This window comes from Pinus tabuliformis, chromosome X (assembly GCF_031772625.1).
Source record: "Pinus tabuliformis cultivar Carrire ecotype Pingquan chromosome X, CPIR1, whole genome shotgun sequence".
Lineage (NCBI taxonomy): Eukaryota > Viridiplantae > Streptophyta > Pinopsida > Pinales > Pinaceae > Pinus > Pinus tabuliformis.
Window position 1 is genome coordinate 1620547772 of NC_142308.1, and position 72089 is coordinate 1620619860.

General features: G+C 39.4%; 1 long non-coding RNA gene and 1 pseudogene across 1 annotated transcript; one reads left to right on the forward strand and one right to left on the reverse strand.

Annotated features, from left to right (window-relative positions):
- Positions 1-26592: 26592 nt before the first annotated feature.
- Positions 26593-27231, forward strand: LOC149146244 (putative pentatricopeptide repeat-containing protein At3g13770, mitochondrial pseudogene; annotated as a pseudogene).
- Positions 27232-29180: 1949 nt separating this feature from the next.
- Positions 29181-31854, reverse strand: LOC149146245 (uncharacterized). The gene is made up of 3 exons (XR_016264602.1): positions 30297-31854; positions 30043-30132; positions 29181-29805 (listed from the first exon to the last, which is right to left on the reverse strand). It is a non-coding gene; the product is annotated as an uncharacterized LOC149146245 (long non-coding RNA).
- Between the last annotated feature and the right edge of the window lie 40235 nt (positions 31855-72089).

Here is a 72089-nt window from a genome sequence, read left to right on the forward strand (position 1 = left end):
TTCTTCTCCATGTAAGATCCTCGTTCCCCTTCCTGTTAGCTTTCCATTGTTATCTTTTTTATTTTCGTGGCTCAATACTGACTGCTACCCTCTCTGTGGTGTTGTGCAAGTCCTTCCAGAGAAGCGCTGCTCCATAGCTTCGTCCTGGTAAATGTTTCACGAGATTAGGGAAACTCGGGTAGGGTCCTTCCGTAGCTATAGTGGTTTCCTTACTTGCTTTGTTGTGTGTCTAGTTTTTGCAACAATTGTTTTGTCGCTTGCTCTTGTTTGTGACTCGGCTATACCCTTGATGTTTTGGGTCCTTCATATCTATATGTGTTCTTCAAGGTGTTCATGTCCTCGCTAGAATTTTTAGGCATAACCTGTGGACTATAATGTGTTTTGGTTTCATGGGTTTGGAACCCTTCATGATTTCCAGATTACAGATTTTTGTACAGTGAATATTTATTGAACGAAAAATGAAAATGCCATGTACAGGAAATGTATTTTTTGTATGTAATTAGTACTTGGGATTTGTTTTGTTGAGGAATGAAATCTATGTGTAGGTGCACCTCTGTTCGGTTCTCGGTCTTGAAAATGCTTCTTGTCACTGAATGCTTGTCGATGTTTGTTCGAATCTTTGAAAAAGAAAAATGGTTTCACTGTCTTGCTTTCATTTTGATGCCTAAGACATCTATACATGGAGAACGTAATGGAATTTAATCTACTGTATTAAATGATAGATTTGAATTGTTAGTTATCATAGAAGTTCAAATATTTTTGGGTTACAGCTTCTGGGCTCTCTCTCCTCTCGATGGCAACCCTTCCATCATCTTTGATTTTTCCTTTTCAATACATTGTCAGCAGTTCCTTTACAGTTTGAGGAACTATTCCTCAGTTATGTTTCAGTTACTAAATAGTTTCTTCAAACAAATCCCTAACTAATTCCTATTTTGTCTAATTTAAAAAACTAACAATGGTTGATTCAACCTTAATTAAAAATGACACAAAATGTAACTAAATGAAATAGAAACTTGAAGTGTTTTCCTCCCTATCTGTCAAGATAAAATGAAAAAAAAAAACATCTCCCAGCTGTCGCCTCTTCACTCGGATGCTCCTGCATTAGATCCACTCGTATAGTTCAATCGGGAAGGTGTAGAAGAAGATCTCGTGTATTTCTGTGTATAGGTACTTGTCCAACCACTGTTCTTTCGTCAAGCACAGGTTTCTATTTTCTTGCATCGTGAATTTGTGGATCTTTCTATCCAACCTCTCCTCAATTTCTTTCTTGGTTAGATTCCAGTTATGCGACATCACACATCTCTTTGTGCAAATCCCGGTCTCGGCAACAGAACCATTTGTTGGCTTACTGGGTCCTGACCCAGGTTTAGAGTTAGTTTCACCAAACAAATCCCTACACTACTGTCCCTTTCAACATCAATCCGCAGAACGCGGACTGAAATCTCACCCGAAGCAGTATGGGGGGATGATGGAACTAAGTTTCCGCACCTAGATATGAGCGTGATGTCGTTTTATGCCCTAAATTTGCCTTTGTGTAGATCAATAAGCCTTTAAGGCTTATCAATGTAACTTCCCTTAATCAGCCTCTAGACCTCTACGAAGGTCTACCACTGTCTTTCGTAGACCCTAAATAGGCGAATCCACTACTTACGCACATCAAATATTACATATAACCCAGTAATTACTCAGATCAGCTTAAGTGTTCGATAACTTCAACATACAACAAGATAATCTTCACATAAATAGTTAACAGTAATTGCATTCATATAACAGTATAAGTCATGTAAAGTCGCACATCAATACATCATTATTTCATAAACCCATTATAACATAAGGCGCATTCATATAAACAGAAGTAAAGAGATAAACACAAGTATTTCTACAACAATCTTCTTTATTAATACTCAGTTCTACTTACAGACTCAAGACTTCCCTGCACACTTAGCTACAGGGGTCCACGCACTCAGTTGCGGACTCTACTCTAGGCCTCTGCGCACATAGCTGCAGAGCCTTTCTTCCTACTCTTCTTCGCTAACTCTTTAGACTTCTCCCATAGACCAAAACATTAATTCCTCATCACCATGCCTTAGACTCTCTAAGACACACCTATTTATACAATCCCATGGTTTTTGGACCATGGGTAGATTTTCAAAAGCCAACTCAACTTACATAAAAGAAGGGTAAAACCCTTTATGAATCTATAATTATCTACGTGCTCTGAGACCAAAACTTGTGGAGAATTTACATCTTTATACAAGAAAACTTGGTCTTTTTCCCCAAAATTGACCATAGGGGACCCCATCCTAACATGGATGACACAAGCCCTTCTAGCCTCTACGTAGTCTCTTTTGCCTCTACGTGGCTCCCTCTGGCTCAGCGTCTGCCTCTCTGCCTCTGCGCTGGACTTCCAACACTATCTTTGCCTCTCTATCTAGTACTCATTGCCCCTCACTGCAAGTCTTATCACTGATTCAATTTCTCTTAGCAAACCCCACTCCAGAAAATCGAATGATTGATCACTCTGGTTTATTCTCTACCTGACACTTAAGCTTCCTCTTATACTTCTCATGCTGGTCCTTCAACGGCCGATATTACATCTCTAATCAATGGCTAAGATTAGAATTGGCTTGATCCATGTCATTTAGAACCATCTAACCCAGTTTTATATTAATACCCATTAATATTTTATTTTTCCTAACTTTATGTTGTAGGGAAAAGTATCCGACTCGGATGACCCTATCCCACTCTAAGGGTGATAGTACCTCAGCAACAACTGTAAAGAAAACTACTTAAGGTTTACTTCTTTATGAAAGCAAGAGAGAATGAAGAAATGCACTAACCGTTTCCTTGCGCTTAATGTCGAATCCAAACTCTTCTCTTTGCTGCTTACTCCCAGCTCCTTGCTCTTTTGCTGGCCCAGCTACAATGAGATCCTACAAAATAACAAAGAAGGAAACTACAAGAAGCATGCAATCATAACTGATTCAAGGATTAGCATAAACCAAATATACAATTATCACAATACATCATTGAAACAAGTGCATATAGAAGAACCTCAATAGCTTTTATTAATGGAAGAAGTAAAGTTCTGAGAGTGTTACAACCATTGAAGGCCCCAATCCAGCAACACCTCCCAGCAGAAAGAATTTCTCCTCTTCACCTCCTTCAAGCAATCACCCAATAGTTCTATAGTGAAACCAACAGCATATCATTACTTTGCACAAAATTCCAGCCTCTTGAGCTCATAGGAGAGAGCTCAATATATAGATGAATTGAGAAAGGATGAGTCAGCTTGCAACTGATGTGTAGCTGCCTTGTGTCCTCTCTCTCTTCAGTTGATCTTCAGTTCTTGAGTCCACTTGGAGAACCTTGCTTCCACTTGGAGAAACAGAGCCTCTGACTCATCACAAGGCGAAATCCTTGATCCAAGTGTCATTTTTGGAAGATTCCAGAGCAATGACTCAGTGTGCCACTTGTCCCATCTCGCTCAACGCAGGTGGCCTTTGTTCTACCTGCTTTGCAACGCAGGTACACCATGGAGGAGTTGAGTTTCAGCGCAGAAGCCTAGTGGAGCACCTGCTTTGATTTTAGGATTGCTTGTTTTTGAGTGTTTTCAAGTGGAGAACTGATCTGAGAGCTGTTGGTTTGCTGACCTTGTTCCTCTAGGGGTAGGAACATCATGTTTAGGGACTTTGGATCCCTTGGATTATTGACAATTCATGCCTGATGCTGCAAGGCACAAAATTGTCTATAACAGATGCCCCCTAAAGTATGAGGTCGTTTATCGGGTGAAATGCTTTATTAGGAGGATCCGAAGTTCATTCAATCTGCTGAGAAGTGTCCTGTAATAAGATACAATACAATACATTATTTTTCATACTTTTTTCATGATCTAGCTGAGGCGGGCATTCCCATGCTCAGCTTTATAAATTCATTTTGGTACATAGCACAGACGATCGTCTGATGGTAGACTGATAATTTTCTGCTGAAATTATCATCCTTTGAGAAGGATGATCATCTGCTGCAATGCTGTACATATCAAATGTCTTTATATCCTGAATATATATCGCAGCCCGGATGGATGAAACTAGATCCGGGGTCTTCAATCTCTTCCGATCTTCACTCGATGTACAAGTCGATCCATGTGAGAATTTCTTGAAGTCGAACATGGAAAGACATCGCTTGATTACCGGTCAATGATGTAAACCGTTAACAAGCGCGAGAGGAATCACCGATAATGATGATGACCCTCAAGGTACGGCAGTACAATTCACATGGTGGGAATAAAGGACTTGGCGTCGACCACCATGCAAAATCTTCTGGTCGAAGGTCATTGATGTATACCTGTCGCCGGAAGTGAGAAACTTGCCATTGAGGCATGCAAGCTTCAAAGTACTGAAGGGGTTGTTCCTAGATCAACTCCTTGGATAATGAGCTGATGTCGACAAGGAGCGATCCGTCAAAGGAGGGCCTTAATGAATCCCACATCAGTGACACGGAACGGAGCTAGTGATTGTGATGAGGTGAAAACAAACTGTGATGTATGGTTCAAGGTGGCGGTCATGAAATGGATGAAGGACAATGTATGGCAGTGGATGGGACACGGTTGACTCTTTGCAGAACAACATCTATTGAACATATAACGACACTGATGTGATGGATTGGTAGCATTACCCCAAATGTGGATGGTGTGGCGAGGACCATGGTGATGAGACCGGTGAATGAAACAACCCAACCCGATGTGATACGGAGGACAAAGTGTCATGTTCAAGAGCGACTTGCTACCATTAAAGCTGTGAGGTTCTCCCAATTTTTCCCCAATCATTGCTGACCAGTACCTCTTTATTTTTGTCAAGCTTGAGGAGGATAACATATGCTTGTTCTATAACCTGCCCTTCGGGCAAGCCCATCGCTATGTTTTAACGAGCCTAGCGATAGGGAAACTCGTTCTCGTCTAAAGACAAGTTTGTCGCTATTTAATGAATTTAACGAGTCTAACGACAAGGATAACTCGATCCTTTTCATTTTTAGAGAGTCTGAAAAGGTACATAAAGTCAACTCCAGAATTCCTTTTTCGTCATCTAATCCCTTAAGTCCGAAAAAGTATAAAACAATACAGAAGGGATGAATTTTCGATTGCTTTAACGAGCCGAACAAAACAAATGCTCGATCTTCTTGTGCAATAATCCCTCAGGTCCAAAAAGATTAAAATCTAGAGGAGGGATAGCTCTTCCGGTCGTTTAACGAGCTGGAAGGCCAAAAACTCGGCAAACTTTTCATATTTTACGAGTCAGGAGAAAAGAGCTCAAAGGAGACTCGTCTTTTGAGGAACGAGTGATAAACAGGGATAGCAGCAGATTCCAGGTACAGGTTGGAATTTTCCAATCACGGCAGCGTCACAAGGATGGCTAAGTGAAATCACTCTTCGCAGCTGTTCCTCAAAATGGGTAAACAAACATATGGAGATGAACGATTGGCCAAATGAACGGATGGAGGTGAGACTGCAAGAACACGACCAAGGGCTTTAGTATGGCTGTCAAAGGTTACATTTACCAAGGTTATTTACCGGTTCATTTTTTCTGGGTGAGCTTGAACTCTAGGGGAAGATTGCTCACAACTTATGTTTATTTTTTAACGAGCATGAACTATGTGCTAAAACTGCTCGGATCTTGCGTTTATTTTTTAACGAGCATGAACTGTGTGCTAAAACTGCTCGATTATATGGTTTACTTTTGATTTTTTACCATAACTAGCTTCTCTTTTTCACTGATAGCACTGCATTTTCAAATTGCTGCAACAAACTAGTTAGAAATGAGTAATATTTACTTGAAAATGAGATTAACACATTAATATTTACCTTGAACTACGTAAAAAAGCAAATAAAAAGGGTTTTTACCTCTCACTTTACCATTTCATTTGCATTTTGCTTGTTGGAGCTTTGGAGGAGCCTCTTTCCCCTTGATTTTCATCAGCTGATTCCGGGAGATTCTGCGGACGATTTTCGGCGCCGTTTGGACCATGTAGGAGCTAAACCTTAGCCCTTCATTCTCATGGTTTCATTTTCCTGTTTTATGCCTGTTTTGCTGTTCTATTGAGCCTCTGGGGTTTTGCCAGGGTGCCCTCTGATCAGCGCAGGTTCCCTATTCGAAAACTGCGTTGGGATTCAAGTTGTTTGAAGGCAGCTTGTCCCCCAACGCAGGTAGTACACTGGGCACCTGCGTTGGGGCATAAAAACAACAATTTTTCACAGATTTTGATGAAATTTTCGCCAGTTTTTCATCAATTTCAAGAGCTGACTCATTCTCTTGTTTGTTTTGCAGGGATTCTTGATCAAGATGGCCCTCACATGGCGAGAACGAGAACATGAAGAAGAAGATATGATTGCCCTTCATGATCCTGTTACGGTGGGCGCGCTACGAGACTGTGGTATGCTGAAGTTTTTCCGTATCTCAAGTATGAGAGCACAGATTTCACTACTGCAGTATATGCTTGATGCTTGGGATCCTGTTAACCAAGTATTCCAGATCAGGAACAAACCTATTCCATTGACCGTGACAGACATTTACTTCTTGACTGGCTTGTCAAGGCGGGGTGCCCCCATTTCTTTATCTGGTACAGTTCGGGGGAATGATTCCGTGAGAGACTATGTCCGCCAGTATTGCAGGGAGGGGTCCCAGCCGAGCAGAGACGGCAAGGTAGTCATCCGTGATGTTACTAGCAGGCCTCTCAGGTCTATTCTGTATACCCTTGGTAGGATGGCCGGCAGCGCATCTTTACATGTTGCCAACAGGTCTCATATGCAGCACGCCTTGGAGTGTCTCCAACCGAAGATCTTCAACTGGAGTGATGCAGTGCTTACTCAGATGAAAAGTCAACTGAACAAGGTGAAGGACGGGAAGCTGAAGAACTTTGGTTTTGGTTCGATTCTGACTGCCTTCGCCTTGGAGAAGATCCCTCTGATGCAACCTCAGTACATTGATCTCGGAGTGCCTTCTCCTACCGAGCCACGTATGCAGCGATGGGTCGATCACATGTCCAGACATGCAGGTCAATCCCAGATTTCTTTCAATGCTGCTTTCTTCAGGTGGTTCGATCGCCAGGAGATGGCTTTTTCTGAGTACCCATATGTTGGTATGGATTTCCAGGGTGATCTGGATATGGTACTGCCAGACGGTGCTCAGTGGGATGCTACTGGTAAGAACTTCAACCATATTACTGTTCATTGTTTTCATTTATAATGTTCTTGTGCTTTATTCTATCAAGACTTTAATTGAACTCATGTGTGCTTGCAGATGTCGGTCCTGTTCGTTCGGCAGTTCGTCTGAGACCACCTGTTGCTGCTCCGGCAGAGGAACCTGCTCGGAGAGTTATTATCCGTGATCTTAGCGATACTGAGACCCTTACAGCTGTGCAGGGGCAGGTTGAGAACCTTACCCGTGGTCTTCCGGATGTACAGATTGACGAGTTACCTTTACCGATGCAGCAGCATACTATCGGTGTACCTAGACGATGGACCCGTCTTCTGCGCATGATAGCACAGACTGTGGCTTACTATCAGGAGCATCACTAGGCTAGGGTGCCCCCTAGCACTTTTGAGTTTTTAGGTCACATGACCAATTTTGTCTCGGTTACAGAACATTATGTATGAACTTTATGAACAACTTATATATATTTTGATTTTCGATTTTCATTCTGGTTGATTTGGATGATTCATATGTACACTTTTTATGATGTGTCCCTTTTATAAATGTTGCAAATGTCTATCTAACACATAGTTTGCTAATGAGTCAGTTAATGTGTTTAAATTTCTTGAAATATGTTGATATTGAATTGAATCAAATCGTCTTTCCAAGATTTTTACCCTTAGGAACATGCGATAAATAGCTGGATTACGAACAGAATATATGCCATTGAGTTGTAGTACTACGAGCTGTGAGTCTAGCCTGACAATTAGTCGGCGTATGCCTCGTGTGACGGCATCAGAGAGTAGTTCTATCAACGCGCTATACTCAGCGATGTTATTCGTTGATTGCCCAATACATACACCTCTGAAACTTACTAACTCGCCACTTGGATCAAAAATGGCCCATGCTGCGGAGGATAGGTTCCGCGAACTACGACTCGCTCCGTCGGCATATCCAACACATGTCTCCATAAGGTTTGACATCTGCAACGAATGAAAAAAAAGGGGAATCACTCAACCAGAACAAGAACTTTGGCGAAAACAAAATACAACAAAAGCATGCAGGTTACTATTTAAGCATAGTAACGCTTGAGGTACAACCCGTTCCGGGGCTGCGCCAGTGGAATTCCGTCGTAATCTATTAACTCGTAGGCTCCTTTTGCTAACACTCTTTTAACAATATAGGGGCCCATCCATAAGGAATTGAATTTACATGCTCCTAATTTATCGGATTCTTGGTCATAAAGCAAGACCAAATCACCTTCTGAGAAGACACGGGGTTTGAAATTTTTGTCGAACTGAGCCTTGACTCGTTTCTTATGGGCTTCGTTAGCCAAAGCGGAATCACGACGGGTTTCATCCAAGTGGATTAATTCCAAGAAACGAGCCTCTTCTTCCGAAGTTCCGGGGAGGAGATCAATTGCGAGTTTAAGCGACGAAATTTCACACTGGATCAGTAAGACTGCTTCTAGACCGTACACCAATTGGAAAGGTGTGAATCCGGTTGCGTTTCTTACCGAAGTTCGATAGGCCCACAAGGCTGCATACAGGATTAGGTGCCATCTTCTTTTATGAACTCCGATCATCCTTTGCAACATACGCTTCAGGACCTTGTTGATTGCTTCAACTTGTCCGTTGGCTTGTGGATAATACGGAGTAGAGCTGTCGTGAGATAGCCCTAGTTTGGCAGCTAATTCGACCATCATGTGATTGCGGAAATGTGATCCATGATCTGTAACTATAGCCTGGGGTACGCCGAACCTGGCGACTACATGATTGAAAAAGAATAGGGCAGTTGTTTCACCAGTATTGTCCAATGTAGGCATCGCCTCGGCCCATTTGGTAAAATAGTCAACTATATATTCGGCTAAGAAACCCAATAACAATACTGGTCAGCAACAAGTCATGAACAGGGCAGCAGATTCCAGGTACAGGTTGGAATATTCCAATCACGGCAGTGTCACAAGGATGGCTAAGTGAAATCACTCTTCGCAGCTGTTCCTCAAAATGGGTAAACAAACATATGGAGATGAACGATTGGCCAAATGAACGGATGGAGGTGAGACTGCAAGAACACGACCAAGGGCTTTAATATGGTTGTCAAAGGTTACATTTACCACGGTTATTTACCGGTTCATTTTTCTGGGTGAGCTTGAACTCTAGGGGAAGATTGCTCACAACTTATGTTTATTTTTTAACGAGCATGAACTATGTGCTAAAACTGCTCGGATCTTGCGTTTATTTTTTAACGAGCATGAACTGTGTGCTAAAACTGCTCGATTATATGGTTTACTTTTGATTTTTTACCATAACTAGCTTCTCTTTTTCACTGATAGCACTGCATTTTCAAATTGCTGCAACAAACTAGTTAGAAATGAGTAATATTTACTTGAAAATGAGATTAACACATTAATATTTACCTTGAACTACGTAAAAAAGCAAATAAAAAGGGTTTTTACCTCTCACTTTATCATTTCATTTGCATTGTGCTTGTTGGAGCTTTGGAGGAGCCTCTTTCCCCTTCATTTTCATCAGCTGATTCCGGGAGATTCTGCGGACGATTTTCGGCGCCGTTTGGACCAGGTAGGAGCTAAACCTTAGCCCTTCATTTTCATGGTTTCATTTTCCTGTTTTATGCCTGTTTTGCTGTTCTATTGAGCCTCTGGGGTTTTGCCAGGGCGCCCTCTGATCAGCGCAGGTTCCCTATTTGAAAAATGCGTTGGGATTCAAGTTGTTTGAAGGCAGCTTGTCCCCCAACGCAGGTAGTACACTGGGCACCTGCGTTGGGGCATAAAAAAAACAATTTTTCACAGATTTTGATGAAATTTTCGCCAGTTTTTCATCAATTTCAGGAGCTGACTCATTCTCTTGTTTGTTTTGCAGGGATTCTTGATCAAGATGGCCCTCACATGGCGAGAACGAGAACATGAAGAAGAAGATATGATTGCCCTTCATGATCCTGTTACGGTGGGCGCGCTACGAGACTGTGGTATGCTGAAGTTTTTCCGTATCTCAAGTATGAGAGCACAGATTTCACTACTGCAGTATATGCTTGATGCTTGGGATCCTGTTAACCAAGTATTACGGATCAGGAACAAACCTATTCCATTGACCGTGACAGACATTTACTTCTTGACTGGCTTGTCAAGGCGGGGTGCCCCCATTTCTTTATCTGGTACAGTTCGGGGGAATGATTCCGTGAGAGACTATGTCCGCCAGTATTGCAGGGAGGGGTCCCAGCCGAGCAGAGACGGCAAGGTAGTCATCCGTGATGTTACTAGCAGGCCTCTCAGGTCTATTCTGTATACCCTTGGTAGGATGGCCGGCAGCGCATCTTTACATGTTGCCAACAGGTCTCATATGCAGCACGCCTTGGAGTGTCTCCAACTGAAGATCTTCAACTGGAGTGATGCAGTGCTTACTCAGATGAAAAGTCAACTGAACAAGGTGAAGGACGGGAAGCTGAAGAACTTTGGTTTTGGTTCGATTCTGACCGCCTTCGCCTTGGAGAAGATCCCTCTGATGCAACCTCAGTACATTGATCTCGGAGTGCCTTCTCCTACCGAGCCATGTATGCAGCGATGGGTCGATCACATGTCCAGACATGCAGGTCAATCCCAGATTTCTTTCAATGCTGCTTTCTTCAGGTGGTTCGATCGCCAGGAGATGGCTTTTTCTGAGTACCCATATGTTGGTATGGATTTCCGGGGTGATCCGGATATGGTACTGCCAGACGGTGCTCAGTGGGATGCTACTGGTAAGAACTTCAACCATATTATTGTTCATTGTTTTCATTTATAATGTTCTTGTGCTTTATTCTATCAAGACTTTAATTGAACTCATGTGTGCTTGCAGATGTCGGTCCTGTTCGTCCGGCAGTTCGTCTGAGACCACCTGTTGCTGCTCCGGCAGAGGAACCTGCTCGGAGAGTTATTATCCGTGATCTTAGCGATACTGAGACCCTTACAGCTGTGCAGGGGCAGGTTGAGAACCTTACCCGTGGTCTTCCGGATGTACAGATTGACGAGTTACCTTTACCGATGCAGCAACATACTATCGGTGTACCTAGACGATGGACCCGTCTTCTGCGCATGATAGCACAGACTGTGGCTTACTATCAGGAGCATCACTAGGCTAGGGTGCCCCCTAGCACTTTTGAGTTTTTAGGTCACATGACCAATTTTGTCTCGGTTACAGAACATTATGTATGAATTTTATGAACAGCTTATATATATTTTGATTTTCGATTTTCATTCTGGTTGATTTGGATGATTCATATGTACACTTTTTATGATGTGTCCCTTTTATAAATGTTGCAAATGTCTATCTAACACATAGTTTGCTAATGAGTCAGTTAATGTGTTTAAATTTCTTGAAATATGTTGATATTGAATTGAATCAAATCGTCTTTCCAAGATTTTTACCCTTAGGAACATGCGATAAATAGCTGGATTACGAACAGAATATATGCCATTGAGTTGTAGTACTACGAGCTGTGAGTCTAGCCTGACAATTAGTCGGCGTATGCCTCGTGTGACGGCATCAGAGAGTAGTTCTATCAACGCGCTATACTCAGCGATGTTATTCGTTGATTGCCCAATACATACACCTCTGAAACTTACTAACTCGCCACTTGGATCAAAAATGGCCCATGCTGCGGAGGATAGGTTCCGCGAACTACGACTCGCTCCGTCGGCATATCCAACACATGTCTCCATAAGGTTTGACATCTGCAACGAATGAAAAAAAATGGGAATCACTCAACCAGAACAAGAACTTTAGCGAAAACAAAATACAACAAAAGCATGCAGGTTACTATTTAAGCATAGTAACGCTTGAGGTACAGCCCGTTCCGGGGCTGCGCCAGTGGAATTCCGTCGTAATCTATTAACTCGTAGGCTCCTTTTGCTAACACTCTTTTAACAATATAGGGGCCCATCCATAAGGAATTGAATTTACCTGCTCCTAATTTATCGGATTCTTGGTCATAAAGCAAGACCAAATCACCTTCTGAGAAGACACGGGGTTTGACATTTTTGTCGAACTGAGCCTTGACTCGTTTCTTATGGGCTTCATTAGCCAAAGCGGCATCACGACGGGTTTCATCCAAGTGGATTAATTCCAAGAAACGAGCCTCTTCTTCCGAAGTTCCGGGGAGGAGATCAATTGCGAGTTTAAGCGACGAAATTTCACACTGGATCGGTAAGACTGCTTCTAGACCGTACACCAATTGGAAAGGTGTGAATCCGGTTACGTTTCTTACCGAAGTTCGGTAGGCCCACAAGGCTGCATACAGGATTAGGTGCCATCTTCTTTTATGAACTCCGATCATCCTTTGCAACATACGCTTCAGGACCTTGTTGATTGCTTCAACTTGTCCGTTGGCTTGTGGATAATACGGAGTAGAGCTGTCGTGAGATAGCCCTAGTTTGGCAGCTAATTCGACCATCATGTGATTGCGGAAATGTGATCCATGATCTGTAACTATAGCCTGGGGTACGCCGAACCTGGCGACTACATGATTGAAAAAGAATAGGGCAGCTGTTTCACCAGTATTGTCCAATGTAGGCATCGCCTCGGCCCATTTGGTAAAATAGTCAACTGCGACTATAATATACCCATGCCCCCCGGTCGAGGTGGGGTTACATTGCATGAAATCGATGCCCCATTTGGCGAAAGGCCCAACTGCAACTATTGGTTGCAGTGGTGCGGGTGGTCTTCTGGTTTTGCTATCAAATATTTGGCAGGAATGACAACTTCGGACTGCGATTATGCAATCTTTAAACATGGTTGGCCAAAAATATCCTGCTCTTAATATCCTTTGGGCTGTAGCGAAACCGGATTGATGCCCTCCACACGCGCCTGAATGACACTCATTCAGGGCTTTTTCGGCCTCTTCATGGGTGAGACACCTCCTCAGAACTGTATCGATACCACGACGGTAAAGGGTATCACCGACGATCACGTAGTCTTTTGCTTGGTATCGTATACGTTTCTGTTCGGAGTGTGAGGTGTCTGGCCGAAACTTTTGGGTTTGGAGATAGATAATTATATCTCCATACCATTCATCGCTTGCAGATATCAGAAACAAAGTCTCGTCCACGATTGATTCCTTGGAAGTTTCATCGTTGGACGACGATGGGAGATCGCATAATAATTCTGCGAATACCAGAGCTTTCTTTGACTTGGATTTCACAAATTCCAGATCAAACTCTTGAAGGATCGCTATCCATTTGGAATACTTGCCCCCCAGCAACTGTCGCGACAGTATATAAGTCATGGGGTTGCAATCTGACAGAATGGTAGTTTTCCTAAAGAGGATATAATGTCGAAATCTCTGTACCGCTTGAACAGCAGCAAGCGCTAGCTTTTCAACGTAAGAATATTTACTTTCTGTATCATTTAAGTTTTTACTTAAATAATATACAGGATGTTCAACTCCATCGACTTCTTGAACTAAAACCATCGCAATGGTTGTATCTGCTGCAGCTAGATACAGGTTAAAATCCGTAAGATAATCCGGGGCGTACATTAATGATGCTTTTACTAGAGACTCTTTCAAAGCGTCAAAGGAAGCTTGCGCAACCTGGTCCCAGTCGAAGGGTACATCTTTTTTCAAAAGACGTTTGTAACCTTTAGCAAGTTCTGCGTAATTTGGAATGAACCTCCTCAGAAAGTTTGCTTTCCCTTGGAGTTTCTGAATCTGAAGCAAATTCGAAGGTGGAGGCAAATTGATGATTGCCTGAACCTTACAGGGGTCGAGACGAATCCCATCTTTAGAGACTACAAAGCCAAGTAAATGACCAGAACCGACGCAAAACACACATTTGTGTGGATTGAGTCTTATCTTGTAGTGTCGGCAACGTAGAAATATCGCTCTTAGATGCTGCGGATGATCAGTCCGCTTTCGCGAATGAGCCGGAAGATCGTCGAGATATGGTTGAACAATGCTCTTGATGTCGTGGAAGGCATAATTCATAGCCCTCTGAAAAGTCGCCCCTGCGTTCTTCAAACCAAAGGGTAATTTTCGATAAGCGAATGTGCCCCACGGACATATAAATGCAGTCTTAGACTGGTCCTGTGGGCGGATATTAATTTGATTATATCCGGAGAATCCGTCCATAAAGGAAAAGATTTCACATCCGGCGCATTCATCAATTATCTGGTCGATGAAGGGTGTAGGGTAGTTGTCCTTTGGACAAGCTTGGTTTACATCCCTATAATCGACGCACACTCGTATTGTTCCTTGTTTTTTCATAACAGGAACAATATTCGATACCCAATCGGTTAGAGGAACCGGGTAGATGAATCCAGCATGGAGAAGTTTCTCAACTTCTGCTTTAATGGCAGCGGCTTTCTTAGGGTGCACCTGTCGAAGCCGTTGTCTTACTGGTTTGACATCAGGATACATTTTAATTTCATGTTCAACGATACTTGAGTCGATGCCTGGCATTTCATCATATGACCAAGCAAAGACATCTCTAAATTCGCGAAAGAGAGCGTTATATATTTCCAGTTCTGAAGGGGAACAACCTTTGCCAACATGAATATTCTCTACAATACCTGTTTTGGTCGAGATATTTATGGCTATAGTCTCTTCAATATTGGATAAGTTTCGCTCAGAATCCACCGTGTTTACAGTATTTGTTAGGAATTCAAAGACTGAAGGGTGGTAAAGATCTTTCTGAGTATCTTCTTCGTATTCCGGGAGAAGGGAACGATGGTGGTGATCATTCCATGGTGCCCCCTCAATCATCATTGATTGCAAGATTCCTTCGTCAGTCCCATGTACTTTTGACCAAGGATCTAAGGGGGTACCATATTCTCTAGATCTATCTACCCAAATGCTCGAAGAGCGCTGATTGGGATTCGCCTCCCAGGCATGAAACATTGATTGCTACAATATTTCAATGGGGCTTGGTGGCAAAACCATTGCATGATCCATAGCGACTTTGCCTTCTGTGTCTTTCAAGGTGGATACCATATTGCAGGTTGCTACAAATGGTACATTTCCTATGCAACTAGGAGGTGGTAGCGCGAAAGTTCCCATCATAGTGGGATCTTTCAACAGACCTACTCCAATATCTTGAATCGACCGGTCGCTGCCATGGATCATGGGAACGCTTCCTGTAACTTGTGAACCATTAGGGAGGAAGTTTTGTTGATCGACGACCGTAATCCCTCCTTCAAAGGGGAATGCGATCTTCCTAAAATAAGTCGACACAACAGCTTGCATGGCATAAATCCATGGCCTTCCCAGTAGGATGTTATAGTCAAGATTGCCATCAATGACTTCAACATCTATTTCTACTGTTTTGCCCCCTAGTTCAACTTTCAGGTTACTAAGGATACCGTAAGGGGTATATATCCTTCCGTCGAATGCTTTTAATGTTGTCGATGATCGCGACAAGGTTGGAGATCCTAAAGTTTTCCAGCAACTCATCGACATAATACATGTCGATGCCCCTTCATCAATAATCGTTCTATGAACTGTTTTGTTGAGGGCTTTCACTTGGACGAGGAAAGCTAGTTGAGCTGGTAACTGAGGATCATACCCTTTGTGATCAAAGGATACCAGATTAGAATCTTTAGGATCCACCCCACCAATTGCTGATAACAATGCCTGCCTTTGGGATGGGCAATGTTGTAGTACCTCAAGAGTCGACATAGCAGATGGCGATTGTGCCAAATCTTCCACTATGTTATAATGTTGTGCCGCTCTGGCACGAGGATTAAATGTCGACTTGTGTACTACTCCCTTTGGCGGTTTTATCGTTAATTCGTGCGTGATGGGGGGTACAACTTCTGCCGAAGTTGTCGTCGAACTGCTAGGTTGATCTTTACCTTTATCGTTCGACACCTGTGGATTCCCGTAATCTTTGTTCCTTGTCGAAATCAAAGCATCATTTTGTTGTTTCGAAATCGACAACATAAGTACTTGAGACGGGGAAGCGTTTCCACTATCAACCAGATTTTGACCTGGTTTAGGAAATGGATCACTTGACACAGCTGAGGTATGCGGACTCTTAAAGAACCTCTTTAGCTCAGCTTTGAACGGGAAATTCTTAGTGTTATGATCCTTGTCATCGCATATTTGACATGGATTCGGTTTCCTATTCCTAGGAGGGTTCGAAGAATTTTTCTTAGGGGATGACTCACCTTGTTTATTCTTCTTCCCTTTGTTTTGCTTCTTCTTGCTTCCTGGTTGATTGGTTTCTTTGCCTTTATCTATCGATACGGCATTTAATTCTGAAGCAAGAATTTCCTCATGCGCATTTTGATTCGAACCCTTACGGGCCTTCTTTTGATTGGTCCTTTTCGGATTCGTGTTTGCCGTGCCAATCACGCCATCGCCGGCATGAGAGTCACTATTTGATTTAGGAGGAGGAGGGATTGAAAACTCTGGTCTAGGGGCATCTGGTATTTTGTCATAGAGCGTGCCGGACTGAGTATATACTAAGTCCAAATATTGTGCACGAGCAATAACCTGCTCTTCTGTCACGACTCCCCCCTTTGCCACATCTTCCGTTATGGCCGGAAGTAATGACTTTATAAACCACTCAGCTAAAAGCTGATCAGGAATGTATGTTTTAACCATTCTTCGTCGACGTCGCCACTCATGTATATGATCTGATATATGAGTTGCGGTTGTCTGTTTGAAGTTAGTCAATATCTCTGTTCCCGTTTCATACCTTATCGGTAATTGAAAGTGGGTTGAAAATGTCGTGGCAAGGGAGCTAAAATTGTCGAACGAAGCTCTTGGCAATTCTATATACCATTTCGCCGCTGGACCTGTCAATGTCCTCTGAAAGAGGCGAAGCCTTATCGAATCATCATTTAAAGTGTTCGACGAACACCATAGATGAAATGTCATCACATGATTCGACGGGTCTTCACCTGGATTTCCATTGAATTTAGGAATGTCGGATGGGAGTTTGTGCGGGATCACTGGCCACCATGGGGTGTAAGCAATTGGATCATTGGTTAACCGATGTAAATCAGGCAACTCTAAAGTCGCCACGAATGGTAACTGTTGATTCAAGTTAGGGGAAGCGTATCCAGGGTATGATGGAATCGCCTGAACAGTTGGTCTTTGCATACCAGCATAATGGAGTTGATGTTGGTATGACTGATACGGTTGATGGACTTGACCACTTTGGATATATGGTTGTCCAGTATTCGCAAAGATTTGCTGTTCAGAACCTTGGTACACTTGTTGGAATTGTGGCTGTTGGTATTGCACTATCCACGGTTGCGATACCATGGGTTGTTGTGCTATACTAACCATTGGACCAAGATGTGGGGTGATTGTACCCGATTGTACTTGTGTCGCCCCACCAGTAGGCGATTGTGGTTGGGTCGCAGGGTCAAGGGGCTGTTGCATGAGAACCTGAGAAATCTGAGGTTGACATACAACAGGCATCGTTTGAACTTGCGACACGGTTACAATAGCCGGTGTAGTTGGGATGTTCGTCACAGGTACACACTGTTGCATAGAATATACAACTCTTGGTGGCTGGGATAGCATAGGTACCCAACTACTCGTTGCAATTCCACCATAACTTGAATAAGGTTGAGAACTCCCGTATGGGTACCCTCCCGGAGGGGGTAATGAAAGGGCGTACTGCCCCCCATACGGTGGTAATCCAGAACTCAAGGCAATTGATTGTCCTGGAGGACTGGATGGCCTAAATTGATTCCCAAAAGGGTCAATTTGTTGAGTCTCACCATAAGAGTTACCAGACATTACTCCGGAACAAACAGGAACAGACCATACTGCCGAGATAGTCCCTTGGTGGACTCCTTCTAGCGACTGAGAGCTAGTTGGGACAGATGGTATGCCGGCGAACATTGTTGGATTTGCAGCAGGTAATTCTGTCGTCGCCGTGTCATTTGACACAGTCCTAGATGTCGACGGTTGTTCAGACATTTTGAGTCTATCCAATTGATTGCCTAGTGATTCTACAGGAACTTCCACTGGTGATGGACAAACTTCTGTTGTAGCAGGAAATAGAGTGACCCCTACTCCAAAATGAGTTGGAGTGGATACTTGCGGTTCCTCTATAATTTCCTCTATCGCAATCAGACCAGGTGGAAGAGGAAGACCGTCAGGTCCGTAATAGATTTCCGGTGCCGAAGAAGGGGTTGTATCAACAGCGACAGATGTTCGAGGAACAAAACTCTCTGGACCAGTTACAGATGGAACTGGTTCAGTTATACAAGTATTTGCCCCCAGACTAGGATCAGTATTACTGTCCTTCTGCGGCGGTCGAACTTCTTCTATAGAGGCAGGGTTTCCGGAAATGTTTGGAGTAACCAGAATCTCAGATGTTGTTGGAACACTTGTTCTAACTTTTAAAGGAGATTTTGAACTGGTTCGACGAGCTCGCTTTGTCCGGACTGTTTTCGATTCCGGAGACAAAGACGGTTGACTCGCGAGCCTCCGAGAACGACGGATATTCAATTGACTTTCTTCCACGATTGCGGATTACTCGATCAACTAAAATATAAAGGGGAAAATTTGTGTTTCCGATTTGAATGAATTTTATTAGACGCTTTTAAACATAACTTTGCTTTTTCATGTTTTAAGAGTCGAGAAAAAGCTAAAGATGACTCTAGTCTCCTTCGATGTATTAACGAGCCCGAAGTGACAAATGCTCGGTTGGACCTTTTCAGTTATAGAGTTTGAAAAGGGCCAAAAGAAACTGCTCTGGAGATCTAGGCAGAGGGTGTGCCAAACCTTTCGCGAAACCACAGAATACGTTTTACGGTACGGGTGGTCGATCTTCGTGAATGCTGTGTTCACTGCATCGCGATCAGTAGGGCGGCCGACACGGCTTCCTAAGGATAAAGGATAAATGCCTATAGGGGTCTCCCAATATATACGCGACGGTACGTGGGAGCACAAGTCCGTATTAGTGCTATCGTCCCTCAGGAGGAATCACCCACCTTCGTAGAGATCGACAGTCACTACGTTTAACGACGCCGGAACACGTCTCTAGCTTAGACCTCTATGTGTTTGCGTTATGTTTCAATGCGTTGTTAGGTTCATTCAGTATATTTTAAGTTGATCTTTTTTAAAGTTTGCCTTTCAAGGTTCACCACGAGATGTATATGAAAAATTCCTAAATGCAGCCTAAGATGAGAAGCAAGCTTTTTCAAATCTTTTTGACTGATGAAAATCTTAACTACTGAGGGAGAAGAAAGGCAAATCTTTTCACACAGTTCATACAGCACAAACTAATGCACTTTCTCCTAAATCATCATGCAAACTTTTCAAATGCAAAATGCACAATGCAAGTATTTCTTTTCCCTTTCTTAATGTTGATGCACTACAGAAAGAAAGCTGTTATATAATTTTGATTTCAATTTCAAGCGAAAACAAACAAGCTTGTCCAAAATCAAAAGACACCTTAAGATTTACTTGTTTAATCACTGGAAATACATGAAATCAAACCATAATGACGAAAGTAAAAAGACTAATCAGCTATGGACAGCAAACAAGCTAACTCTTTAGACCAGCAAAATGCCTAACACAGGTTCAGATCTAAGAGGCCAAAGCACGACTAGTTCACTTTCGTTATGGGAAATTGTAAATGATGTAAGAAATACAAAAGAACAAGTACAATTTCGTTATATAACAGAGGCGGAATGATGGCAAGTAAGGTTGGTTTCAGAACAGGTACAAGACTGGTAACTGGCTGCAAAATCTATAGTGAAAACAGGCAAGAAAAAGGGAGGAAACCCCAAATGCACAAGGCAAAATTGGGCCAACGCAGGTGCTGCACAGCCAGTCTGGCTCTCAGCGCAGGTAGCCTGTGTACTACTTGCTTTGGAAAGCAAAAGTTGCGTTTTCTCAGTTTCCGGGTCACAATTTTCTCAAAAATTCACAGTTTTTGCTCAAATCAGAAGCTATCAGTCAAGCACACACTAAGGGATGACAAGGAAGATGAAAAGCTATCACTAAGAGCTTACAAGGATCCTTGTAGATCAGCTCTTCAAATCATGAACATGCTCAGGAATGAGCTAGAGTAGCTGCCCTCTACTTCGCTTTTGATATAGTCAAAAGCTTTTCGATTTGGTACTCTTTTGTTCAGGAAATGAATAGCAAAACACTACAAACAATCAAACATATACGTTCCCCAGCGGAGTCGCCAGTTTGTTGTAGGGAAAAGTATCCGACTCGGATGACCCTATCCCACTCTAAGGGTGATAGTACCTCAGCAACAACTGTAAAGAAAACTACTTAAGGTTTACTTCTTTATGAAATCAAGAGAGAATGAAGAAATGCACTAACCGTTGCCTTGCGCTTAATGTCGAATCCAAACTCTTCTCTTTGCTGCTTACTCCCAGCTCCTTGCTCTTTTGCTGGCCCAGCTACAATGAGATCCTGCAAAATAACAAAGAAGGAAACTACAAGAAGCATGCAATCATAACTGATTCAAGGATTAGCATAAACCAAATATACAATTATCACAATACATCATTGAAACAAGTGCATATAGAAGAACCTCAATAGCTTTTATTAATGGAAGAAGTAAAGTTCTGAGAGTGTTACAACCATTGAAGGCCCCAATCCAGCAACACCTCCCAGCAGAAAGAATTTCTCCTCTTCACCTCCTTCAAGCAATCACCCAATAGTTCTATAGTGAAACCAACAGCATATCATTACTTTGCACAAAATTCCAGCCTCTTGAGCTCATAGGAGAGAGCTCAATATATAGATGAATTGAGAAAGGATGAGTCAGCTTGCAACTGATGTGTAGCTGCCTTGTGTCCTCTCTCTCTTCAGTTGATCTTCAGTTCTTGAGTCCACTTGGAGAACCTTGCTTCCACTTGGAGAAACAGAGCCTCTGACTCATCACAAGGCGAAATCCTTGATCCAAGTGTCATTTTTGGAAGATTCCAGAGCAATGACTCAGTGTGCCACTTGTCCCATCTCGCTCAGCGCAGGTGGCCTTTGTTCTACCTGCTTTGCAACGCAGATACACCATGGAGGAGTTGAGTTTCAGCGCAGAAGCCTAGTGGAGCACCTGCTTTGATTTCAGGATTGCTTGTTTTTGAGTGTTTTCAGGTGGAGAACTGATCTGAGAGCTGTTGGTTTGCTGACCTTGTTCCTCTAGGGGTAGGAACATCATGTTTAGGGACTTTGGATCCCTTGGATTATTGACAATTCATGCCTGATGCTGCAAGGCACAAAATTGTCTATAACACTTTAGGCTTAGGAACTCCATTAAAAATATTAATTATTTTAATATCTCCTTAACTTAGTAGAATGTGCTCAAACCATTTATGGGTCTTGGAGACTCATGCGCTTTAGCCTCTCCACCAGTTTTCATGGCTAGAGAACATTTGATGCTACCCTAAATCAATAATGGGTAGGTTCCATACCTAACAAACCTTGTGAGGGCCGATCCGTGATATAACATTGTATCGCCATGGAAGGGCTAAAGCAGTGTAACACAGGAAAGAGGGACCAAAACAAGAATAGGACGCCCTCCTCCACTCTCCTCCACATGGCGGGTTCCCACATCTCGGTGACCCTGCATCCCGCAATCCTGTAATATCTATGGACCGGTGACGTTCTAACTTCAAAGACTATGCGGGGGCTGATTTGAGATATAATGAGAAATCACTGGGGGAGGGCTGAAAAAGTTTAACATAGGAAACTTGAACAAAATAGGAGTGGGCCACCTCCCTTCTCTCTCCCCCACGTGGCACAATCCCGCATCACAGCAGTCCCGCAGATAGGTTTATTGACAGGTTCCAAACCTAAAAGATTGTGCGAGGGTCGATATTGCGATATAGTGTTGTATCGCCAAGAAGGCAGAGAAATGATTTAACAAAGCAAAGATGAACAAAACAGGAGTGGGCCGCTCCCCTTCTCTCCTCCATGTGGCACAATCTCGCATCATAGCAGTCTCGCAGCTCGTCACATTGGGAGGTTCTAAAAACTTCAAAGACTTTGTTGAGTCCAATTTGTGATATAGTGTCGTATCCTCGGGGGAGGGCTAAAACGATTTAACAAAGGAAATGCTTGAAAAACCAAGGTGGGTGACCCCCTTTATCTCTCCACGTGGTAGTATGGTAAGTGACATGGTAGTACGGATGATGACGTAGTAGAGAACACGTGTCACCCACTTTCATTATTTTCAGGGGTGACATGAGACCATTTCCAGGTGCCACATGTCACCACTCACAGGGTGACACGTGGCAGTGATGATGTCACCCTGCAGACCGATGATCACACCTGTTAAGGGGAAAAAGGCTAAAGACAATGGTGCGAAGAGATTGTGATATGCGGGACTCCCCCCGAGATGCGATAAATTATAACGACGTGGTCCATAAGGATCTCGCGTCTGGACTATCGGTCTGCGCTATGGAAAAACGGTAGAACAGGGTAAAGTAGAGTTAAAGCGCTAATATGCGGGCGATAACAAAGGAAAATGACTCCAAAACATGGGTCCGAAGGCCTTAGCGCCTGAGGGCTCAGCCCCTGGTTCCATCTCTCGGTCATACGAGGATAGTCACACGAGGGGCAAAGGCGAAAATCCAAAATGCCCGTTTCGTTTGTTTGAGAAGAAAAATCCCACACCCGCGAGTCCATGCGGTTACACTGGAATGCATATCACCTGCTGCTTCAAGACACCGATGGTGTATTACAGAGGTTCAATGGGCAGATGGGTCGGTAGCTAGATTACTTTAATAGAGCATGGCATAGCAATGGAGCAGTGCAAGGGACTAATAAAGATTAATGGCCTAGTATGGAGCCTCATCCCTCTACACAACAAAGGACCGCAAATATCAGCACTAACAGGTGACCCAACCACTACTCCATAGAGGAAGGCCTTCAAGTAGTAAAAACGGGAGTGATGGGAGGGCCATACAGCAAGCCAACTGCAATCTTTAACAATGGTTATGACCAGGATGGGCACTAAGATAATTAATGCTTCTCTTTGACTGATATTCATTTTTGATGTCATGTAACATGCCTCCCTTCAATGAGGCATTTATTTCTATAATATTTTTTTGGTCCACAAAGCCATTCCCGACTGATACAGCTAGTCGACCTCACAGCTGAATCTAGGAGATAGATATTTTTGTTGTAATGTCGCTTCTTGCTCCCCTCTCCAGATAAATAGGGGAAAGTAAGACTTAGAAAAGGTTCATAAATTCTATACAAAACATTGCATGTTATATTTCAGACTATATTCTTTTGCAATACAGATCTTTTCAGAATATCAAGGAAACAATGGTGATTCCCTCTTCAAAAGATTACAGTATGTGTTCCCCTTAGATGTTCATTCTTCTTCCCCGAATTCATGTAATTATTGTTGCTAGATGTGTTTCAAGCTTCCTCACAGATTCATTAGTATCTATATGTTAACGCAAATGCTTGTAGCTATTTCACAAATTAATTTGCCTGAACATTGTTTATGTATATGCCTGTGAGGATTACTGAGATTAGATCTTTAAATCTGCAGCACATGAATCATAGGTTTCAGTTCTCCTTTCATTCATTATTTCTACTTGTAACCCAAATAAACATAAAAATCCTTAAATGTCTCAAGCTTTGTGTGTTAAATATAGAAGTCTTGAAGCCTTATGCTCTATGTGATGAGTTATTCTTCTCCCTTTTCCTCTCTCACACACTCTGCAAAAGATTATTAGCTGTAACACCTTGAAGCTCTCAACCTCCGCTATTTTTATGCTTATTTATGAGATGGAACTTGTGAAGAAGTACCAAAAGTCCATGTTTTATTTCTTTGGATTAATGAACCAATCCTTTTCCTCTGTACATATGTACCTATAGATCATAAGTGTTGTCTCCACTGTCTCGTAAATCAGTTGAGACACACCATTTTAGATCTGATCTTGAAGCAATCCAAGGCTCTCTATGGGAGAGAGAACATGTTCATCAATTTACAATTTGATTACAGATTATATTGCACACTTTGGATTATAGCTGCTTCTGCATATACAACAGGAAATTTGCCAACTGAATTTTAATTGTGTAATGGTATAAACACACTAATTTTCATTAAGGTAGTCATAATTTTAGTACAGTTTTTATATATATATATATGATAATTAAAAAATTTATTTGAATTTCCATGCATATAGTCCAACAGTTAAGTGGAGAAGTGGAATAGTTAAGTGAAGAAGTTTGATGTCACATGTCTTTGAATAAGACTATAACTAAGAGTTGCTTCACGCACGATTTCTTGCCTTCAAAAAAAACTTTATTTCAGTGTTTTGTGAATTCATTAATACGCAAGATTTCCTTATCTTGAACCTGCAACATTCTCTCCTTCAAATTTACTGATTACGTCTTAATGACTTGTCGGATAACTGTGAGGTAAGCAAGTTCCGCCATTAAAACTATACCAAAAACATAAATTTATTAGTCGAGGCAGCACCTGCACATGCATGCAACGGCCCTTTCCGGGTATCAAGGCGTGCTGCTTCTAATTCTCTCCCTTTTTTATGCAGTGATACGACAGAGATTTGAAAATCATAGGACGCCGTCTGGGGTGTCTTCACATTGCAAACCCACTTCCTGAGCCACCGTTAACTCATACATATCTCATTCTTTCTGCTCATACTGATAATCATCGCTCCTTCATTAATTTACACACTCCCCACAACACGCCTTTATACCTTCCCTCCCCCTATATAACACCAACGTTATGCCCATTCCATCCACAATGGTTGAGCTTTATCCAGCATAACCTACTAATTATTATTAACAATATACAAATTCTCTGTGTATCCCACCCCTCACGATGCAGGCCCTACGAGTCTCGCCTTGTTTTCAAGAAAACCATGAGGATCTGCAGTTAAAGTTGGACACTAAAGAAGAGACTGGTAGTTTTTTCCATCGACTTCTAAGCCGAGAAGAAGCAACAGGGTATTCCTCTCGCATTTACTACAGAGCTCCAGCTCTGGGAAGAATCCCTTTCAATTGGGAAGCCGAGCCAAGGAAGCCTAAGACGGTGGAAAGCTGTTATGTGAAAGAGGAATTGGTTGATCATGAGATAATTCCGCCCTTGAGTCCACCACCGTGCCTTCAAGCCACAAATAATAGTAAGTCACGCAGTTTTTCATGTGGAAAAAGAAGGGCGGTGTTACTGCAGAAGATCATGTACTTCCTGCAACAACAAAAAACCGAAATGAAAGCAAAGGTGAGGCGGATGACACGAAGTCCAACAGCAGAGATGACAGTAAGCGAGGCAGATGAGATGATGATGAAGAATGGTGGCATTGGCATTGAAAATAGTATAACTTCAGATTCACAATGTGAGGTTAATTACGCAGCAGCAAAGACAGAGACTGACGATGATGATGGTGATTTGATATCAGAATTTAGCCAAATGAGCTTCGGACGATCCGACACTAGTAGTTCCAGTTCGGACATCGACTCCGATCATGTTTGAGTAGCTTAGATTACCATATTAATACATTTTAATGATTTGGATGTCAGATTTTCGTATGAGTCATATGTTAATACAATCTAATTCACCTGTGTATCCAGTTCTCATGCCAACCAATTAAGGAATCAGTATTGCTCTTCCTCGCAGACTGAAATTTGTAGGTGAGGTGCAAGAAAGAGTCAAAAGCGAAAACGCTTGCGGTGTCTGCAAATTAGGGTTGGCACCTTATTTCGTTTTGCAACAGGGTGCAAAGAAACATTGATATAATGGAACAAAAGTCTAATCACAGAATATGAGTGTAATTGAAACTTTGTAATTCTTTTCATTACCATATCATACATATGAAAATCACATACTAAATTAGCGCTGGACAGTGCTCATTCTTCTCGTTACCATACATACAGATAATATGCCCACGAGTGATCTGTTGACACACCTATCGGCAAAATTTCGCAAACCCGTACAAATTAATCATTTTCTTAAATCAATAAAAGAACAAAAAACTGAACTGAAAAAAAAAGAGTTGGAAAAACAAATTAGTAGTCAAAATTAGTAGTCTAACCACGCAGAGGAATTTCCTGGTTTCCGTCGCTGCCCGGAAAAATATCCAGCTCCGGCCATCGGCAATTCCTCCGCCCTCCGCGAGTTCCGCCACCTTTCCGCATTAAAGTCGTGGTCTGACAGAATTGCCCGATTTCCATCGCATTCTTGCCACCGAAAGTTAATGCAAGTTTCAATTCGAATTTTCTGCAGACCGTCGGCTGCTCCCTGACCAATTCGGCACTCCCCTGCAGCTCACCAGAAAATTCCTCTACCTTGTTAGACTACTCCCTTCTCATTACCGGCATATCTCTGATCCTCTTCTCCCAGATAAAGCAGCGGACATCATTGCTTGTGGGTAGACAGTTTCACCCTCATATTTTAAAAAAAATAAACACTCATAGAGCACATGCCTCTACGAAGGCTATAACTGTAATGGACGATCTGGATGTGGGAACACTTTACCAACAAGGTCGATGGAAGGAGGCGCTACTCATATTGCAAGTTAAAGACATAAGCGTAGAGAGATGGACTTACATTTATATGTTGCAGGGCTGCATTGAAAGGAAGGCTTTATCAGAGGGCAAACGAATCCACGCTCACATGAACCAGAGGGGGGAATTCATGGCAGACACGTTTCTGTCAAACACACTTTTGAACATGTATATCAAATGCGGGAGCGTGGTGGATGCTCGCAGAATTTTCGACCAAATGGCAGAGCAGGAACGGGATGTGTGTTCTTGGACTGCCATGATCGCAGCTTACTCGAGGCACGGGCCTGCACAGGAGGCACTGGCACTCTTCCACCAAATGAAGGGGCAGGGCGCCCGGCCGAATCAATTCACGTTTTCCAGTGTTCTTCCCGCATGTGCCAACCTGGGGTATCTGGAGCAGAGTATAGAGATTCATTATGAGATAATAAGAAGTGGACTTCAATCCGATGTTGTTGTGGCAAACGCCCTACTAGACATGTATGCCAAATGCAGCAGTTTAGAGAAAGTCCGCGAATTGTTTGACAAAATGGGTCAAAGAACTGTGGTGTCTTGGAATGCAATGATTGCAGGATATGCATAGAATGGGCTGGTTGACGAAGCCCACAAGCTCTTTAAGCAGATGTCGTGTCGAGATTTGGTATCGTGGAATACCGTGATGGCGGGCTTTGTGCAGAAATGCGTCAACCGGATGTAGTGTCATGGAATACGATGATCACGGGATTTGCGCAGATTGGGCTTGTTGATGAGTCTTTCAAGCTTTTTAAGAGTATGTACCGGCCAAACATTGTTTCATGGAATGCCATGCTCGCAGGGTTTGCGGAGAACGGGTTTATTGATAAGCCTGCATGCTCTTTCGGAAGATGCCTCACAAGAAAGTCTTATTGTGGACAACGATGATGGTGGGATTTGTGCAGAATGGGCACGGCGAAGAAGCTTTGAGGCTCTTTCATCAAATGGAATTGGCCGGGGTAAAGCCAGACTCGTATGGCCTTCGCTAGTATTCTTCCAGTGTGTGCTAACTTTGGGGTTGTAGAACAGGGCATAGAAATCCATGAGAAGATAATTAGGACTGGTTTCCAGTCTCACTTAGTGGTGGTGAATGCTCTTATTGACATGTATGCCAAATGTGGTAATCTTTGGAAGGGACGTGAACTATTCGACAATATGCATGAACGAAATGTGGTTACGTGGTCAACAATAGTTGCAGGATATGCCATCAATGGCTTTGGAAGGGAGGCCCTCAAACTATAGTCCGTTAATTACTATTCATGACATTAAGGTTTCTGCTCAAATGTGCTTTGAACAACAATGTTTCTCAGCTGCAGGTGCTTAGGGATTCTAGATTGTTAATCAATTGGATGAATGGCAGAGGACAGCTGCACAAGATTTCTTTAAGACTTTGGGTGATCATTTAAAATAAGTTGCAAATTCATTTCAGCGTGTTACTGACACTCATGTCTTTAGAGACCAAAATATGACAACAGCCGCATCATCAAAGAGGGACTACAAGTAGTTGCAGGGAAAATTATAATCAAAGAGAACAGGAATGGAGTTATATCTGTCTCTGAATCTAATTTTTAATAACGTTCTACAGGAAAAGATCTTGATATGGTTCAATCATATTGTTCTGGAGTGCGTTAGATTTCTCTTTGTGCTAATTAAATGGTTTTGTATGTACAAACCTGCGTGGCTTAATAATCTTTTTAGATCTTTAAAGATTTACAAGGCAGGAGTAGTTTACTCTTTTTTAATCTTTTATGGGCTACTCAGATGTCTGAAAGTGCAGTCACCTATGAAATATGTAATTTCCTTCTTGGAATGAAATGGCAATTTTTTCTTGAAAAAGATTGAGGTTTGGAAGAAAAAACTTAATCATGAGAGAGTAACCTTCAAATGCAAGAGGGTGCATTGAATAAGAATCCTCGTGAAAGGAAGATCAAAATGCAATCTACATGGTGGAAGGATGTTAAAGGGCAGCATCGCTTGATAGAAGTGGCAGACTAAACAGTGGCTGATGTACAAAAAGAAAATGAACCATCTAACAATAATACTTGCTCTGGGAAAGCAGGGTTGAAAAGGGGAAAAGGGCACCACACTCAAACGGGAGCCTGGGAAGAGAGACTTTTTTCCAGATAAATCAGATGCAATGTTCAGGGCCAGAGGTCATCCAGATGCATATAGACATGAGCGATCACACAAACAAAAAGGAACCCTTTCAGCAGAGAGGTGATTTATAAACCCCAGGGACTTGAGATCTAGTAAAAGATACTAAGATTTAGTTTCATCTCATTGTATATTGCCCAGGAAATATGTTGGGGCATTAGGTATGTTACCTTTATTCTATTTTAAGAGAAAAGTGGATTAGTAATTTTGTTCATGTTAGAAGAAAACATATACAAAATCTTTAAAACAATGGGGTAATATAAAACACAAGATATGTATGCTGACCCTATTTCATTTTAATATTTGATTTATTGCAATGTCATCATAAAAAAGGGCACTCATCAATTATTAGTCCATCCAAAAAGGTAACAAAATTCTGCGAGGCATTCCATATATGGCTTCTTTCAATAACATACAGTTATAAATAAACAATAACATACAGAACAGAAACTAGCCAGGAGTTCCTTTGAAACAAATATATACAAAGCGAAAGCTTGGCATTTTCATCTTACATGTTGATGAAGGCCTTCTGATTAAATACATACAAGGCCATTTGACATTATAGGGACAAGGAAGGCCCTCCAATGACAGTCCTCTTCTTAGACAAGTCAAATTGTATGCCCAGATGTCGAATGCTGAGGATCGTGCAATTTCAAACCTGAACCTTGATCAGCATCTTTTGCATGTTATAATACTCCAGGTTATAAGTTGAGAATTTATTGGCTGCAATCAACTGATCAATATTTATTGCAATTCTTATTTTTACATTTTTTGATACTCCAAGCCATCTCCATTTCGTACTTCTTGAGAAATGCCATCTCACAAACTGTTCGAAATTGTGTGGAGGATGGCAGAGGATATGAATACCTCTGTCAAAGTAACTAAAGACTGGTACATCCAACTCTTATTGCACATTGATTACGTGTTCATGATTTGCTACATCAGCCTGTCCTTGCAGACGAAGAGCCATTTCAGCTGCTGCCATTGCTGCCTGCAACATAAAAAGGAAATAATTAAAGACCACATTGATCATAGAAAGGAGATGCTGACAAACGTGATGACTTTTAAAAGCTTCAAAGAATATTCTTCATCCTAGCTATTAATTATAGTTTATACCAAACTCCCAATCAAATTTACCCAACTTATCCTAATAAAGTTTGACATTTAACAGATTCCCTCCAAATCTCATAAAGCTTTTATCATGATATACATCCATATAGTAGTTTACCTGTCTCTGTCTTCTTCGCTGTATAATACTCAATGCACGAGCCATGATGTAACATGGCAAGAGAAATCCAACAACTCGAAGAATGAAAAGCTGTTTGAGTTTAAACAGAAGAATCCCATGGTTAATTCGAGTGTAGAGGTATATAAGAAGGAAATAATAATAACTGTGGAGAGGAAATTGAAGAGAATAAAACAGGCATTTTCAAATCAAAATATCATCAGGAAAATCAACCAGTCCTTAAAATGAGTCCTTACAGTGAAAAAAGTTGTTGTATCCTCATCTCCTCCAGAACTAGTTATGGCAAGTGCATGTCGTAAAAGCAGAAGAGCCATGAGCTGCCACAGAAAATTAGACAGAGAGTTATTCACAAACAAGATCTGAAGGATGTAAATGAAGTAAAAAAATCATTAACACTACAAGGCTTTCTAGTGAGCTACAAGGCTACTCTGCACGCCTTCAAGATCTGAAGGATATAAATGAAGTAAAAAAATCATTAACACTACAAGCCTTTCCAGTGAGCTACAAATTATGATTTATCTTTTCATCTAAGGATTTCAGTTTATTAACAAATAAGAACGTTAATGGTTTTTTAAAAACTGAATGAATTGCAACTTTGAATGAAAAAGTGCAGATGATGAAGAAAGGAGATGGATTGTGCATTTAAACACAGTGTGGCAATCTGGGCTCTTGTCTTGGTTGGTGGTCTGTCAAGGTTTACATTTGAAGGCTAAGCTCGTTAAGTCTAGCTTCACAGATGCATATTGTCCACAATGTGGCATCACTGAAATGGCTCGGCATATTTGTGAAAGAAGGAAAAATAACCTTAACAATAATCCCAAAAACAGAGGAAATGGGTGAATAAAACCTAAGAGATATCTACCGATTTCAGCTAGACTTCTGATCCAATTTCCCCTAAACCCAACTTTGACACAAATTATCAGCCACTAGATAACTCCAAGAATTAGACTAACAGTTCCTGAGCTCTTAGACTTATAGGGAAGATTAATAGATATGGTAACACAGCCAACACTTGAGGCAACACCTTCCTCTAGAGCCAAATTCCTAGACACAAATCCAATACACAGACCATGCAATTGGTGCCAACAAATAGCCCAATGAGAAGATTTAAACATACTAGAGATATGATACCTGTCAGATCGAGGCCGCCAGGATGTCCAATGCAGTCACCTGCTCTCTAAAATCCCACAGGGAATACACACTATAACTCTAAGCTCTTCCAATTCTGGAGCATGGGTAAATGCTCACATGCTGCTAGTATTAAAATGCATCCTTTGAGCTCCCATATCCAAGCAAGGATAATGATGCTTTCATTGCTTGCTCATGTGATATTTGATGTTGATGGGTTTAAATGCCAATCCAAGGGGATACACAAGGAATAAAATAGGCGATGCTACCCCTATTTTTCAAGACTACACTAAGCTCTAAAATCGTGGTTACATTAGCCCATTAATCACAATTAAATTGAGGCTCCCCTTAGCATGGAAGGAGGAGATTTCCTGAAAGAGCTTGTCTCCCTTTTAGTCCCAGTAATGCTGATTGCCAACTTCTTGTCCATTGGAGTCACTTTGCCAATCATGGCTCTAATGATGACCATAGAATTCCCGACTATGTTCAAAGATCTGATCTCCTCTTCCTTGGCTATGAGGATGCCTCGCAGTAGGCCCCTACCTAGTTGTTGATGGCATGTTCTAGGCCCCACACATATAAAGCCACCATATCTACTCTGGGATTGAGGATAATCCCCCTCACCTGCCACCCTTGAAAGATAGATATTCGTTGTTGCTAAATGGCGTATGTTTATGAATGGGTTGCAAAATATTTTTGAATATGATGGACCAAAGTTCTAAACACAATATTCGACTAGTAATGTTTTAAATATGATACACAATTATTAGAGAGATAGTGTTGAATATGATAGAAATTTTTGGAAATTTGAAATTGTTAATTCACATCATACATGGCGTGCTGTAATTATTTTCATGTTAATAAATATAAATATAATTATGTTTATGCTAAATCAATACCCTATATATATATATATTTAAATCTATGAGGGGAAAAGGATAAGCTTATTCCTCCAACCCTGTATAACATCTTCCAAGCTTGGGTTTGCTATGATGAAAATGTCTGTATTTGATCCCACTGCTATTGAGACTGGATACTAATGACATTAGTCATGCTAGAAGTATTTTTTAATTCTGACATCAATTTGATTGTTTTTATTCACTTACAGGAACTTAGGGGTGTAGGTTGCGGGTGCTTTGTGATGGGTTATGCTGCCTATCATAATATCTTCCCCATATGGGCTCTAGCTGAATATCGTCATCATGTTCTGCAATCATAATGTATATGTTTGTCATATCTGTCATATTTCTCAAAGGTAAGTTTTTGGCTATAAACTGAATTTTGAGGGAGGTTAGAATTATCTCTAAGCATCTGAAATAAGATGGTTTACTAGTTTGTAATATTTAATGATTGTAATACAATCTTGCATATGTAATAAGCTGGTAAGATAGCATTTGCTATGCAATCATTGCATGAATGAAGTACCTGTTTATGTCTCTCTGAAATAGTAATTAACTTTCTATGGCTTGGACTATCATTGAAACGGTTTTATCATTAATCATGCTTGTGGTGTTAATATTTATATTGCTTAGATCATGATGGAAGAAATTGTGTTACCCATAATGCTTATGGTTTTTGTTCACCATTAGTTTCACTTTCTCACAAATAGTTTGAGAATGAAAAACAAAATTAGTGTTGCCCTTGATTCTTCTTGCTTTGCTCTCTCTTAATTGTTTACATTTCTTATTATGAGAAAAATGGTTGAAATATAAATAGAATCCATATATGATGCACTTTCTTAATCCTGTCATGAAACTTTTGGTATCTTGTAAAACATAAGATCTGATAACTATCACATCATATTAAAATTGTTAACAATATGGACAGCATTAGACAAATTGATTTTCAGGTTTCTAAAGATCACAGAAAGGATTTGATTACATTCAACAATAACTGAATTTTTTATTTTGAATGGAAAATCTAATTTGACAATAACAAAGTCAGATTTATATTTTTGAAGTTTTTTAATAAAAATTTTGCCATCTTGGTTCGGTCATATGGAATCAGGCATGGGAAAACCAGGCAATTATCCATAAACATAGTTTCTAGGTTATGGGAAATGGGTACAAGGCCCTTTTTTGGGAAGATGCATAGCAACAAAGGACAAACCTTGATAGGGATCAATTCAGACAGATCAAGAACAGAATGCAAAAGAGCGGCAAAAGCATGGTTTTCCATTATTGGAAACCCAACACTGGAAGTGAACGGTGGAGAGAATGGATAGATGAGAAAGAGTGGGATCCCCCAATCAACCCTCAGGTGTGGCAAGAGCTTTCGAGTGAACTCAAAAAAAGAAAAATTCTCTACGACACCTCAGAGGACAAGATTAGATGGGGAAAACCCAGCTGGGCACTTCAATATAAAGGAAGCTTATATATACATTGCTCTCCATGACCAACTTCAACCAGAGCTTAAATGGAAATCGTTGTGGGAAAGGAAACACTGGCCAAAAATCTCACTGGCTCTGTTAAAAGAGCAATTGCTTCTCACGCCCTGTGGTGGCAACGAATTTGCAGTTCCAATGCCTCTTTACTATCCTATGCAAATATCATATTTGGAACATACTTTGCCCCTTTTGTCCCCTAGAACAGGTTCTCAAACTTCAGATAAATCTTCTACATTTGCGTGCAACCAATCACCTACAAGAAAAGCATGCACCTTCTTATTAACCTCAATCCAACTGCGTCCAGGTGCCTTTTTAATGCCTCTGTCTTTCATTCTCTAGGGTACCTTTCTCATGTCTGCCCACCTACCAGTAGCATCATAGATGTTTGAAAGCAGCACATAAGGTGCCGAATTCGAAGGGTCTAGTTTAAAAATGTGTTGTGCTACACATTCTGCCACCTCTATATTGTTATGAATGCTACAAGCACCGAGCAAACAACTCCAAACAAAAGCATCAGGTTCTATTGGCATTTTCTCGATCAAGTCTAGCGCTTCATCAAGATGCCCAGCACGTCCGAGAAGGTCAACCATGCATCTGTAGTGTTCAATTGAAGGTGTTATATGATAGTGATTGCTCATGTGATTGAAGTATCCATAGCCCTCATCCATTGGACCTGCATGGCTGCAGGCAGACAATACCCCGACTAAGGTAACAGCATTTGGGCCTATGCCATAATGTAACATCTCCTCAAAGAGTTTGAGGGCCTCCCTTCCAAAGCCATTGATGGAATATCCTGCAACTATTGTTGACCACGTAACCACATTTCATTCATGCATATTGTCAAATAGTTCACGTGCCTTCCAAAGGTTACCACATTTGGCATACATGTCAATGAGAGCATTCACCACCACTAAGTGAGACTGGAAACCAGTCCTAATTATTTTCTCATGGATTTCCATGCCCTGTTCCAGAACCCCAAAGTTAGCACATGCTGGAAGAATACTAGCGAAGGCCATAGAGTCCGGCTTTACCCCGGCCAATTCCATTTGATGAAAGAGCCTCAAAGCTTCTTTGTCGTGCCCATTCTGCACAAATCCAGCCATCATCATTGTCCACGATAAGACTTTCTTCTGAGGCATCTTCCGAAAGAGCATGTAGGCTTCATCAATAAACCCATTCTGTGCAAACCCTGCAAGCATGGCATTCCATGAAACAATGTTTGGCCGGTACATACTCTTAAAAAGCTTGAAAGACTCATCAACAAGCCCAATCTGCGCAAATCTCGTGATCATCGTATTCCATGACACTACATCCGGTTGACGCATTTCTTTAAAGAGTCCTAGAGCCTCATAAACGAACCCATTCTGCACAAAGCCCGCCATCATGGTATTCCAAGATACCAAATCTCGACACGGCATCTGCTTAAAGAGCTCGTGGGCTTCGTCAACCAGCCCATTCTGTGCATATCCTGCAATCATTGCATTCCAAGACACCACAGTTCTTTGACCCATTTTGTCAAACAATTCGCGAGCTTTCTCTAAACTGCCGCATTTGGCATACATGTCCAGTAGGGCGTTTGCCACAACAACATCGGATTGAAGTCCGCTTCTTATTATCTCATAACGAATCTCTATACTCTGCTCCAGATACCCCAGGTTGGCACATGTGGGAAGAATACTGGAAAACGTGAATTGATTCGGCTGAGCGCCCTACCCCTTCATTTGGTAGAAGAGCGCCAGTGCCTCCTGTGCAGGCCCGTGCCTCGAGTAAGGCTGCGATCATGGTAGTCCAAGAACACACATCCCGTTCCTGCTCTCCCATTTGGTCAAAAATTCTGCGAGCATCCACCACACTCCCGCATTTGATATACATGTTCAAAAGTGTGTTTCACAGAAACGTGTCTGCCATGAATTCCCCCCTTCGGTTCATGTGAGCGTGGATTCGTTTGCCCTCTTATAAAGCCTTCCTTTCAATGCAGCCCTGCAACATATAAATGTAAGTCCATCTCTCTTCGCTTATGTCTTTACCGTGCAATATGAGTAGCGCCTCCTTCCATCGACCTTGTTGGTAAAGTGTTCCCACATCTAAGTCGTCCATTACAGTTACAGCCTTCGTAGAGGCATGTGCTTTAGGAGTGTTTATTGTTTTAAAATATGAGGGTGAAACCGTCTACCCACAAGCAATGATGTCCGCTGCTTCATCTGGGAGAAGAGGATCAGAGATATGTCGGTAATGAAAAGGGAGTAGTCTAACAAGGCATATGAATTTTCTGGTGAGCTAGTGAGCTGCAGGGAGTGTGATTCAAATTGGTCAGGGAGGGAGCAGCCGGCGGTTTGCACAAAATTCAAATTGAAACTTGCATTAACTCTCCAAGGCAAAAATGCGATGGAAATCCGGCGATTCTATCATACCACGACTTTAATGTGGAAAGGTGGCTCAGGGTCATGCAGAGAGGTCGCAGAGGGAGGAGGAATTGCCGATGGTCGGAACCTGAAGTTCTTCTAAGCGGCGATGGAAACCAGGGAATTCCTCTACTGTGTTAAGACTACTCCAAAAAAAACAATCAAAACTTAGGGTAGGTGGGGCCCTTCCTCCATGGGTGAGACAAATTGAATAAATGAATTCAGAATCCCCTTAGTAACCCATGTTATGTAAGTTATCTCAGAGTCCAAATTTATTTTGCATTAATTATGAAAGATCCCTTGTTAATTTATTTTGCATTAATTATGAAAGATCCCTTGTTAGTGACTCTGTGTGTTTGTGATCGGCAAGAGCTAACGAGCCTACCATTGGGTATTAAATATCTGGTTACATTGGTCTTCGATAGCCCGATAACACACGCCATTATTTTTTATTTATCTGATCACCGAGACATTATTTTTTATTTATCTAATCACAGCAGACGTGTGTATTATCAGGCTATCAAAAACACATGTAACCAGAGGTTTAATGCCCAATAATAGACTCGTTAGCTTTTGCCTTTGTGATCACCACACATACTTATACTTATGGAGACTTCAAGAGAACGATGTTTCATGGGAGGGATATAACACTTGAAATGAGTTAAACGTATACCAAAGTCTCCAAGAATCATTGCACACAGGCCTGGAATTTCAAATTCTTTTTGCCTGTCAAACTAAAATTTGATGACGTTTTTGTATTTTTTTTACCTTTCATTTTACGTTTTAACTAAATATGTGAGTGTCATGGAAAACGCTATTTTAACAATTTTTGTAAATTGATTCCACAAAAAATAAGTCATGAAATGGAGGCTGATAATGACGGCTGATAATCACTGTTATTTATAATGATTCTTGTTAGATTGAAATTGCAGATTTGTACTCTATCAGATTTATAACTCAGATTTATAAAATTTTTGCAAAAAACTTACAATCCATGGATTATAAATAAATCGTGGACTATAAATAAATAATCTAGAGAAAATACAGAAAAGTTGTGTAATAATAAACAGTGATTATATTTCATTAAAAGTCAAACTTTCTGGAGAAACTACAAAATTTTTTATCAATAGGAATATCTCAATACATAGATCCTCTATTAAACATAAACTAGAAGAATTTAAAGCTCAAGAATCCTTCTTGACTTTGTATCTATCCATATCTCATATACTGCATGCCAATCAACATTAGATGATTCAGGTCCATTCAAAGATACTCTCATTAGAGCATCTAGTGTATCCAACCCAAGCCTCGATTTTCTAATGTCCTTGATGATGTTTTGCTTAGAAAATCCCCTTTCACAATCCACTGTACTTGCAGGAATAGTGAGGACAGCTTGCCATAATTTCATCATATTAGGATAGGTTTTGTGCCATTGTTTTGTGTTACGAAAGACTTTCCATGCTTCTTTCATAGAAAACCCCTCACAAGCCAGATTTAATGAATCAACAAAATGGTGCAACTCTCTTTTACAAGCCTTAACATCAAATAAAGCTACAAATCCAACATCACTGGATACCGTATGTTGCAAATGTTGAAAAAGCTTTAACAACCAACGCTCTGAATTTTTCTCACGACTACGACGCTCTTCTGAATAATAACAAGGGCTGAACAATTTCGCTGCATTAAAAAGATGAAGGTCTGGAAATCTTTCATTCAAAGAGTCTATCAGAGTCTCTATATAACCTTCAGTGAGTTGCTGACAACTCTCTTGTGTACCTTCAATACAAGGTTTCATAGATTGTTTCCTTGCTTCATTGGATTCAATATCCATGGCTGAGATAGAGATGTATTGTAACTCATGTCTATCTACAACTTTCCCTTCATCTTTAATATCAATATATCCATTTTGAGAATCATTTAAAAACTTTGAAAAATAAGTTGTGCCTTCTGCAAATGTCTCTTTTCTCAAAAACCATCTAGATAATGTGCTTATAGTTACTTCAAGAGCCAACCCAATAGTTGTAATGTCTACATTTTCTTCTTGAAAAGTCAAATTCAACTTGTTCAATTCCCCTAGCACATCAGCGAGCATATGTAAACAAAACTGGACAGAATATATTCTTGTCTTATCATACCAAGATGAAGTTTTTTTTTCATTTTTCCACAAAGTTAAAATTGTTGGCATAAGCTTCACAAGCCTTATAATAACTTCCCCCCTGGATAACCATCTCACTGAATGTATTTGTAGAACATCAAGAACATCAATTTGCATGACTCTAAGCAAATCATTAAGTTCGCTATTTCTCTTTGGAGAGTTTTGAACCCATGAATACACTTTGTTTGTAATTTTTTCAACAAATAATAACTCAGGGAATTTCTTAGAAGCATCTGCTGCTGCTAAAGACTCACGATGAGCCACACAATGAACTGTAATAAGGTTTGGATTGTTCTTTTTCAAAAATGAAACAAAGCCATTTTCATGTCCAATCATTGCTGAAGCTCCATCTGTAGAAACAACTATCAAATCTTTATATTGAAGGCCTCTGACATCTATTAATTGATTGACACTATCATATATTGTTTTTCCTTTTCCATCTACTACATCTTTGAGCTTCATAAACTGCGAGATAGGTGGCCCAAGACCCTTTGAGTCTAAATATGTTGCATAAATAACAAGGTGTTGCTCTAAGGTTCGATCAGTGCTTTCATCAACCATCAATGAGAAGAAAGGACTTTCCAACATATTTTTTATCTGAATCTGTTCAAGATGTTTTGATATGCAATATATAAAATCATTTGCATACTTACGATTAGTGTATGAAGAGTACTCTTGAGACTTTGGCATATTTGGAGTTTTTGCATCCATTAGAAATTTGCAAAGCTTCTCATACTTTGATAGAGATAAATCTTCTTGACAAGTGAAATATGATATTTTCATTGTAGAAATCACTCTTTCTTTATTGGCATCTCTCATCTGTCTAATATGATCTGGAATTGGTTTCATCTTTCCCTCTAATGCATTAATCCATCTTTCCTTAGCATCTTTATGCGCCCGTGATTTTTCATGAGTAACAAAAGCATCATGTTGTAATGTGGTGCAACCATTCCCTAAACCCCATGGTCCATTCATCCTATACTTCTCACAATAGTTACACTTCATAGTTATTTTATCATCAAACCTCACATAATTCAACCAAACAAACTTATTTAACCATTCCATGCGAAATTGTCTTTTTGTTTGCACTTTCATTTCTGAATTATCACCAACCTCTTCTTCAAATTCATTTGTTTCTTCATCTACATCATGTTCAGAAGAACTTCCAAAAATTTCATGTAATTGTTGTTCCACCTGAGCATTATGGGTTTCTTCAAGTGTTTTTGAATTCTGTTGAGTCTCAGAAGTTTTCCCTTTTGTCCATCCATACATTTCCCCAATTGTAACTTGTACCTTTCTCTTTTGAGACATTAGTAGGTTTGTGACCACCTGTATAAAATATATATATAAAAACTAAAATTCATTAAATAAAAAATGAATATAACAATGGACAACATTGTAGAATAAATACGCAGAACATAAATATATCTGAAAATGAACTTCAGCCTGCTACAATTTGCATCCCAAATATGTAACAAACCAAACAGAGACTCCAGCACTATCAATTTAATGTGAAAGTAAATAGCCGCAATTTAATGTGAAAGTAAATAGCCGAACCGGAATAGTTAGCCGGAAATTATAGAGCAAACAGGTTGAGTGCAGCGGCCCAGAAATGGAGAAAATTACCAGAGTATTCAGTGTAGACAGATCATACTTGTTAAATACTATACACCATCACAACAGCAAAGGAAAAAACAACCATTGCAAGTCCACCAAAAGACCCCCGACGAAATCTAAACTATGAGCACTGTTGTGTGATATAGAAAAGATTAATTAATTATGAATAGTGCAAATTCCCTCCAGACACCAGACCATAACAACCTTCAAATGAGGAAAAAAAACAATGGCATAGAAATTACTCAATATCCGGATGCATGTGAGCGTTGTAACACAGTCAACCTATTTTTTACTATCTTCAACCTACACGGGCAAAACAGCCCAAAAACCTCAAAAAGATTCAAAAAGGGGAGAAATCTATGAATATAAACCACGTTGCAAATTCTCAACATATATATATGTTGAAAAGATTTGAGGTATTTATGCCTGCGTCTATGCTGCATGTACTTCTCTGGCATAAACGACAAGGCTATACTGTCAAGTTTATAAATTGGTATACATCAGTATATATCTTTATCAAAATCGAACATAACCACTGCTGAACTGCCTAAGTCAATGTTATAAGGGACGAGATTTTTCATGCTCCATTAACGTTTTATAATAATGAGTAGGACGAGATTTTTCATGCTCCATTAACGTTTTATAATAATGGTTACTCATAGGTTACTTATATGCTTATAGTGTAAAAAGATACAAGTAATATGAAAACAAATTTTATTACTAATTTTAACTTCTAAAATTTTGATATTTGGAATTCATTTACAAATAGACCCACCTACTTAATCTAATCCAACTTGACTAATACCTTTCCAATTAAATTCAACACAAGTTTGACACTCATCCCCTACAATCGTTTTCCCAGATAAAAACAGCGTATGCTAATATGGTTAATTATTACAAACTATCCCACCACTTCCGTGACTCTTGACAAATAATAGTCGGGAATCGATATATGGCGTTCGGAAAATTAAAACCACTGTACAACAACTAGATCATACCGTGCATCTGCATTTCTTCTGGCAACATCAGACAATATTGAACTTGAGTTTTGAGCAATTGGTAGGAACTCTGTGGGATACCGGATTTAATGGTTTCCCTTACATAATATTAATGTGCAGGGAATTCATCTTTTCATATATATATATATAACATTTAGCAATTTTCTCAACATATTTATTACAGAGACAATGGGTTGGCCATTCAGTTATTTGTTCACAATTCATATTGCGAAAAGACAGACAAAACAACACGTATTCAATCCAACCATTGCTCTGGTAAGAAATCGACTCAGGTTAAAAACGGAGCAAGAAAATAGATAAGGATTAATGCAATCTATTCATTGCATTAAAGCAGTGCAAACAACACACCTTTATCCCAAAATTTGATAGGCAAAATAAATATCTACCCCAAAATTAAACCAGGATTTAAACTCTAGAAACAAAACAAATGAGTTCAATGTTAACCGCCAAAGCGGTAGAGGGTTTTGCGGCTTGGCCAGGTTGCCCTGCCTCTTGAGGGCATAGACAACATCCATGGCGCCGCTGTGACTTTGAACATACCACTTGGCACTACTAATAAAAAAAAGCCAGTGAGTAATTGACATACCTGCAAATAGTGACCGACCGGTAGCAGATTCTGGGTCGTGTCCAAACAGCAACTATATCGAAACAACAACTATATCGAAACAACGCATCTAAAATAGTAACTCAGGACTCCAGGAGCATCCACAACCAGTATAGTGTAGTGTGGGCAAGTTCAAAAACAAACATAAAAATACCATCTGCGGGAAGAGATATACTGGTATCATGTATGGCCGCGGCCCGCAGGTTGCAACCCAAACGCAAACCTTTAACCAAGCGATGAAATTAATGAAAATTCATAGCTTTTTCGAATTTCAGAACACTCCACAATCCAGATAAGATTAACTCGTACGCTTGACTTGACAAGAACTGCAGAATTTTACGGTAATGAAACCTAAAGCACTTAATTTCAGTAAACGTGGCCGAATGGAGGATAAAAGCTGAACGACGGAAAGGAAAAACAATTAATTTGGAGAACGCATCGTATACTCCAGGCTGGTATGCACACAAGGGATTAATTAAGCCATAGCCCGTATGACTCAACCTAGTACAATAGTCACAGACTCCAAGAGATAGGTATTACAGGTATTATAGATTTTTACGTTTTTTAAATGAAATTAAACGTCAAAACGATGGGTTGGGAAGGTATACCACGCGTCTAACGTGACGTGGAAAATTTTCTCCATGCCGTCAAATACATTCTAAAATCAAAAATACGTCCCACAGGACGTCAAATTCCAGGCCTGATTGCGCATTAACACAAGTCTACGGCCTGGCAATCATTAACGTTTGTTAAATGTCATAATACATTTATGAAGGCATCCACGTGTGGTATATCTTAGTAATTAATGATATTTTGCTTTAACTATTCCAACTCACCATCTAAGAAGTCCAGGCTACGGCTAGTGTTTTAATTTACTTTGATACAAGGGATTATAAACCTTATTGTTTTTAGTAATAACCCAAGCAAATAAGCTTAAGCGAATAATATTAATACAAGAGATCATAAGCTTTATTGTTTTTAGTATTAATCTCTTGTATTAATATTATTCACTTGGGTTTTTAGTATTAATCTTTTTGGTTTATCTCTTGGGTTTTTAGTATTAATCCTTTTGGTTTATTATCCATTGGGTTAATATTATTTCCTTAGGTTTATAAGCCCTTGTGATTTTAGTATTAAACCCAAGGGATTAATCATAAAAACCCAAGGGATTATAAACCCTGGGTTTTTGCTATTAATCCCTTGTTATTTCTATTGTTATAAATTTATCATTGGTAGATACAAATGAAGACTTTGGCTATATCAACCACATTAATATTTTTAATGTGGTTTGTTAAAATACATTACTATACATCAATGTACTTTAATTAATATATATTAGTGTGCATAACACTAATGTACATACACTAAAATACATTAATTTACATTTAAATACATTAATATATAATATGTGCAATAATGTACATTTCATATATATAAATGGATATCGTTGTATATAGAAGTTCATATAAATGTATATAAATATTAATGTGTATTTATAAATGTAATTAATATACGCTTATCGAAGTTTATCAACCACATTTATTAATGTGGTTGTGCTAATAGTTACATAATATCAATAGATACAACAAACCAAGATCTACAAAAGTTCCAATGCCATCTAACATGGAAAAAACCAAAAGGATCAGTGAAAATAACACGGGCCACTTAAAACACGAGTCTCCAATAACAAAGCAGAAACAGTGCCATAAACAACAAAAGGAAAGGGAAATGCGGGCTCAATAACTAGTTGAAAAAATTATAACAACCAGCAAGAAGCTATCCCCAGGTACCAAAAATAGAGACATGAAAGAGGAGCTAGAGAGTATCGAATCTAGTGAAAGCTTAAACAAAGAGGGCTCCGGAGTTGCAAACAGAACCATTGATTGAAGTGATAAAATGGATCACCCAAAGCTGTGAAGATACACCCCTCTTAGAAAAGGAATCTGCTATACAATTTTTCTCTTTGTCTATATGGTTTAAAGTAATATTTTGAAAGAAGTATTTCAATGTCCAAATTTGTTGTAGTCGTTGATGTAAGGAGGGGATAACCAATGAATTCCACATCCATTCAATAATAAAGCGGGAATCACCAACAATATGAATAGCTCGCATAACCAATAAATTCCACATCCATTTAATAACAGAGTGGGAATCACCGACAATATGAATATCATCAAGAGCTAGCCAATAATATTAACAAAATACTATTACAATAAAAATATTATTATTATCATTATAGTTAATAATAATTATTAATTGATATTAATTATTATTTAATATTAAATGTAATATTATAAACCCAAGGTATATAAACCCTAAGATAAATATTATGAACACTAAAATAAACATGGTTGACCATGGTTGATTTTCATGGTGAAACGATCCTTGTCAAAATGTGACATTAGACCATGTTTGACCATGTTTGACCATGATTTGTTTTCAAATCGATACAATCTTTATCACAATGCGACATTGGACCATGGTTGCTTCTCATATTGAGACAGTATTTGTCACCATGCGATGTTGGACCATGGTTGACCATGATTGATGTTATAAAACATGGTTGACCATGATCGATATTATAAACCCAAGGGAATAATAAACCCTATGGGCTAATAATAAAAACTGAAGGATTCTAAGGGAATAATATTAAACCCTATGAATATGAATTGTTAGATTAATAAACCTGAGGGATTGATATTATAAACCCAAGGGAATAATAACCCAAGGGATAAAAATTATAAACCCAAGGTATATAAACACTAAGATAAATATTATAAACCCTTAAATAAACATGGTTGACCATGGTTGATTTCCATATTGAGATATTCATTATCATAATGCAACATTGTACCATGGTTGACCATGCTTAACTATGATTGATTTTCATATCGAGACAATCTTTGTCAAAATGCGACGTTGGACAATGGTTGACCATCATTGATTTTCATTTTGAGACAATCATTGTCACAATGCGACATTTGACCATGGTTGTCTATGATTGACCACGGTTTACCATGATTGATATTATAAACCCAAGGGACTAATATTATAAACCGAAATGTATATAAACCCTAAGATAAATATTATAAACACTAAAATAAATATGGTTGGACATGGTTGACGATGGTTGATTTTCATATTGAGACAATCATTTTCACAATGCAATGTTGGACCATGGTTGACCATGTTTAACAATGATTGACCATGATTAACCATGGATGACGATGTTTGATTTTATAAAACATGGTTGAATATGGTTAAGCTTGACCATGATTAGCCACAGTTGATGATGGTTGACCATGATTATCATATTGAAATAATCTATGTCATAATGCGACGTTGGACCATGGTTGAAACAATGATTGATTTTCATATTGAGACAATCTTTGTAACAATGTGATGTTGGAGCATGGCTAAACATGATTAGTCATGGTTGACCATGATTAATTTTCTAAAATATGGTTGACGATGATTGAATTTATCAAACATGGTTGACCATGGTTGACCATGATCGATATTATAAACCCAAGGGAATAGTAAACCCTAGCGATCGATATTATAAACCCAAGAGAACAATAAACCCTAGGGATTAATACTAAAAACCCAAGGAATTATAAACCTAAGGGAACAATATTAAACCCCGGGAATATGAACACTTAGATTAATAAACCGAAGCGTTTGATATTATAAACCCAAGGTATAAAATGGATAAACCCAAGGTATATAAACCATAAGATAAATATTATAAACCCTAAAATAAACATGGTTAACCATGGTTGATTTCCATATTGAGATAATCCTTATCACATTGAAAATTTGGACCATGGTTGACCATGATTGATTTCCATATATTGACAATCTTGTTACAATGCGACGTTGGACCATGGTTGACCATGGCTGATTTTCATTTTGAGACAATCATTGTCATAATGCGACATTCGGCCATTGTTAACCATGGTTGGCCATGATTGATATTATAAACCCAAGGGATTGATATTATAAACCCAAGAGATTGATATTATAAACTTAAGGGAATAATAAACCCAATGGATTAATACTAAAATCCCAAGGGACTAATATTATAAACCCAAGGTATATAAACCCCAATATAAATATTATAAACACTAAAATAAACATGGTTGACTATGATTGACCATGGTTGATTTTCATATTGAGACAATCGTTGTCACAATGCGACATTGGACAATGGTTGACCATGCTTAACCATGGTTGTTTTTCATATCAAGTCAATCTTTGTCACAATGTGATGTTCGACCATGGTTTACCATGATTGACCAGGATGACAATCTTCAATTTTATAAAACATGGTTGAACATGGTTTACCAAGGTTGACCATGGTTGATCATGGTTGGCCATGATGATCATATTGAAACAATCTTTTTCATAATACGACATTGGACCATAGTTGAAACAATGATTGATTTTCATATTGAGACAATCTTTGTCACAATGCAATGTAGGAGCATGGTTAACCATGATTAATTTTATAAAATTTGGTTGACGATGGTTGACCCTGATTGAATTTATAAAACATGATTGACCATGGTTGACCATGACCAGTATCATAAACCCAAAGGAATTATAAACCCTAGGGATCAATATTATAAAACCAAGGGAATAATAAACCCTAGGAATTAATACAAAAACCCCAAGGGATTATAAATCTAAGGGAATAATATTAAGCCCTAGAAATATGAACCCTTAGATTAGTAAACCTGAGAGATTGATATTATAAGCCCAAGGGATAAAAATTATAAACCCAAGGTATATAAAATATTGTTGACCATAATTCACCATGATTCACCATGGTTGACCAAGGTTGACCATGGTTGATTTTCATATCGAGACAATCTTTATCACAATATGACGATTGACCATGATTGAGCATGCTTGACTATGACTGACCATGACTGACCATGTTAGACAAAGAATGACTATGAGTGAACAATGTTGACTATCATTGAGTATGGTAAACATATAGTTGATTAACATTGACCATGGTTGACTATTTATACATTGACTGCAAAGGTTGACTACAAAGGTTAAATATATTTCTCTATGTCATCATGATGACTCTAGATATGTGTCTATGCTTAATTGTAAGCATGTTAAACATAATGCCTATCAATTATTATGGTTCAACATGATCTTCATGTTCACTATCTTTGACCAAATTGATCATGATTATGATGTGTTAGTGTTTAAATTAATATATTATTAATGTGTAAATTTATAAATCAATGTAATAATCTATAGTTATTATTATATTATTATAAATTTATTAAAAGTTTAAATAATATTATTAAGTTAAAATGATATTACGTCAAAATTAACTCATTTTATTATTAATAATTTAGAATTATATTTATTATTTTATTTTATTTTCATTTTTACGTTATTTGAGCACGTCAAAATGTTTTAATTAATACTTATTATTATTAATTTTATTTTTATATTTTATTTATTTAATTTTAATTATATTTTTATTGTTGTGTAATTGGCCACAATCAAAATGTTTACATCACATCACATAATATAACTTAACACCATCACTGAGATGAAAAGAACTTCATACTATATATTATAATTCTTTTAAATTAAATTATAACAAATTAATTTGAAAAAAAATGATAATTTAAATAAAAACTCATATATATATATATATAAATTATTTATTTAAAAAATAATAATCTTATGTTTAAAAAGGTTGATTACTCGTGTGTGTATATATGGGTAACTCATTACATTAATATGAATTAGGTCCAAAATTTAATGAAATGGTTGATATTATAACCAATAGTATATTTAACAATTTCTAAACTAGATTTAATAATAATTTATTATTTAGTAAGATATAAATTATCTAAAATCATATTAGAAATATGGGGTGTCTCACTTTTGACAAATATCTACTCTTTTAATCTTATTAACTCAAATAATATCTCCCATAGTCATTTATTTAAAAATAATAATAAAAATAAAAATAAATTCTAATAACAAATAATATATCTTTGTAACATCCTCTAATGCAAAGATTTTTCTTTTTAAATTTTTATTTGTAATACATAACTGTACACCAAATATACATTTATTGATATTTTTCCAACATTAAATAAACTCTTCATACAACTATTTTTTAATGTGACTACCATATTGTCTAATTTGAACAACATAATAACATACATATTGAAGGATTGCTATTTTTCATTGAAAACCAATTTTCTTTATACTTTTATAACTTTCTAATTTGAAAAACATATCACATAACATATTAAACTACCCATTTTTAAATGAAAACATTTTTTCTCTATACTTTCATAACTCTTACACTTATAACTTTTAAAACAATTTAATGAATTTAATATCTATATTATCAATTATTATCAATTATATTATTATCACTACCTACCACTTATATTAAAGATTCAATTATAAAATGCCTTAATGTGTTAAGATAAAAACAGTTTTCATTGTATTAGAAATGCTAAAAAAATCATCGAGTAGTACATTATCTTAATCAAGTCTTAATCATAACGTATGTGCTAGTGTTCTCGAAAAAAATGTCTCTCATTATAACAATTCCCTCCTGCACCACATAAATTATCCATTTTCATGAAAATCCACACAACCATAAGATAATTCATAGTTATAAAATTTTGATTATTATTTTTAAATTAAAAATAATAATTCAAGCAGTAATAAGAAGTAGAGTGTTTTTTTTTTTTTTTTTTAAATTCCCAAGTTAAATTTTATATATATGGTATTGGTAGTTTAGGTTAACACCAACTTAGATTCATTAAATACTTGATATAGCATGCGCCAAGTGAGATCAAATCCCTCAAGTTGCAAACTTTTTCTCAAATTCTACATTCCAAAAAAGAAGGTTTGCACCTCAAGGGATTTGATCCCTCTTAGCGCATGATAGATCCAGCGTTAGATGGATTTAAGCTGGTTCTAGTTGATGGAAACAATGTCACATTTTTAGATTATCATTATTATGTATATGTTTGAGATTAACTTCAAAATTGATATTATGTTTCCATGCTTGGCATGACCATATCATTCTCTCCATTAATTTAGTCTATGGTGCTTGCCATCAATGGTTTGCATATATGTGTTTGGATGCATTCAGTGGTTTGCGTGTTTATGCATTTGGATTTGGATGATAATGTTTTTAGATGTTACAGTTGTTGTGTTATATTTTTATATGTGTATGTAATTGTCTATTAAACACAACAAATAATCAAGGAGTTCACCCAAAACTCTTGGGCTATGTCTCCTGGTCCAGCTTTTAGTGGTGACCTCTCTATTATGTCTTCAAGAGCAGATTTTTACAAGGGTGAGCTCAAATCAAGTCTCAACACAACAGGGACAAACGACAGGGTTTTACTTGAATCCCTCAAGTCTTTCTGAGTACGCAAACTCTCCCTCTCGCTCTCTGTCTTCTATTTTCTCTCTGTCTCAGCAACTGCCTACTCATCTCTATCATTAAGTGGCTTTTAAGCTCATCGATGCTTATCTGCTCGTTTCCCCTTTCGGGCTCTCTGGCTCCCAGCCTTTGTCCATTCAAATCCCCTTTGAGCATTAAACAATCATTGTGGAATGCCTTAAGGTATGGTGGCCACCTATTTTTAAATGGAAAGGACCACTGGCATAGTTGAAACCCCCCAGAACATGTTTCCCTGTTTACACAGAGAAATACACTAAAAACATGCAAAAAGTATTTTTATCGGACTTCAAAAATCATTGAATCTGCCCTATAAACCTATCAGGTCTGCCTTTGGTTGTGGTCACACGCTCACCATTGATCTGTATGATCATTGATCCAACAGTTGATATTCATTTTGGGTGGCTTATGCGTATGGAGATTACCTTCCTGAAAAGGCAGTTTTTCTCTCTCTGGCGCCAAGCCATGTGTCGACCCGTGTATGGGATCGGGCAGAGCCCGTCCAATACCACTTACCACCTGAGGCCCGCCCGAAATCCTGCTCATTGCAGAAGTCAAATAGTATAAAGTTGCATGTATAAACCTTTCGGGTATGTTTTATCGCTCTAGGTGCATTTCCTTTGTATTTCATTTATTTAATGAAAATGCGAAAATACATAGAAAAACCCTTTTTACCGGAACTCAAAATATATTAATTTGCATCCATAAACCCCGTCGGGTCTGGCTTATCACAAGTCACATTTTATATCGGCCCCGCTCCTTTGTATCGCTCCGATGTGATATTGTGATGCGATATATCGCAATCGCATATCGCATGGTCTTCGGGCCTCCTATAAGTCTTTCCCTTTGTGTTTTAGCGATGTGATATTGCGATGTAATCTGGGCCATTGATCTATGCACTTGATCAATGGTCCTCGTTAAATCACGCTGATCGCTATCACGATCTCCATAGGTATGCCTTTGATGTGCTCTGCTGGTCTCCTCTGATTGTGATATGCCGATTAGATCTGGACTGTTGATTGGTCCGATCAGACGGCTCCTCTGCAATGTTGCTTTAGCCTCCGCTTAACTCTGTTTTCACCATTTCTTCATGTTTTTCCCATGCGATAGTGTTTTCTGCCATTTGCTAATGTTTTTCCCTTGTGATAGTGTTTAAGTATATGAAGACTTAGAGGGTTTTAGGATCCATTTTGGATCATGGGATGTGTGTGGTACCTAGACAGTGGAGCTTCATTCCATATGTCAGGTGACAAGAATCTTTTCAGTACCTTGGAGGAGAAGGATCTCCAGATGCGGATCGAGATGGGCGATGATGGAAAGTACCGTATTTCAAGTGAAGGTACGGTTGTGTTTCAGAGAGAGCATGGAGCTCCTCTCACCTTGATTGATGTAAAGTATGTACCAGGTCTAAAGAAGAATCTTGTGTTTGTTGCTATGCTAGAAGATAAAGGATATGATGTAGTCTTTAGTAAAGGAAAGGTATTCCTGAGGCATATCGGCACTGGACAGAGCAAGTGAATTAGGATTTGAGTAAAGAATCTCTACAAGCTGGATGTAGACGACTATGCTGCATTGAGTTCCAAAGCTGAGATGGTGCAGAGCCAAGATGTTGGCGAGCTATGGCATAGAAGATTGGGCCACTTGCACCATGGAGCCCTGAAGATCATGCAACAAATTTCTACCGGACTTCCCAAGGGAAAACTGGAGTAGATGGATACATGCAAAGGTTGTAACTTGGGTAAGTATGCAAAATATTCCTTTCCAGATCGAAATAGTAAAGCTGGAGCAATCCTGGAGTGAGTTCACTCAAATGTTTGTGGACCATTCTCTACAGCCTCCACCGCTAAATAAAGGTACTAAGTTATTTTTATTGACGATTTTTCTTGTAGATGCTGGATCTACTTTATGCAAAAGAAGGATCAGGCCTTCTTGAGGTTTTGTGAGTTTAAAGCCTTGGCAGAGAAAGAATTTGGAAAGAAAATAAAAGCCTTACGTAGCGACAATGGTCGAGAGTATGTCTCCCAATAGTTTAAGGACTTCTGCGCTACAGAAGGAATTAAATGGGAGTTGACGGCACCCCATAACCCACATTAGAATGAGGTGGCCGAAAGTAAGAACAAATCGATTATGGGAGCAGCTTGAGTGATGTTGCATGACTAAAGCCTACTACTACATTTGTGGGCTGAGGCATGCAATACAATAGTATACTTGCAGAACAGAAGCCCGCACTGTATACTAGGAATGAAGACACCTATGGAGACCTTTTCCGGGAAGAGACTAGATGTGAGTCACTTTTGAATCTTTGGATCATCGGTTTATTTCCATGTGACCAAAGATGCCTGGAAGAAGCTAGATCCAGCAACTAAGTTGGGGATACTTGTGGGGTACACTGATACACCCTAAAACTATCGAGTGTTCCTACCCACCAGTCAGAGGACAGCGGTATGTAGAGATTTGAAGTTCGACGAGCAGAAAGCCATGCGAGTATCACTTGAGAGGGAGCTCAAGTTGCATGCAGAGGAGGAACTTTCAGTTCCTAAGGAGGAGGAGCCTCAGATTGATGCGGAGTAGCCACATGCAGAGGATCTGGGAGTGGAGACATCCACTCATTCTGAGTCTTCCAGAGATGGGTGGAAATGCTCAAGGGAAGCTAACAGGTTGATGCTGGATGTGCGGGAGAATGTGGGACAACCATCTTGTCAGTGTAGATAGAGGAGGTTTCCCGAGTAGTACACTAATTACATGGCCCTGGTTGGGGAGTGTGTAGAGTCTGAGCCTTCTTCATTCGAGGAGGCAGTGCAACAACCAGTCTGGGTTGATGCAATGGTGGAGGAGTACAACTCCATTGTTCAGAACTATGTTTGGGATGTTGTCCCAAGACCTTATGACAAGTCAATGGTGAGTTCCAGATGGCTTTACAAGGTAAAGTAGGTAGTTGATGGAAGTGTTGAGAAACATAAGGCAAGGTTTGTTGCTCGTGGTTTCTCACAGGTCTAGGGGATCAGCTACGATGAGACCTTTGCTCCTGTAGCAAGGTACTCATCTATCAGATCGATGTTGGCACTATCAGCTCAGATGGATTGGAAGATCCATCAGATGGATGTGAAGACAACATTCCTCAATGGGAAGATTGAGGAGGAGGTGTACATTGAGCTGCCAGAAGGTTTCGAGACCTTCGATTGTGAGTTGCATGTGTGCCGACTCAAGAGGGCTTTGTATGGGCTAAAGTAAGCACCCTGTGCTTGGTACACCAGGATCGACAGCTATTTCACCAGGTTGGGCTTCACCAAGAGTGAAGCAGATGTGAACCTTTACCACATCATGGTAGAAGGTAAGCCATTGATCATTGTTCTTTATGTTGATGATATGATTTTGACAGGTGATGATCAACTGATCAAGTCTTGTAAGGAAGACCTTGCAAGAGAGTCCGAGATGAAAAACATGGGTCTTATGCACTACTTTCTAGGCATGGAGGTGTGGCAGAAAGATGGGGAAGTATTTATGTCTCAAGGCAAGTATGCCAATGAGATACTTAGGCACTTCCACATGGAGAAGTGCAAGCCCATGCAGATTCCTCTAGCTGGGAACTGGAGGAAGGAGGATGCTACTTTAGGTGAGGTAGTAGTTGCTACTATTTATGGGCAGCTTGTGGGTTCACTTATATATCTAGTGAACACATGACCAGACTTATGCTTTGTAGTGAACCAGCTAAGTCAAGCTATGGTTCAGCCTACCAAGCTATTTTGGAAGGCAGTGAAGCATGTGCTGAGATACCTTAGAGGCACATCTCAGTATGGTTTGTGGTACAGACGGACAGAGGGAGTGAAGCTTCAGGGCTTCAGAGATGCGGATTGGGCAGGGATTCCATCAGACCAGAGGAGCACTTATGGAGGAATCTTCAACCTTGGTTCACTTTCTATTTCCTGGTACAGTAGGAAATAGACGTCAGTTGCACTTAGCTCAGCAGAGGTTGAATACATGACTGCTAGTTAGGCTGCATGTGACGCCATTTGGATGCGGAAGATTCTAGTGGGATTATTTGGTCAGAGGATGGATCCAACTGTGATCTACTACGGTAATGAGAGTTGTATCAAACTCTTTAAGAATCCAGTTTTTCATGAGAGGTCCAAGCACATTGATATCTGGTATCACCATCTTCGAAATTGTGTGGTCAAGAGGATCATGTTGTTGTTGTATGTTTTGATCGAGGAATAGCATGCAGATATTTTGACTAAGGCATTGTCAAAATGAAAGTTCGAGTTCCACAGAGACAGGATTGGGGTTGCTGATAATCCCTTTATTGTTGAGAGGGAGTGTTGAAAATAGCAACAAGAAATGCTAAATATAGAAGTGCTAAAAATAGCACTACCATAAATAGCATTTCGGGATACCTTCCTATTTTAGTTAGTCCCTGAACTAAAATAGAGACGTAAAATTCAATTTTTTTCTTAGCAGCTGTTTGATTATAATTAATTAATTCATCTTGAGTTAATTAGTTGGAGAAAGTCAAACATGAAGCCTATGTGAGGACATGCAACAGTTATCCCATTGATTGAGGAATTTATCCCTTAGTTAAAGAGAAAAGGATGAGTTGTAATTAGTTAGCTCAGTTAACTGAGTTAAGTCCAGTTAGATTATTTCAAATAGTTTGTTGAACTAATTATGAGTTCAGTTAGTTAATGCATGCATGCATGTAACTGTTGCACTTTAGATAATTGAATATTCTCTCATAAATAACTCATGCATGTCAGTTCAGACAGAGACCCAGTTGAGATCAGATGATGGGACAATGTACTATCAGTTGCAAGAATATTCCTTGGAGGATATCTCTTGCATGCAGAAGGAATTCGTTCCTTGGATATTGTGTAGTTACATTTGAGTTTGGTGAGTGTGTTTAGAGGCCAATTCACACAGGTGGTAGCATTGGACCCCAAGGAAAATTGTGCAAGTAAATAGGAGGCTTGGAGGGCTGAGGGAAGGCATATCTTGTGTCTATTCAGTCTATGAGTTGTACTGTTCGATTGCAAAGAGAGAAGGATAGCTTGTGAGATGATTCTTTGTGTAATTTGAATATATTTCCACTTGTATGATAATACAAAGATAGGGGTTTTTAGATAAGACTTTCCCCATAGTATTCTTCTGTGTTCATGCGTGATTGATTTCTCATTCTCAGTTATATGTGTTCTATTTGATCTTGCTCACATTCGATTAAGCTTCCACAAGTTTGTTGTAGAAGTAGATCTTGTATTTTTCTTTAGTATATTTCATAATCTGTTGATCTACAGTGGGAAATTCTACATCCCTAGGACATGGCTTTTCCTTTTAAAGATTCATTTTACAAATGTTTAGTTAAAAGAAATATTAAAAGATTTTGCAGCAAGATTTTTGATTCTTTGTGTTGAATTAACCTTTTTCCTTTGATTTAAGAAATGGCATTGGATTTACTAAAGAGTAAAAATGTTTAAAACTTTACCTAATTTGGAATTTTAATGTGGTAAATAATGTTGTTAAAGGTAAATTTATGATCCATTCAAATTCACGTAAATGATAAAAGAACTATTAAATACACAAATACATAGTTATATTTTAATAATTAATCCTAGTCCATTAATAAGATTAAGAAGTTATATTTAATTAAAGGTTGGCCGATATTAGCGAAAATTATTTTTATTATTTTTGAGGACGTGACATACTTACACATCGGGGGGTCATAGTGGGTTGTAAAATGCGCCTCTAGACACAATCATTATTATAACCAAAATTATATGTTCGATTTTTATGTGATACCATTCATTACCTTTAAGTGGTCATCTTACATTATAATTATATCTATGGTATCAACTCATTGTTGGCAGCCTAGAAATATATAAGTTTCAAGACCTACTTTCACTAAGCTTTGACATGACTATATATATATTTGAAGAATTGAGGCTTCTGTGATCCATAACAATTTTATAAGAATAGATTTCGAAGATAATCACATCAAAATTCATTTGTCGACGCGTTTCGAACCAGCAAGTGTGGTTCATCGCCAGGAAAAGATGAAGAACCAGATCATGGCAACATATTAAATAGAGACTCCTCATTCAAACGACTAGAAAGAAGCAACTAATTTGGACCACAAGAAATGGCTACAATTGACTGGACTACAACTAAATTTGACTAGATCAAGGGTAGGGGAAGTTTACTACTAAATTAGATAATAAAATTTGTAATATTTAATTATTTTGACTCAATTTCATATGTATAACCGTTAATAATTATTATTAAAAATTCATTTCAATTTCAAACTAAATAAAAAACCATTATTATGGGATTAAGAATTATTGAAATTGAATTAATTAATTTTTCCTATCACTAATTAGTTAGTTAGTTTGTTAGAATAAATTTGATTAAATTTTATATCTAACTTAATATATCCGTAGTTAATTATTAAAATATTATTTTTTCTTCTCTTTTTAATTTAATTATACTATATTTAGCATATGAATTTTTATTATTTAATTTATTTATTTTTAATTAGTTAATTAAAAAAAACAAATAAATAAATAAATGTTGAGATTAAATGTATTTAACCTATATCGGATATGAATATATGGTATTTAATTTCTTTTACTTAGTTAATTTTTTTTTCAATATAGTAATTTTGATTTAGTATGCTATGTGTAAACTTTTGTTAAGGGATAAATCCATGAAACATTAAAGTTTAATGATTAAATAATTAGTAAGTATAACTTAATGGTTAACTCATTTTTACCAAGAAATTGATAAGCATTATGAAATATATAAGAATGTTTAATAAATGACCAAAGATTATTTGCTAAATAATTATAATTGATTTCTTTTAGATGAATGAGATACTATTAAATATGGAATAAATGGAATCAAACAATTAGTTAAAACCAATAATAAGATTATATGATATAAATAACCTATTTATAACTCTTTATGTTTATAAATAAAATAATAATTTTAATATAAATATTTTGAATTAAATTTTTTATTATTTGATATTAATATAAAGAACCTAACTGATCCCAGGTCCGAGTGTGACAAAGGACCCTTCCAAGACCTTTTACTTTCATGATGTGTTAACTTGAATTTTTAAAAGAACATAAATGAATACATCTGCATGTTGTAAAGAAGAGTAATATGACAATCATCAACACATGAAAACATAAGCTATTGATAACGGAGTTTGTCCAGGAGGGACTACATCTCCGGGACTTGGTGTCAAGATGGAGTAGGCCACTATATTAAGTGTTGTCCATAGTGATGATGTACATAAGAGGTGATGTCACTATCATACAAGGAAAATGCCCTCACACAGGAGTGGCTCCAAGAGATGTTCTGCTACAGGAACTCTCAGTCAAAAAGGACTCCTATCAGTATGACATAAACTCATGCATGATGATAATGGACATCCCACCAACATGGCATAAAAAGGATTTCAATGCAAACATACATGGTGACAACATGAGTATTCCATCAACATACAACAAAGGGATCTCAAATGAAACATGATGAATCATGACAACAAGTACATCCCACAAATGATTCCGTGTCACATCAAGCTGGAATCATGAAATAAGTAAGAAAACAAGATCCAACATCAAACATCAAGCAGGGATCTGTGCAACACAATGCATAGTAAAAAAGTACATGAACACACTGCATATACCTCACATCCAGGGGCCATCTGAAAAAAAAGGATGTCAAACTACTAAGGTTGTTCATTCCATCGATCTCATGGCATCGAATCACATGGAAATGGCTGCTCGCACATGAATGCTGATACCTGCACTCAACTTAGAAAAGTGATTGAAAAATGAAATGAGTAAATGGAAAATATGAATGCACCATTAGTTTTGTGGCATAGAATAGTGCAAAATCAACTGTTAAATTTTTGAATTCTGAGAAAGTGAAAATCTAGGCTCAAGGAATCTTTTAGATTCCCCTTAGATTCCTCAAAGATTCCCTCCTCCGAGTCCTCTACAAATCTGTTGTTCAGATCAGGAAACTGACTGTACCATCTGTTTCGTGTTGCTGAGAGGTGTAAGATCGACATAATTTTTTTTCAATTTGGACACTGTAAAAATTTCACCCTCCTGGAAATTTCACTTAGTCATGGTTCCACCTACAAATAAATTAATTAAAAATTCGCCTTGATTTCCATGCCCACTCTTGGTGCCTCCATGCTTCTTGGGTGCACTGTGCAAATGAAGATTTATATAAGTTCTTTGGGCAAATTAAACAAGAATGCATTTAGGTGGATTGGTGAAAGATCCGAATTAGAAGGAGGAGGTTGGGTGGTCAAATCCTGACCCCTCCACATTTAAACGCAATTCGTTATTTGAAAAACCGCATGATTTTTTTGTTTTGGGTGGGGGTCGGGTCCGCATTGGGCGACCCACCCCATAACCCCCACAGACTGTTGGCATATTAATATTTTTTGGAGCGCCGTGTGTATTGGAGTACTGTGGTTGGTATGTATCATGGGGCCGCCCGCTTGGGGGCCGGCCACGTGGGTCGGGCGGGTTCATCCCCTGCCGACACCCTTACTAAATTTTCTGACATCATTAATTGGTGCGAGGTTTTTGGGGGTGTGGGTCGGGTCCATTGGAGGTGGCCCGCACCCACCCCATATAACATTATGGTTACACGTGGATGGAGGAGGGTTTGGCGAGGTCATGGCCACCAACCCACATTTGATTTTTTTTAGCATAATGTGGTGCGGTTTGGCCGGCAGGGGTCATGGCACGTCGACCTTTTAATAAAAAAAATTGTTATGCAGTTTTGGGGTGGCGGGGGTGGTGGCCCGCCACCTCATTCATAATTCTTTTTTACTTTTATTAAGATAGAGGTGTTTCTCAAATCTTTAGAAAATAAGGGATATTGGGCAAATTAACGAGGCCACAATTTCCACCATTTTCGGGAGCTATGTTTCATGCCCCAGGGTCAGTAAAATTGTAGGACACTTAAACCTGGACCACAACCCAACTTTGACTGGCTTGTTCTCCCTCATACGAGCTCAAATTGACGAACCGTTCGCATTGCCATGATTAGGACGATGAGATCTATGCTATGGTCCTGGTTCGAAAGCATTCTGATCACATTGATTTTTGAGCTTTCATAAGTCCTCTTTGTCCTCTATGTGTCTCTGGAGCCACCTTGAACAATCCTTCCCACTGAGGAGCTTTTGGTCCTCCAAAAGCATAAAAAAATAATCTGCAACTTCTTTGTACCTTGTCTACATCACAAGCATCCTGAAAGGTCTCGCTTCCATCTCCTTCACCTTTTTTCTTCGGCTCCTTAAGTGATGTGCCGACACCTGTAACCTCTGCAACTTGTAGTACATTGTTTTGCAAATTACATGTTGAATTTACATGACCAACTAATGACCCCAACATCCCATACTTTCCACGAGTTTATAAAACATACTCGATGGTCAAGTTTACATCGAAATGGATACAATACCTCAGCTACAACAACAAGGCCGAAATATCATTGTTGCTTCAACACATGATAGAAAACACTTCATCACTGCAACACATGATTTACAAAGATAAGGCCAAAGATAGTTTTTGCTTTCAAAAAGTGATGGAAACACGACATCACTTTCATAGTTTATCATGCAACACAAAATAAGACTAGACATCATTGTTGCTCAACAAGTAGTGGAAAACACATCATCACTATTACATTTTAAAATGCAACAAATGATTTACAAAAGCATGGCCATGACAAGCTAACATTTTTAGAAACTATTTTTCACTTATTAATGCGAATGGGTCATCTCCTTGTGGCACATTCACTGGTCAGACAAACGTTTTATCTGGTCCATGCACCGAAACTGTCTTTAAGGCACTGCTCTAGATGGAGCCTCCAACAAGTGGCTCTTTAATGGCCACTTTTATCACAATGACTGCAATAGGTTTTCTTCTTCCAGATCTTCTTAACATGTTTCTTTACCTGCTATTGAGAGGGTCTTTCAAGCCTCTTCTTTGTTTATGCTGCTATTCTTTTCCAACACTTAGAAAATGTATGGTTATGTAATCCACAAAAGGTAAATGTTTTTCGATGCCATGTTTTACGTTCATCATTAAAAACATGATTAAAATTGAAATGAACATTTGAATATCGAAATTGGTTATACCTTTCCTTGTTGTCTCTGATGTCATTATGGCGATGAGGGTTTGCCTAAGCTTTTTCCCTACAATGGCCACTGCCATGGGATGATGGGGATGTGTTCCCATCATTCTCTTTCCTTGACGATTTCAACGATGTTTCGGAAGAATCTGACACCTTCGAGCATTCTCCTTTGGTGTATCTCAAGCCTGCAAATTGAGGTCTCTACACAACCTCCAATGGTTGAGTGATGCCTTGGTTATTAACACCAAGTTATTTTTCCTCCTTGTGCCTTATCTTGGTAAGGAGCCTCTTGTTTGTCCCTGCAATTGGTATCTCCACATCTCCAATAGAAATCATACTATGTGAAGATGAAATCGAAAATAAATCAACATCTTTTACCTCCTCTGTCGATTTGGAAAGAACTGATGAGGGCTACTCATCATCTATTGTTGGTGGTTCGTTGGCTGTCTCGGTGCATTCCCCAACTTCCTCTCTAACATACCCAAGTCCTGCCTGACGTGTTAATTCTTCTACTTTGATGTGGTTGACTATGCCTTGGCAATTAACGCCCAAGACTTTTCCTTCATTATCCATTCTCTTCAATAGTTTGGAGCAAATTCCTGTGGTATGATTTTCAAAAACAACAAAATCATCATCAAGACACATACATGAATTTAGAGAACTACTTTTTACCTCACATGGGTCACGCTGCAGCTTTTCCAAGGCCTCATCCTTTTCTTGCAGTTGTCGTAGCAAACTATGTTTCTCCTCTTTCTCTTCATGTAGACACATCTTCAATTCAGCGTTCTCTATTTGAAGATTCTGGCTGTTGTGCTTCAGTTCTTCCAGGGCCTCTTCCGTGGCTTGCAACTGAAGTTGCAATCGCTCCTTTTCCTTTGTCTCTTTTTGTAGAGTTTCATACATTATTTCCACCCTTTTGGAAATTTTGAGCATGGTCTCGTACATCACTTTTTCATCCTCTATCTCTACACGTTCTCCCTCATATGAGCTCAGATTGATGAACCGTTCACATCACCGTGATTAGGACAACAAGATCTATGTTCTGGTCCTAGTTCGAAAGCATTCTGATCACTTTTTATTTTTGAGATTTCATAAGCCCTCTTTGTCCCGTGTGTGTCTCTGGAGCCACCTACATCACTGACCTAAGAAAATTTAAAAATAAAGGGGGAATTCAAACAATACAATAGCTGAGAGGAAAACAGGAAAGGAGCCAACTAGAATGAAGAAGGGAGAAGGGGGGTGGGGCAGGGAGGGTAGGGATCCAACAACTACTAATCTTCCAGCCGTCATCCCTATTGAGATTGCTCGGACTTCTTTCGAATTCTATGGCCTCCCTAAATTTACGATGGTGAGAGTGAGTAGTCTTAGCAATAACCTTGTTTTGCTCAATACATATATGATGCTTGGTCTTCTCTCCATGCTCTGCCAAGGCTGAAGATCGATCCCTCCCATGCTTAATGTCAATTGTGTGCTCATGAATCCAAGGTTGTAGCCTCATCTCGTCTCCTTCCTAAGTTGTGGAAAATATTTGTTGATGACACTTGTGTCATCTAGACTCATGGCCAGGATGAGTTGGATCAATTCTTCCAGCATCTCAACAATCAATCTCCCTCCATAAAGTTTACTATGGAGCAGGAGGTTGATGGGTGCCTCCCTTTCCTTGATGTTCTCATTTCGAAAAAGGACGACGGTTCTTTCTCCCACCAGGTATTTCAGAAGAAAACCCATACTGAGCAATATCTTCATGCCAACTCTCATCATTTCCCTGCTCAAAAGCTAGGTGTTCTCAACACACTTGCCACTCGTGCGCTGAGAATCTTTGATGAAAAGAACCTGGAAGAATAAAAAGCCCATCTCCTCGATGTCTTTGTTAATAATGGATATAGTAGGCACCAAGGTTTGAAATCTTTCCTTAAAGCAAGCAGAGGTCCCAAGGTTAAAGAAGACCCCAAAGATCGAATCTCAGGGGTGCATCTCCCTTTCATACAAGGGACCACTGACAGGATTGCTAGGATCCTTAGGAAACATAATGTTCCTTCAACCTTTAGACCCCTTAACACCATTCGTAGTTCCCTTAGATCTGTAAAAGACCCTGTAGACCCCAAAGACATGAAAGGGGTCTATGTTATTCCTTGTTCTTGTGGGACCCCCTATGTTGGTGAAACTGGGTGCTCTATTAATCAGAGGATTCATGAGCACGTAGCTGACATTAAGCATGGGAGGGCTCGATCTTCAGCCTTGGCAGAGCATGTAGAGAAGACCAAGCATCATATATGTATTGAGGAGACCAAGGTTATTGCTAAGATTTCTCACTCTCACCACCGTAAATTTAGGGAGGCCATAGAAATTGAAAGAAGGCCGAGCAATCTCAATAGGGATGACGACTGGAAGATTAGTAGTTGTTGGATCCCTACCCTCTCCTCCTAGCCCCCACCCCGCTCTGCCCCCCTTCTCCCTTCTTCATTCTAGTTGTTTCCTTTCCTGTTTTCCCCTCGGCTATTGTATTGTTTGAATTCCCCCTTTGTTCCCTTCCCCCTTTATTTTTAAATTTGCTTAGGTTAGGTTCTTTATATTAAAATAAAATAATAAAAAAAAAATTCAAAATATTTATATTAAAATTATTAATTTTATTTATAAACATAAAGAGTTATAAATAGGTTATTTATATCATATAATCTTATTAATGGTTTTAACTAATTGTTTGATTCCATTTATTCCATATTTAATAGTAACTCATTCATCTAAAAGAAATCAATTATAATTAGTAAGCAAATAATCTTTGGTCATTTATTAAACATTTATATATATTTTTCATAATGTTGATCAATTGAAGTAAATATAATTGGTAAAAATGAGTTAACCATTAAGTTATATTTACTAATTATTTAATCATTGACCTTTAATGTTTCATGGATTTATCCCTTAACAAATGTTTACACATAGCATACTAAATCAAAAGTACTATATCTGAAAAAAAAAATTTAACCATGTAAAAGAAATTAAATACCATATATTCATATCGATATAGGTTAAATACATTTAATCTCAATTTTTTTTTTTTTTAGTTAACTAATTAAAAAAGAAATTAAATAATAAAAATTCATATCCTAAATATAGTATAATTAAATTTAAAAAAAGAAAAAGAAAAAATAATATTTTAATAATTAACTATGTATATATTAAGTTAGATATAAAATTTAATCAAATTTATTCTAACAAACTAAATAACTAATTAGTGATAGGAAGAATTAATTAATTCAATTTCAATAATTCTTAATCTGAAAATAATGGTTTTTTATTTAGTTTGTAATTGAAATGATTTTTTAATAATAATTATTAACGGTTATACCTATGAAATTGAGTCAAAATCATTAAATATTACAAATTTTATTATCTAATTCAGTGGTAGACTTTCCCTTCCCTTAATCTAGTCAAATTTAGTTGTAGTCCAAATTAGTTGCTTCTTTCTAGCCATTTGAATGAGGAGTCTCTATTTAATATGTCACCATGATCTAGATCTTCATCTTATCCTGATGATGAACCACACTTGCTGGTTCAAAACACGTCGACAAATGAATTTTGATGTGATTATCTCTTAAATCTGTTCTTATAAACTATATATATGTTTCAGATTATTCCACCCCGACCTGTTGGTAGCTGATCACACATTGCGTTGATTTCGTGGCTAGATCTAACATTTCAATCTGGCCTATTCTCATTCGTCAATACCTGAGGTTCTAATCGGATGACTCAGGTTTGTGCTAAACGGTTTAGGGGTAACTACCCCTTTTCTCATCTGGGCTATCACTTATTTGCATGCGTCAGCTTCCTAGATACGCTCTGCAACAAACTCTAATAGGTTGGGGTTACTTTTGGTCGTCCGCCTTTGCGAAACCCAGGTACTACAAGCCTTCAAGAAATTATTGTCTCATTCTACACTAATACTGTATAGAGTTAATCCGCTAATCTCCCTCTGCTTTATGGGATTTTTTATCCCAGATTCAATCTATGGTGGAATGAGTCAAACTGGAGGTATTTTTCAAGGAAGGGGTTTCGATACATTATTACCTGGTAAAAGGAAACAGTATTATCATTTTTTTGTTGGCATAGCTCTCACAGTAATTTTTTCTCGGTATTTCGGATACTGCTTCTAAATTTTCTTATTTTCTTTGACTCTTAAAGAAAGCAGGTTATGCGTATGGCAAGGTTGCGTTAAGGTAGAATGGTATTGGAGTACCGTGGGTGCGGAGCCTGGAGCGGAGCCATAACCCGCGACGTGTCGTCTCCACTGAACATTCATCGCCTGCGCGCCTCATGCTCATCCAATCTGTGCCTTCGACGAGTCATTCCGCTTTCAAGTCATCTTGACGCCACACTCGGACAAGTCTCGAACATGCGGCAAAACTCGTAAGTTAGTTTAATGTTTTGTCTCCTTTGCATGCAGTTTTCCTGCTCCAAGCTTCACTTCGCCACCCTTTCACCCCGGCTGCGAGCTCTAGCTCCTCTTGTTTTCGCACACCATTTCCGCACTCCGCTTGAAATCTCGCTTGCAGTTCTTCTTGCGTTTTTCTTCATTCTGCCACCCTTTTAGCCAGGCTATATCTCTGCTCTTTTCTCTGTTTCCCTCCCGCCAAGCTGCTTTTCAGCCCCAGCTCTGTTATCTCCTCTAACTCAGATATTAACCTTTCTCCCTGCTATCCTGGCTGAATGATGTTAATATGTTTCATGGAGTTCGTGCGCTCTGGGTGTCATGGTTCCGGCTCCAGGTCAGTTAATTTCTTTCCTCTCTTTAAGTTTTTATTCCGATGTATGAATTAAGTCTTTTGTATTTTCCCAGTATTCCCTGCTGTAGAATCTATGGAACTTAGACTGTAATTGCATACTGGCTTGCTATCTCTAGTTTAACTCCAGCCTCAGAACCGAAAGGATGTTTCAAACCTTTCTCAACAAGCTCAGGAATCTTTTCGTCATTTACAAGCCTTGTAATGATGTTAGGTTTAAAATTGGCTACTGGTGGTGCATAGTAAAGGTCTATTGCTGTTGCCTCCTCTGTGACGAACCCTCTGCATAATCTTTATGCCTCTCACAGAGGTTCCGATATCGAACTCTGGTTCTGCATTTTCCGCTTGTCTCTCACTGAGGTCTCGAAATCGAACTCAGGCTCCCTGATTTCGCCTTCCCGGTAGCTTGGTCGAAGCTACGTCACAATCCGGCCGATTCAAATTTTCCTGGCTGCCGCAATCTCGTCCAGGTATTATGCTCTGCTTAAATTCCCGGTACGAATATATCCATTTCGGGATTTCGAAGTGCATGGATTATACCTTCTGAACACGGAAGTAGTAATCCCCGTACCTTGTTGCACCTACCTCTTCGCCCTTTGTCCTTCTTCTCTTATTCATATGCTTTGGTCATTACTATCTTAGAAGGAGCGCCTGAAAAGGTGGTTGGTTTAGTCAGACATCTGGGCTCAATCTTAATTCTCGATCTTTCCCGACTGTACTTCTTCCTCGTTTTTCCCCATTTGGCGGTGCATGGAGGGGGTTTACGACTCCATTGCACCTGAAGATCTTGTCAATGCTGCTGTCAACGCGGAAAATGCTTGGTCAGCTGCCGCCCTGGCATCCTTGGACAGCCTGGTGATCAAACCATCAACGTCAAGGGACTCTTCACGCAACAAGAATATGGGCTGCAACTCTAAAAAGCAGCACAAACCTGCCAACACTTCACTTCCTCCTCGGGCGCTTCGAATTGAGATTGCCCAGCTAGACGAGAGGATCGATAGCCTTCAACAGAATGCCCTCATCGGGAAATGGCATTTCCCAGAAATGTCTGACGTTGATATGAGGAACTGGTTGGCTAAATTCTGGAAACCGGTCATAGGCTACGTTCTGGTAATATCCAGCCTTATGAGAGACTGGTACTGCTTCCATTTCCTGTGCGCAGAAGATGCTGGAATCATCCAAAGCCGACCTTGGGTTTTCAAGCGAAGTTTTCTTGCATTATATAAGTGGTACATAGGTTTCAACCCTTTGAAAAACACCCCGGTTAACAACCTAATCTGGGTCAAATGCCCGAATCTTCCTTTGGAACTATGGTCAAATGAATCTCTAGAATTGATTGGTAATGCCATTGGGCGTTTCGTTTACGTCGACCCCTGGTGTCTGGGTGAATGGGACAAACGCATAGCCTGGATTCTAATTCAAAGACCTTTTAAGGGCGGCTATCCTGATCATATTGAGATCAGCTGGAAGGACCAAGTCATAAACCAGAGGTTAGATTTCTGGGGAATTCCGTTTAGGTGTGCAGCCTGTAAAAGAACTGGTCATTTGGTCAAAAACTGCCCTAGTGCTAAATTATATGAACATAGGCGGCTTAACAAAAAATCCTTTCTAAACGGCAGTCAATCATCGCCCTCATTTGCTACTATTCCGCTACACAACCCTCCAGCTCAACCACCGTTTAATATCCACTCTCAGTGCAGCCCGCCTTCCTCCAATTGCCCGCTCACCTGTGACAATACAGGCTGCCGCGTATCACCTTTTACTGAGCCTACAGAGGACCCCCCTGTCCCTTCTCCGCCTCCCATGCAACAAAAGGATATAATAACTGACCCACATCCAAGGCCTTCAAACATGAAATATTTCTCTGTGGGCTCCATCCCCATATCCATCTCATCCTCGTCTCCGCATCCCCATCAAGCTGGCAGGCATGTCATTAAAGGGAAATCGCAATGTGTCGTTCCGACCCCTCCTAACTCCCCGGTTTCTTCTCCTGTTAATCTTCTTGACAGTGACCTTGACCTTTTGCTCAACCGAGACTCTCTCGAACTGGAACCTCTCACGATCCATAAGCCCGGGCCAAGTTTGCCTGTAATTAGTCCGGATTCGGCTAAAAATATCACTGTCCGGAAGAAAGGAAGAGGTGGCAGTCGTCACTTCAGAGGCAGAACTATAGTGTCTAATGAAGGAATCAGAAATTTGTCTCTTGTTGAGGTTCCCATTCTTGATGGTTCCGATTCACAGCCCCTTAGAGCGAGCCAGGCTGCAACCTCCCCCAAATGATCCCCATCATATCTTTCAACATTCGGGGCCTCGGCGTGGACCCTAAATTCATCACGCTAAAAAGTTTCTTTTTTCATTCCAGGGCTTCAATCATTCTTATTCAGGAAACCATGCACAGAAAGGAGGACTCCTTGTCGTACTTCAGGAAAATGCTGCCTACATGGTACATGGCTGCTACAGAGGCAAATGGATTATCAGGCGGCATGATTACCCTATGGGATCCTGCCAGGGTCAAAGCTAAGGCATACAAGTGCTTTGCTGGGATTATAATATCGACTTCTATCAGAGGTGTTGAATTTCCGATAAACATTCTCAATCTTTATGCTCCATATAAGTCCTGAACTTCCTTCTGGATCAGGTTCTTCGCATCTGAGCTCTTCAATATTAATAATCTCCTCATTGCAGGCGACTCGAATGCAGCCTTGTATTCCAATGAGGTCTGGGGACAGGGGAAGATAAACAATAGCTTGGCGGATCTCATCAACTCTGAGATGATCAACAGGAACATGATTGACATTATTCCAAATATTCAGGAAAGGTTACTCCTTTAAGTTTGACAACAACCTCCTTCTAGACTCTGCTTTCAATGTATTTATTCAGAATGCATGGAAAGAAATCAAGGGCCGGGACAAACAATTTATTTTTTCATCTTTCAGGGAAAAACTGGTTGAGATCAGGGATATGGTGAAAAAATGGCAGTTTCGAAAACACCAGAAGGATAAAGAGAATCTCCAAAGGATTCAACAGGAATTGGATCAGATGCTGGAATCTACAGACTTCTCCACATGCTCTCTTGAAACGAAATGCCGAATTAGATCTCTGGAAAATGAGAGATTCTGTTTGCTGAAACAAGAAGAAACTAAATGGAGGCTCAAAAGCCGAGCCATATGGCTGCATGAAGGTGACAAAAACACGAAGTTCTTCCATAAATATGCAAATGCAAGGAGGGAAAGGAATTACATATGGAAAATCAAGGATGGTCAGGGTGGTTTTGCTGTCTCTGAAGAGGACATCACAAGGCTGGCTGTAAGCTTCTTCAAAAAGCAATATAGCAGATCAAATGAGATTGGTTTCTGCAATATAAGGTGGGGAATCGACCTGATGCCAGAGATGTTTGATCAAGAAAAAAACGAGTCTCTGTTTCGCCCTGTTGATGAAAACGAGCTCCTCATGGCCATGAAATCCTTCAAAAAGGACAAGGCCCCGGGGCCTAATGGATGGTCAATAGATTTTCTCATCCATTTTTTTGACCTCTTTAAAAGTGACCTGCTTAGTATGGTGGAGGCCTCCAGACTTTCAAGCAACATTCACAACAATTCCTCGTCCACTCTTTTTGCTCTTATTCCTAAGAAGGACGAGCCTGAATCCTTCCTAGATTTCCGCCCTATTTCCCTCTACAACATTACCTTCAAGATTATCACAAAGATTATTGCAGTAAGGATTAAAAGCACTCTGGCATTATGTCTCTCTCCCAATCAACATGCCTTTTTAAAGGGTCGAAATATCCACGATGCGGTGGCCAGTGCGCAAGAATGTCTTCACTCCATGTCTGTGCACAGCTCCAAGGCAACCATTTTGAAAATTGACCTGCAGAAGGCTTTTGATGTTTTAGACTAGGGATATCTGCAATGCCTCCTCGCCAAAATTGGGATGAATCCTGGTGCCATTCGTTGGATTATGGGTTGTATAGAAAATGTCAACTATGCTATTTTGATTAATGGCTGCCCTTCTCCTTTCTTTCAGGTGGAAAGAGGCCTTCGGCAGGGATGCCCACTGTCGCCTCTCCTTTTCATCTTGGCCATCGATGCTTTGAGCCTTCACATCAACCGTGCAGTGGAGTTAAAAGAATACTCTCCGGTCAGGATCTGTAAGCATATCTATATTTCACATAACCTGTTCGTTGACGATATCCTCTTATTTGCTATGCTATCCAAGGTAACATGGCTGTGCATAAAATCTATTTTGGATCATTTTCAAAAAGCCTCCGGCCTTGCCATCAATAAAGCCAAATCGATCCTGTATCACAATGGTTTCGATGAGACTCTGATTTCTTGGATATCTCAGCTTCTTGGTATTGAATCCAGACTTCTGTATGATGGAATCAAGTACCTTGGATTCCGCCTAAAAGCAAAGGCCTACAGGATGACTGACTGGTGATGGCTTATTGAATGCTTCTTCAGCAAGATCTCGCTGTGGGAATTTAGATCTCTTTCTCTGGGTAGCAGGGTTGTGCTTGTCAAATCGGTCTTGTCGCAGCTATCAGTATACTGGGGCCACCTTTTTCTTCTCCCGGCTCGTATCGTTCAATCCATCAACAGGATTACAACCAATTTTATATGGGGGGCAAAAGATGATAGGAGAAAAATCCATCTCGCGAAGCTGAACTTCTTATCTCTGCCAAAAAAGCTTGGTGGATGGGGCCTGCTGGACATAAGGCTCTTTGGGATTGCTCTTCTCTGTAAATCCCTATGGAGGGGCATCTTTGGCTCAAATCCCTGGAGTGAAATTATTCGCCAAAAATATCAAAAAGGTAGAGGCATAGAATTCTGGTTCAGGTTTGATTCCATTGGCACTCAGCAAGGGTCTGCTATTTGGCTCAGTTTCAGGCGGATCCAGCGTTATTTTCTCAGTAATCTCAAATGGAAAATATTCTCTGGCCGGAAGATTCTCATTGGCATCGACTCCTTTGTTGGCTTCAAGGGTAATCTACAGGTTCCAACTCCTATCCTTTTTCACCTCCACAGATCTGGTATTTTCTCATGGGATAGAATTATACAGGAATGGAGAGGCCCTTCTCTCTCGCTTATGGATGCTCGCGACATCGACATTCCACAAGCCTTGTCCTTTCTATGGGATAATCTCAAAAACTCTCTCCATCTGGGTGGGTTAGTGCGCTCTGTTAATGAAGACCATTTGGTTTGGTCCTTATCTCTCTCTTCCACTCAAGCAAATGTTAAGGACATTTATCTGGACCTCATATCAAAATCAAACAGATTAAACAGACAGTGTTTTCCAGCATTCTGGTGGAAACTTGGCTGCCCCCTCAAAGTGACTTTATTCTCTTGGCTAGTGTTTTTCAACAAAAAATTGACTTGGGACTCCTTAAGGAAGCAGTCTTGGCACGGGCCCAGCAGATGCGTCTTTTGCAAATTGGAGGAGGAAACAAACTTCCATTTGTTTTTCAAATGCTCGGTCTCCCAACAAATCTGGTACGAATTAGCATTGTTTTTCTCCTTTCCTCATCTTAACTTCATCTCTGTTGATGCAGCTTTTGCCTGGTGGGGAAGACAAGAAGCTGCTCTTCGTCCAATCCTTCCCATCACTATATGGAGCCTTTGGAAGTGGAGGAACTTAAAAATTTTCGAGGATTCAAATATCTCCTCCATATATGTTTTGTCTCTTTTCTCTGCTTTCTATTCTTCTATCCGCTGAAGCAGGTCCTCTGGGTTTAAATTTTGTCTCTATAATCATGCTGTTTCTGAAGGCAATCTCTTTTGATATTATGCTTATCTTTTGATGCTTTTGCATACTAACCGATCAGTCTTTCTCTCAGGCGATCTTTTAACAGATCCATCAGAAAAATTTTGTATATATTGCCTCAATATAATATAGTGCTTTTCTTTCTGAAAAAAAAAGGTTGCGTTAAGGTAACAGAACCCTAATCCAGTATTTTTTTCCTTCATGTTCAACTCCATTCCCGTCTTATACTAACTCGCTGGTCAGAGCACAACCAGATTCCATTCAAGGTTTTCAACATCATACAACACCAACCACTTCCATGTTATCTATAATGCTCGTCATACATTTTACCACTTTCCTTATCTGTTGCAGCCCCCTTTTGGTTTCTTTTGGTCAGGATTCATTCGATAAGTACACTCCTTTATTTATGTCCCTTTAAGAATATACCCATGAGTTATATATGTTGAGTTCCATGTGCTCTACTCATTACTAGCGTGTTTGTATCCAACTGATAGCCCTGAAATATATCACTGGCAGCTTTGGGTGAATGCATTGCGAAACAAAGTTCATGCTCTGTACATAACGCTTCCCTAACAATAATATGTATCATTATTCTTTTAACAAGCTCGTCCTCTAAAACCGGGTCCAATTTCGAGTACAAGTTAGTGAACGTTATTGAATACATCATGTTGAATCAATGTAGAATTGTCTTAATGGAGTAACAGTTCAAATCGAACACTAGTTTAAGATTCTGTCCTGTTTTCTAGGATTCTATTCAACTTCTTTAAATGTGTGTTTCATATATATATTGTTCATGTAATTAATTATAAGAGGTAGGTGTTTTGCAGAGAGGCAGTCTTACGGGTAGTGTTAAGATTTTGTCCCGTTTTCTAGGATTCTATTCAACTTCTTTAAATGTGTGTTTCATATATATATTGTTTATGTAATTAATTATAAGAGGTAGGTGTTTTGCAGGGGCAGTCTTACGGGTAGTGTTTCCGGGTAGTGTGTTTTACACCTATAAGCTAATAAGTTGATTTAATAAAGTTTGATTCATATTTTGACATGGTATTAGAGCTATAGAAATAAATATAACCTGGGATAAATAAATATAACCTACTCAATTGATTTAATAGACTTCGATTCATATTTTGACATGGTATCACAGCTATAGGGATAAGTACGCATGTATAGCGACCGGTGCCTTGAGGCGAAATCAGCATGGAATTTGGTGCGAAAATCGCGCTGATTCACTTCTACCCTTACGCCATTTTTTTTATCTCAAGAACGACAAGAGTGCGCCATGGTTGAATGGCACTGACGTTGAATCTTTGCGTTTTGTTTCTTTTTCGCTGTTGTGCGAGCTTCTGATTTGAAGGAGCTCAATGGTGTTGAAGGAGCTCAGCGGCCATTGAGGAGGCCGGTATCGCTGTTGCATGAGGTGAATCGCTGCCGGATTGCCGTGAAGGAGATCTCTGCGAATTTTGATTGAATCGCTGCTGGGAAGGCGTTTGATAGCCAAGTTTGGTTAGCCAAGTGGGATAGGCGTTTGATTGAAGGCGTCGAGAAGACTGGAGAACGCTGCCGTAGAGGGTGAAGCTTTTGTTTGCTGCTCCTCTTGAATCTGTTGGGCTTCATATTGAATCGGCGTGCATGTTCGGTTGCAACCTGCCAAAGGTTTGCGCAATCCTTTTTGATCACTGCAAAATTGAATCGAGTTTCTAAGCCCTGCCCGTTTGTTAAGAAGCCAGATCTTGGCATCGGTATTGTTGTTTAATGATTCGTGTGATCTACGGTTGATATGCTGCTGCGATTTCGTTTGAGCTGCACCGATCGATTGAGGCACAATTGAGCCAGATCTTCTTTTTCGGAATCGATAGATGCTGTGTGGAGGAGGCAACTATCTGCTCCTTCAATTTGAATCCATCCGCGAGGAAGAAGCATGAGGTTTGTGCCGTTCATCGAGTCATGGCAGAGTGAGGGATTTAAGCTATTAGTCATCATCGAGTAACATCTGGTAACATGTTGTGCTGCCATCAGTCTCTCACACAAAAGCGATGAATCCCCATGATCACCGCGTGGTTGAGGATGTGGGTATTTCTGCACTAATGGCCAGAAAATGATGATCATCTGCCATCGTTACCTAGTTGCTTCCGAGAATTAAAGTTTTTTAATTCTTTATAGTAAAGAATAATTATCGGTGAAGGCTTTTTTATTAAAGTTTTTTTAATTCTTTAATTAAAAATATGGAAGGGTTCTTTATTTGATAAAAAAAAAAGTGGGCGATTTTTTTTTTTTTTTTAAAAGAAGGAATTGAAGTGATTTGGGCTTAGTATTTTCTTTGGATCTTGAGCTTGGCAGTTTTTTTTTAATTAGATATGTGGTTGTTGTTTTTTAAATAGTTGGGGTTGAAGTTTTTTTATTCATTTAAGGTGAATAATCAATTAACAGAAGCTTACTTTAATGAAAATAACAAGTTGGATGGATTTAATTACTTTGGTTGGAAATTCAACCTACAGACCCTGCTTGAGGGACACAATGCATGGACAATTAGAAATAATGATGACGTGAAGTC